Here is a 72,089-nt window from a genome sequence, read left to right as displayed (position 1 = left end):
AAAGCGGGGCTATGAGTTCACCTTAGTAGCACAGAAGAAATATTCCACAAGAGAAATGAATTGAACGGAAGAACGTGATCGAGATCTCAACCTAGAGATATAATGTACGATCAGAATGTTGTCTAATTGACATAAGTATAGTAACTATGCTAATGATAATTGTTTTCTAAAGAAATTCCATTTTCGGAAAGCTTACTATTTATGGAAAGTTTCCACTTTTAGTAACTTTTCAATTATAGAAAGTTCGGGTTATAATCTTTAGCAAGACGTTGTACAACTTTCTCAAATCTCGTTGCTATCATACAAGTCACTTGAATGATTAGTTGTTACCAGGCGCCCAGGATTCTTGACCAGAATCTATGTCATGGCATTCAAAATCCACAAGCGGTTCCCATAAGGCAACTAGGATCACCCTAAGCCATATGTAGTGGTGAGGTTTGTATATAGTGTACGTTATCTTGATTATAACCTTCACATATTATTTTATTATATAGTTAAGTTATATATATATATATATATATATATATATATATATATATATATATATATATATATATATATATATATATATATATATATATATATAATTACTATTAGTATTATAACTATTAATAGTTTTATAATTATATATGTATTATTATTCAAGCTATAATTATTATCTTAACTTAGATTAATTAATTTCTATAATATACTAATCATTATCTCATACAAGAGATATAACATAATTAGTTATATTATTAGTTATTTAATTTTCAAAATACATAGTATTATTGCACTTTATTATACCAATATAATACATAAATACTTATATAATTTATTAAATGTCTAATAATTATATACATAATTTTTATAGTATTAGATAATTATAAAAATCAGTAAAAAAGTTTAAGAAAGTATTTTTATTACAATTTTGTAATTAAATTCATTTTTATTCTTAATTGAATCACCAAACAAGCTTAATTCTACATAAAATACTAAATAAACATAAATAATTATTTTTTCAAATTTTTATAAGTTTCTTACAGTCTAATAACCTGTAGAAAAATATTTAATAAAAGATTTCTTTATTTTTACATTTATTTCATTAATTACCCTCTATTTACATAATAAAAGAGTTTAATTATACAATAATTTTTAAATCGACCCATAAATTAATTTATATAATTTTCTAGATCTAAAAAAAGTTTATAAACCCAGAAAAATTATATTTTTTACTGTATATATATTTATTACAAATTTTACCTTGTTTTCATAATTAAATAACACATAGTTCGGATTTAATTTTTATAAATTATATTCTTACCTAAATAATTAAGTTAAATATTATACATTACTGAAAAAATATTTATATAGCTTAAATAGCCTTTTTCCTATTTTTTATAAATATTTATATGTATAACATATATATATATATATATATATATATATATATATATATATATATATATATATATTAAAGAAAATATTTTAATTAAATAAAATATAAAAACGTATTAAAAATCAAAAAAATTATTTTTCCTAGATCTCATATTACTTACTAATATTTAACATGCTTAACATATAATTAAATAAACTCAATATATATTTATTATGCATTTGTTTGTGTTTCGTCCGAGAATATACAAACAGATTTTTAAAAAATATAAAATCTAATTGTTTTTTTGAAAATTCAATTTTTATAAAACCTATTCATCATTTTAATAATTATCATGTAAAAAGTTGGATTTAATTAAGCTTGTAACAATTAAAAAAAATATTGTTATTGTTGTTTCGGCCGAACAAAAAAACAAGAAAAAGAACGAAAAAGAAAAAGAAAGAAAAGAAAGAAAAAGAAAAGAAAAATCTTACAAATTTTTCTAGGGTTTGTGTAGTGACCCGGAAATTTCCGATCAAATTTAAACTTTAATCTTTATATGTATCCGACACGATAAGCAAAATCTGTAATGTTGAGTCTCGAAAAGTTTGAAAACTATATTCATGTAATCAATTACCCTTTGACCATGTCTAACGATTCACGAACAAAAATGTGTAAATAGAAATGTATGTGTATGTACATATGTGTATTTTTTTTTAAGCTAAGAAATATTGATAAAACATTTAAGAGCTTGGTGATACAAAAATAGATTATGAGATTATTATGTGACTTGAAAGCATTGAACGAATTAGTTGATATGAATATAAGCTACGAGATCTATTTTATGAACATAGAAATGCTATCACAGTAGTTAGTGAATAATACTTTACTTGAACGTATTTGTTCGATGTAAGTTTATCAATGAGATTAAAAGATAATATCAAGTGATTGATTTATCAGGTACATTGAATTATAATTACGAGTCTTTGTTATGAGGTCCACTTGAATTAGAAAACTCTTACTTTTAACGGTATTCGGAATATTTAGTAAAGTGATTCCATGTAAGAACAAAAGTGTTATTATTGAGGATTAGACAGAGGTTAGCGGAGAGTCTCGTTTAATTATCAAAAGCGTACCTTGCAATGATTGACTTGTGTCACTTGGTAGGTTAATTATTTAGTTTTCTTAATATTGAAGACGTTTTACGATATAGATGAAACCTTTTAAAGAATGATTTTGAATATAACTAATTCTGAAAAACTAAATTATATTTATTCAATTTAGTACAAACACATTTTTTTTTCGATATAATAGAATTTGATTATAAAATATTTTTATGGATTTTCAATGATATAAAAATAAAAATAAATATAAAATAAAGATTTCTAATGAGCACCAAAAGACTACAACATTTCATCACAAGATTGAAAGTTAAAATGTTGGAAATCACTAAACCTGCGCACTTGCACGAGAAAAATCATAACTAAATCATACTGACTCGAAAAAGGGTGATTCCGGTGTCCAAACGACCGTAACTCAAAAATCTACAACTTTCATGAAGACACCATACACGAATCGTGTACCTATCTACACGAAACGTGTAATCTTGTGCCGACATATTTTGGTGGCGGCTCACTATGCAACATGTTTTTAATTTTTATTAATATTATATTATATTATTATATTATTTATAAATCTATATATATAGGATCGATCATAATTGTTTTCTAACTATCTATCTCTCACACTCTCTCTATAATTATATTTATTATTATTATTGTTAGTGTTATTATTATTATTATTATTAGTATTATCATACATAAAATACTACGACGAGGTCATGGGCGAGTTATTTCAAAACGGGTTTTATGAGCGGGATAGAGCTAAGGAAATTATGAGTTATGGTTATGGAGGTGATGGGTATTGTTCATGGGTATGCTTGTGAGGTTAAACTAGTGTTTGTCACCTCCATTGCGTCTACGTACCTTTCCTACAATATTGAACTTCAATATTGATACGTGAGTACTCCTAATTTAATTTTTACATACTAATAGTGTATCCCTGACTAGTGCTCGAGAAAATAGGATTATGCATGCTTGTAAATTTGATAGTGCCCTTAGATAGGTTATGCCGAATCTTAAAGGTTGTTATATTATAGTTGAAGGAAGATATAAGATTTGCATGTCCTTAAAAAGCTAGAAAAAAATTAAGAACTTTTCCTTTAGATGCCAAATAGATTTGATGGACGGATTAAAAGTTATAGTCAATTAAAATTTCGTAAAAATGATTATTATCGTCGTTAATATCGTTGTCTTAATTTTTTTTATCAAATTGTTATTATTCCAAAATAACACGACTGTTACTTATTATTATTATCAATACTATATTATTAACTAGAAATGTAATACAAATTATATAACTACCTTAATAGAATCTATCGCAGTATTTTTATGATATTAAATGAACTTTATAAGTTTTATTACTTAAGATATATAAAAGTATATTTTAATATAAAATTTTATTTATAAACGAATTATATTATTTACTTTATTAAATCTTTAAAAAAAAAAATATTTTAAAAATATAAAACGACGATATTTAAATTATATAATAAAACATTTATAAAGTTTTGAAATCATTTGGAGTTAAACTAATTTTTGTCGACCTTTGCATACTAGACTCGAGCATTAGGATTGTGGTACACTATGACTTAACTTAATGTATTAGACAAATATTGACAAATACATAATTATATATAAATAATTTAGGTTCGTGAATCCAAGGCCAACCTTACACTTGTTCAATGATGTTATATGTATTTTTACTACAAAATACAGTATGGTGAGTTTCATTTGCTCCCTTTTACTCTTTACGTTTTTGGGCTGAGAATACATGCAAATGCTTTATTAACTGTTTTACAATATTTATATGCGTGAGTTTCATTTGATCCCTTTTACTCTTTATATTTTTGGGCTGAGAATACATGCAAATGCTTTATTAACTGTTTTACAATATTTATATGCGTGAGTTTCATTTACCTTTTTACCCTTTATATTTTTGGGACTGAGAATACATGCGCTTTTATAAATGTTTGACGAAATAGACACAAGTAATTGAAACTACATTCTATGGTTGAATTATCGAAATCGAATATGCCCCTTTTTATTAAAGTTTGGTAATCTAAGAATTAGGGAACAGACACCCTAATTGACGCGAATCCTAAAGATAGATCTATTGGGCCTAACAAACCCCATCCAAAGTACCGGATGCTTTAGTACTTCGAAATTTATATCATGTCCGAAGGAGGATCCCGGAATGATAGGGGATATTCTTATATGCATATTGTTAATGTCGGTTACCAGGTGTTCACCATTTGAATGATTATTTTTGTCTCTATGCATGGGACGTATATTTATGAGAACTGGAAATGAAATTCTTGTGGTCTATTAAAATGATGGAAATAAATGATTATGATAAACTAATGAACTCACCAACCTTTTGGTTGACACTTGAAAGCATGTTTATTCTCAGGTTTGAAAGAGATCTTCCGCTGTGCATTAGCTCATTTTAAAGATATTACTTGGAGTCATTCATGACATATTTCAAAAGACGTTGCATTCGAGTCGTTGAAGTTCATTAAAGATTATTATTAAGTAAATGACAGATTAGGTCATTTATAGTTTGGATATTATGAAATGGTATGCATACATGTCAATTTTCGATGTAAAGAAAGATTGTCTTTTAAAAACGGATGCAATGTTTGTAAAATGTATCATATAGAGGTCAAATACCTCGCAATGTAATCAACTATTGTGAATCGTTTATAATGTATATGAACGGGTCCTTTCAGTTGGTATCAGAGCGGTGGTCTTAGCGAACCAGGTCTGCATTAGTGTGTCTAACTGATAAGTCGTTAGGATACATTAGTGAGTCTGGACTTCGACCGTGTCTGCATGTCAAAAGTTTTGCTTATCATTTCGTGTCGAAAATTACCTGCTTATCATTTTTAAGTCTAGACGCGCTTTCCTGCATTTATTGCATAATAGTGTATAGACGAATTCTTATCTTAGCATATCTGATACTGTGAACTTTGACTGACATTTTTCAAAGATTCTCCGTAATTTATGGGATTTTGGTATTATATATACATATGTAAATTATGTATAGAAAGATATCAAATCTAACTCCTATAATCTATTTCATATCAAAAATTCATTCCCTTGATCATACGAGATGGATCCCTCAACCAGTTCGAATTCCTCAGATTACGACAGCTATTCCGATATGGAGTCTCATTCCAGCTCCGAAAGCAGTATGACCGGAATAGATCAACCAATCAGTCATCACCTATTCTGGATGAAATGGGGATGGGTTCGTAGCCTCCTCAATTATTGGAGACAAGAAGAAGGTGATCCTTTCCATCCACCAAATTGCCCTATTGACAATGAACCTGAAGCACTTACCGGCGAACCTGTTCGAGAAACCATTTTCTCTCTCATCTCCAGAGTATCTCGTCACGATTATATACTACACCAAATTCTTGATTATATTTATCCGCTCGTCCGAACCGACGATCACCCCGGTGTAATAGAAGAAGTTAACGAGCTTCGCGCTCGGGTAGTGGCTTTGGAGAATACGGTGCGAAGGTTACAAACACCATCAGCAGCACCAGCAGCGTAACCAGTACCGCCAGTAACATCCACATCGCAAGTCTCAATACTAAAAGCACCAGCAGCATCACCGACATCAACATCAACCACCATTATTAACATCAACAGGATCATTACCACCACCAACAATCACATCCGCATCACACACCTCAATATCCCAATCTGTATATCGGATATCAACGTCACACGCACCAAAGATACCAAGGAGTACCAACAACAACAAACGATGAAGTATTGATTCATAACTTCATCGGAGAAACATTCTGTGGTGATTAGGTAATCTCTAAAGTTTTAGAGATTATCTATCTCAGCCTTAACCGTAAACCAGATGAGTGGACAGAGATGATAGAGAGAAGAACCGAAACCCTAACAAGACTGGTGCGTAAGGTACAAGCTAGACTTGTTTTACCAACATCATCAGCAGTACCAATAGCCTCACCAACACAGTCAATGCTGTCAACATTGTTAGAATCGTCAGCACCTCTAACCTCACAAGTTTCGCCAATTCAAGAATCACTGTGGAAACCATTACAAATTAATAACAAGTATATTGTATCAACGAGTTATGAAGTATTAACTCAGTTCCTCCGAAGAATTTATATGTATATTCTATAAAAAAAATTTTTACCATAATAAATCTTTCGGTACTAAGCTATTATGTATGGAACTTAACTATCTGGTTAATTCATATTACTAATTTGCTATGATGTACATTCTTCGTTAACAATTTAATCATTGTTAACTACAATCTGTGCTTCAACTCAATGAATTTTATTTCATAATAAATCAAGTGTATCATTCAATAACATGTTTGATTATACACTTTCATCTTTGATATACCCGAAATTTACGGGAAAACAATATTCGTATCTTGCGAAGTTAGCAAGAGTTCCATGAGCATCAGCATGATTCACTAAGGAAATACATATAAATATTGAAGCATTGATTACATTAGTGAAATACTCCGCAAAGTTTATGTAATCTCTAATGTTTTAGAGAAAATTCATTTCTAATTCAATCCGAAAATCAAATGAGCTTAGTATGATATTAACTCATTGAATCTGTACTACATCTGAAGAAAATATACCCACATATATTTTCATAAAGATTGTAATGAGAATTCTTGTTCAAAATATTATTTGTGAAATTTTTTTAACGGGTAGGTAATACCCGAGAGATATATAAAATCACAATTAATATGTTACATTCTTCAATTCTGATTCAATAATCATCAACTAAACCAATATACATTCTTCTATAGAAATCAAAACAATCATACTCATTCGAATCTAATTACATATTCTGATTTTGGGAATTTCAGAATTCAACTCGAGATACAACCAAAATCATCACTCTTAGATCCTTATATTTTTCAAAGCTATACTTTGACTTCAAAACTGTGATAGCACATCACTTTTAATCGTAACACACAAGATGGATATGAGAAATCATTCGGGATTTAGGACGATTTCATCATTTGGATATTGACTATGACAATCTGCAATCAAAACCCTCCGAAATTCTAGAAGACACTTCAAATAATAAACAATTGAGATGATGATCCAACCACACGTTACCCGAAGTTTTGTACCTGAAAAACTCTCGAAACCAAAGTCATAATCTAACATGTACCTGCGTCGAATTCTTCTAGCAAGAACAACATTTCGATTCCTTTTCAAAGTAGCCAATTTTGTCACGGATCCAGCAAGTCAACTTCGATTTTTTCAGTCGAACCAGTCTTATTATAACCCTGATAGATACGTTGCCCTTTCGTCATTATTACTGGGGAACCTTTCATATTCCACCATATTACCACCAGCGTTTAATCATCTAAAACACGATTCTTCTGAACCCACCTCAGATTGATAACCAGAGATTCAGATATTATTGCATTAAATGCAGAGGAAACATAAAAATGGTAGATGGTTTAAACGGTCAAAAGTTTGATGATAAAAGATAGTGAGTTGGTAAAGCTCAGAAAAAGAAAGGATTTGGTACTGAAAAATGGATTGAGCAAAGTATGAAGGAAGACATGGACAAATCACAGAGACTGAATCTGCCTTCAAAGGATCCAAATGATTCAGTGCCTGCTGAACTCGTTAGCGAACACCTTATTTCTTATTCTAAATCTCCACAGACAAATATTATTCATCATCATCATATCTTGAATATTCTAAGATATCATAGTATCTTTCATTATAAATATCCTTGATAATTCTGAAGATATTTTCATAAGTATTCTCATTTGAAATCAATTATCTCTCTGTAATATCTGCAACATAAAAAGAAACTGTGTTAGTTTCTAAATACTGAAAAATTCGAATATGAATGTTTTTGAAGTAGTGTTGGGAACTGATACATGAGTTAATATAATATAATGACACTTGATCAACGTCATTATATTACAGTAGGTCATGTTAAGTTTCTAATGGGATGTGATGATTCACAGCACCATCATCATGTGCCATTTACACGACTCTTACATTCGATCTAATCCTTAAACATAGCAAGAAAATATTTCTTGATGATTCGATCTTTTACAGGATATTCTGGTAATTTGACAAGTCAAAATCGCATCATTAAGATTTCCTTCTTAGAACATTAACTATGTTCATTCCGAAATTCATAACTGCAAATTCTGGACCATTACTCGCTTGACTCGAGGACGGGAAGAGGAAACGAAAGAATGAAGCTCCAAACTAGAAATTGGAGCATAAACCGCAGCAAATAAAAGAGAATATTAATTATGGGTGACAATGATTATAGAAGACAGATGCAGGGGCATCGAAATATAAGGGAAGATATAAAACTCAACAACCACCCTGAAGCTACAAACCGTGCATATCAATACGTATTGCCACGTAAAGGCACGGAAAAATTAATAACACTATAACCCCAAGATAATAGTAGAAGTAAATAAAATCTTCCGGTGGTAGATGAAAGAGAAGGATGACAGATGTAAAAATTAAGAGTATATCAAGGATCAAAATGGGATGGAGCATATTGACGAATGTTTTAAAGTATGAACTGAGGAGAAAGAATAGAAGGTGTGAGTTGTAAGGAAACAAAGAGGGTGGATTTATAGAAAAATATCCGACAGAGCAATCGGAACAGATTATTACATTTACTCAAAGAAGATCCTGATTTCCTAAGTCGCCGAAGAACCAAATCTTATTACGAAAATTTTCTTTAAATCCCTTAAATTCCGGAAATCAATCATAGCTACGTCATCAGTTAAAACAAATCTACATTTACTCATTTCGCTCTTTTACGATAGCTTCACTCATACGCTTCGAGAAATCGAATTATTTTATCCGTACTTCTTAATCATGATAAAACTCTATGTATCAGCTTATATTCGTCATAATAACATTCTTACTATTAGCTATGACGACCTCTATCAAATTTCGGGACGAAATTTCTTTTAACGGGTAGGTACTGTAGTGACCCGGAAATTTCTGATCAAATTTAAACTTTAATCTTTATATGTATCCGACACGATAAGCAAAATCTGTAATGTTGAGTCTCGAAAAGTTTGAAAACTATATTCATGTAATCAATTACCCTTTGACCATGTCTGACGATTCACGAACAAAAATGTGTAAATAGAAATGTATGTGTATGTACATATGTGTATTTTTTTTTAAGCTAAGAAATATTGATAAAACATTTAAGAGCTTGGTGATACAAAAATAGATTATGAGATTATTATGTGACTTGAAAGCATTGAACGAATTAGTTGATATGAATATAAGCTACGAGATCTATTTTATGAACATAGAAATGCTATCACAGTAGTTAGTGAATAATACTTTACTTGAACGTATTTGTTCGATGTAAGTTTATCAATGAGATTAAAAGATAATATCAAGTGATTGATTTATCAGGTACATTGAATTATAATTACGAGTCTTTGTTATGAGGTCCACTTGAATTAGAAAACTCTTACTTTTAACGGTATTCGGAATATTTAGTAAAGTGATTCCATGTAAGAACAAAAGTGTTATTATTGAGGATTAGACAGAGGTTAGCGGAGAGTCTCGTTTAATTATCAAAAGCGTACCTTGCAATGATTGACTTGTGTCACTTGGTAGGTTAATTATTTAGTTTTCTTAATATTGAAGACGTTTTACGATATAGATGAAACCTTTTAAAGAATGATTTTGAATATAACTAATTCTGGAAAACTAAATTATATTTATTCAATTTAGTACAAACACATTTTTTTTTCGATATAATAGAATTTGATTATAAAATATTTTTATGGATTTTCAATGATATAAAAATAAAAATAAATATAAAATAAAGATTTCTAATGAGCACCAAAAGACTACAACATTTCATCACAAGATTGAAAGTTAAAATGTTGGAAATCACTAAACCTGCGCACTTGCACGAGAAAAATCATAACTAAATCATACTGACTCGAAAAAGGGTGATTCCGGTGTCCAAACAACCGTAACTCAAAAATCTACAACTTTCATGAAGACACCATACACGAATCGTGTACCTATCTACACGAAACGTGTAATCTTGTGCCGACATATTTTGGTGGCGGCTCACTATGCAACATGTTTTTAATTTTTATTAATATTATATTATATTATTATATTATTTATAAATCTATATATATAGGATCGATCATAATTGTTTTCTAACTATCTATCTCTCACACTCTCTCTATAATTATATTTATTATTATTATTGTTAGTGTTATTATTATTATTATTATTAGTATTATCATACATAAAATACTACGACGAGGTCATGGGCGAGTTATTTCAAAACGGGTTTTATGAGCGGGATAGAGCTAAGGAAATTATGAGTTATGGTTATGGAGGTGATGGGTATTGTTCATGGGTATGCTTGTGAGGTTAAACTAGTGTTTGTCACCTCCATTGCGTCTACGTACCTTTCCTACAATATTGAACCTCAATATTGATACGTGAGTACTCCTAATTTAATTTTTACATACTAATAGTGTATCCCTGACTAGTGCTCGAGAAAATAGGATTATGCATGCTTGTAAATTTGATAGTGCCCTTAGATAGGTTATGCCGAATCTTAAAGGTTGTTATATTATAGTTGAAGGAAGATATAAGATTTGCATGTCCTTAAAAAGCTAGAAAAAAATTAAGAACTTTTCCTTTAGATGCCAAATAGATTTGATGGACGGATTAAAAGTTATAGTCAATTAAAATTTCGTAAAAATGATTATTATCGTCGTTAATATCGTTGTCTTAATTTTTTTTATCAAATTGTTATTATTCCAAAATAACACGACTGTTACTTATTATTATTATCAATACTATATTATTAACTAGAAATGTAATACAAATTATATAACTACCTTAATAGAATCTATCGCAGTATTTTTATGATATTAAATGAACTTTATAAGTTTTATTACTTAAGATATATAAAAGTATATTTTAATATAAAATTTTATTTATAAACGAATTATATTATTTACTTTATTAAATCTTTAAAAAAAAAAATATTTTAAAAATATAAAACGACGATATTTAAATTATATAATAAAACATTTATAAAGTTTTGAAATCATTTGGAGTTAAACTAATTTTTGTCGACCTTTGCATACTAGACTCGAGCATTAGGATTGTGGTACACTATGACTTAACTTAATGTATTAGACAAATATTGACAAATACATAATTATATATAAATAATTTAGGTTCGTGAATCCAAGGCCAACCTTACACTTGTTCAATGATGTTATATGTATTTTTACTACAAAATACAGTATGGTGAGTTTCATTTGCTCCCTTTTACTCTTTACGTTTTTGGGCTGAGAATACATGCAAATGCTTTATTAACTGTTTTACAATATTTATATGCGTGAGTTTCATTTGATCCCTTTTACTCTTTATATTTTTGGGCTGAGAATACATGCAAATGCTTTATTAACTGTTTTACAATATTTATATGCGTGAGTTTCATTTACCTTTTTACCCTTTATATTTTTGGGACTGAGAATACATGCACTTTTATAAATGTTTGACGAAATAGACACAAGTAATTGAAACTACATTCTATGGTTGAATTATCGAAATCGAATATGCCCCTTTTTATTAAAGTCTGGTAATCTAAGAATTAGGGAACAGACACCCTAATTGACGCGAATCCTAAAGATAGATCTATTGGGCCTAACAAACCCCATCCAAAGTACCGGATGCTTTAGTACTTCGAAATTTATATCATGTCCGAAGGAGGATCCCGGAATGATAGGGGATATTCTTATATGCATATTGTTAATGTCGGTTACCAGGTGTTCACCATTTGAATGATTATTTTTGTCTCTATGCATGGGACGTATATTTATGAGAACTGGAAATGAAATTCTTGTGGTCTATTAAAATGATGGAAATAAATGATTATGATAAACTAATGAACTCACCAACCTTTTGGTTGACACTTGAAAGCATGTTTATTCTCAGGTTTGAAAGAGATCTTCCGCTGTGCATTAGCTCATTTTAAAGATATTACTTGGAGTCATTCATGACATATTTCAAAAGACGTTGCATTCGAGTCGTTGAAGTTCATTAAAGATTATTATTAAGTAAATGACAGATTAGGTCATTTATAGTTTGGATATTATGAAATGGTATGCATACATGTCAATTTTCGATGTAAAGAAAGATTGTCTTTTAAAAACGGATGCAATGTTTGTAAAATGTATCATATAGAGGTCAAATACCTCGCAATGTAATCAACTATTGTGAATCGTTTATAATGTATATGAACGGGTCCTTTCAGTTTGAGAGCTCCCAAAAGTTTGATACAAAAATTATGTGGTTTTAGGATGTATTTATACTTGAAAAATACTTGGAGAACAAGAAATACAATTTAAATAAATTAATTAAATCTTTTTTTTCTTTTTTAACTTGGCCGACTTTAGACTATCTTGTATTTTACTTTCTTTTATTTAATTAACATAATTTATTATATATTTATTTATATATTTCTGTATATATATATATATATATATATATATATATATATATACATATATTTTTATTTTACAAATTTACATTTGTAACCCATTACTTTATCATTTTATATATTTACTCATATTTATATTTTATTTATATTAATATAGATTATATTCATTTTAATATGTAACATATACTTTTAATAATAATAATAATAATAATAATAATAATAATAATAATAATAATAATAATATTAGGGTTAGGGTTACATTAAATGATTAGGGTTTACACAAAATAATTGGGGTTAGGGTTTAGTTCATTAATGACGAGTATTAATTACTTCAATTAATATGTCCGGATAACAACCCTAATAGTTATAATACAGAAGTACAAAACAACAATGAAACCCTAGGGGCATTATAGTCATTTCATAGTGGAAAAATGAGGGTTGTTATATAACTACTACTAAAAACTAACTAAAAGCTTGAAAATATGAAATTAATTACAAATTGAGTGTATGTTGAAATGGATGGAGAAAGCCCTTAAAATAGACTTGGATTTTGCCTGCAAACGGCTGGCAGGCCGTTTAGCAAGCCGTTTGGCCGTCCGTTTGCAGGGGCCGTTTATCCTGGCCGTCTGACATGCCATTTGTAAGCCAGGAAGGCTGTTTGGTAGGCCGTTTGGCAAGCTGTTTGGTCTACCTGGTCAGCTGATTTTCACTGGATCGTAACTTGATTTCTTGTCTTTCACCGTTTTCGCTCTAGAATCTTCGTTTTAGCTTCGTTTTACTTGAATCTTTTTGTATCGCCTTCGTAATTACTTAATCTACAAAATCAACCGGAAAAACGATAATTTTGCTGACAAAGTTTAAATCTTTATTGTTCTAGGGCTTAATATTGGGGATAAAAATGTGACTTTTTGGCCGATATTAGTGCATTAACCGAAACTTGTGCTTTACCCGAAGCATGTGTTTTAGTCGAAGTTTTAGTCGGAACTTGTTTTGTAATAGAATTTTGTTTTTTAGAAGAAGTAGGTTTCAAAATTGGAGATTCAGATGATTTCGCCATTGGTTATAGATGGATTAATGAAGATGAAACGTTTGATTGTTGATCAAATCGAAGAAACCGAAGATAATTGATGGCGATGAAGAAATTCGTTTCAGATGGAAAACCCTAGAATGGAGATAGATAGTGAGAGAAAAACATTACAGATGGTGTGTACAAGAGTGAGGAATGAACGAGATGGGTGGAGTGTGTGTACAAAATTTTTGCAGTATAATGATGAAATTGCCCCTCCGCCCAAAATTACATATATTTGATCAAGTTAATCTCAGCCATTGATGAGCATCAATCTAAGGGTTAAAATTAATTCCCTCAAACCCAAGATAAAATTTGGACTCAAATGAATATCCTTTTTTCCATTTTTCCCAATCTTCTTTAATAAAATGAATGCAATAGTTTATTTCAAATGATCATATAGAGGTAATAATCAATGTTGTGGGACCTAGGAAATGTTGGTTGCCAAGTGTAACTTGATGGGACTATTCAAACATAAAGTTCACACAGGCTCTCAAGTCTGCCAAAATGTTACTGATTTGGACATCTTGCAAGTAGAAAGGTACAGTAAATCTTCCTGTATCTCCTTGCTTTGGGGGAATACCAAGTTGTAATACCAACAAACACTTCTCACTTATAGGCAAACTAACTATCTCTCTTCATCTCTCTTTGTTTGAAAGAAATTCTTTTAAAAATTTAGCGCACTTTGGCATCTTGACCAGAGCATCAACTAGTCGTACATTGAAATGTAAGTTCTTAATGATATCCGAATATTTCTCAAATTGGGCTTCCAGTCTTTCTTTCCTGAGTCTACTCAGGAAGGGTATACGTGCTCGTGGAATAAATTTCGGAGTTTTGGAGAGTACGGGGTCTGGTGGATTGACAACAGGTTCAATTGGCACAGGTTCTGTATCGGAAAGGTTTTGTTGGGAAGTATCCTCTTTATGTGCGGGAATATTGATGATTGTTTCTTTTCATCCTCTAGTTACAACCAGAGCATCAAACTGTTCATTATGTGTTTCAATTTTAGCCATTAATTGTTTAAGAGTAAGCTAGAAATTGATTATTAGTTCTTCAAAAGTTTTTATCAAAACATCAAACTTATTCTAGCATTCTATGACTTGAAGATTTGTAACGTATTGCTTGGTCATAAAATTGGCTAAAAATCTTCTTAGAGTATGGGGGTTTGTGGAGAGGAAAGATTATGTTTCAGTCTGAGCTATTATAATGTTTAAAGGCTCATCTAGAGTAAGGATACTGTAGATTAGTTTTGGTAGCTTTGGGACTCTTTGTAGGAATTGAAAAGTTTAGAAGCGCTAGGTTGAGATCTTCTAACATGGATTCTAATACCTTTAGAGTTTGAGTATAGATGTTACTTTCCTTAGCAGCTTGATTACTCTAGGCTTCATGTCATGTCGCAATTGTTTCTAGGAGATCCCATGCTTCAGTCGTTGTTCGTGTCATGAAATTTCCTTGCGAAGCCATGTCGAGGATGGTTTTATCACTTTTAGAAAAACCATTTAAGCGAATATAGACTAATTTTGTTTGACTCAATGAATGACTTGGACATTTTTTAATTATCATCCTGCACCTATTCCATGCTGAGCACAATGATTCGTCATCCCCTTGGAGGAAGTTAACGATTTCATTTTAAGCTGGTTTGTAGGGAAAAATGATAGAATTTGGTTAAAAACTTAGTTGCTAAATCTTCTCATGTATGGATTGAGTTGGACTCAAGTCCATCAAACCTTGTTAAAGCGTGCGTAGACAAGGAATGTCGGAAAAGTGAAGTTTTAAAATATTTATATCGAATTATTCTTTTTAAAAATCGACTGATAAATTTGTTCAGATGAGAATTTGGATCAACAACCAGAAGGCCTTGAAATTAACAAAACAATCTTATCACTTCGATCATTTGCGAGTTTATGACTGGGGCTTCTTCGGTTGTGAAAACAATTGGTCCTCCTTTTTCTTCTAAGCAAAGATTTTGTATATAAGTAAAAGTGACGCAATTTTCCATTTTCAGGCTTTTGGTTTTATGAAATAAAAGAAAGTAAAACTTTCGGATAATTTTAATTATGCGGAAAGATCGACAATTTAATTAAAACAATTATTTTTGAAATCTGGTCGCTAGACTTATCGATATTCTAGTTAATACAGTTTTGCACATATTACTTCGTACTTAATTGGCCAGATCAACTACGGAGAGGCAGGATCATTTTGGTTACAATATAATTGGAGACTGTTCAGAAAATCCAAGAACCAAGTACGTGTGTAGTTTTCTTTCATAGACACTACGAATAGTACTGGTAATAGATTAAAACCTTTTTAACTGGAAAATTCGATTCCCCGGCAGCGGCACCAAAAAATAGGGTCCCTATGATAACGCCAGGAAAATCGGTTTCATTTGTCGCGGAACGAGGTCGACCGGACGAGTCACAGTAGGGATGTTAGTGTATTATATTTATTTATGTGAGGCCTAATTTTCTTTTGGATTTTTAAGGGTAGAAAGTGTAAGTTGACCTAGGGTCATGTTTTTGAATGGGTTAACGAATTGAAGACCAAAGATATAATTGTCGGCAGGTAAATTTCCTGAATGAAAGATAGTAGTAGGGTTTTTATCTAACAATCCTAAATGCGGAAAAGTGAAAAGGTTGGAGAGATACCCGAAGTATGCAGTTCAAGGAAATATTGACCATGATACACACTTAAGCTAGCAGAAGGTAGTTGTGTTACATGCAAACCTTTAATTAGGATAATAATGGACTGGTTGGATGAGTCGACTATGTAATCCTACCGGTCTTTGACCACTCAGAGTTCTCTTTGAGCAAAGGCAGGTATGTCACATAGATTACACGTTCAGAGTGACAGAACCTCGGATGTTATCCTTTGCTAAGCACTAGGTGCTGTCAGAGACAGAGTAAATACATGCCGTGTTGAATGACACAATCACAATAGGAGGAGCCTGCCGGGTTAAGTTGAGAAAACATATATGGGGACTAACAGACATATCATCATACTACATAGAATCAAACTATACTAATCATTATACAACATTACATTGTAAAGTTGACAGTAAAACATATAGAACCATACGAGAAGCATACAAAGACATTATGATCAATCCTAAGGCAACAATCAAACAAGGACATGCAGTAAGGTCGAATCATAAAATTGGATGCAACTAGGTAGGTCACAACAGCCCTTAAGAGGTCTCTTCAGGTCAGTTAACAAGTTAACAGGCATACTAGGTCATTCATGACTCAATTCTTAAGTTTCGTGTCCCATAATTACAATAAATGCCTCTTGGGTTCACCGACCATACCAAGTTCATACAATTCTTCATGTATAGTATAAACGAGGTCTTGATCCTATGAAGTAGCTAAATTCATATAGTTGGATAAGTCTCGACCACAACAGTAGGTTGGTCAGTCCTCAAGATACTAGCATACAAGCCTATCGGGTTTACAGATTCAACATAACATAGTAACCGTACTGTATTTACATAAATACACTAGCATAAGTTTATATCAAGGCAACATATGAAAGATTTACGCTAGCATGATAATATCAAAACGCGTATAATAAAAAATCATTATTAAACAAAAACATTTTAGATTAAAACCTGAAAAAGTGCAGTGATCAATCCCTAATTAATGTGTTGCTTAATTACGGATTGTGTGCAATGAAATTATGATGGAGGACGGGATGTTTGATGATTATTTTGGGCCCCGATGATCGTCTTTCACTTTAACTATTAAGTGATCAACCACCCCGACCCGGTCTTGATTGTTAATTAGCATGATTCACATTAACTCAATGTAAAAGTTCCTTGGGCAAATTCACAAGTGAAGATTACAAGGGCTTAGGCAAATGGCAGAGAATCAACAACCTATAAATGAGAGGCCAAGCTGCCTATTTATAGTATTCGAAATATCTGTGATCAGCAGTTTTCTATACTATCCGCGGAAACTTAGCGGATTAAACTGCAGTCTTTTATTAACGCGGAAATAGATCCACTATCTTTATTTTCAGCGAATATTCCAAATCTTTTAATTATAGTTCGCGTAACTTCTGCTCTTGGCTTCCAGCAAATAAAATATACATATACAATGCTATGTATATGATCAAGTCCCCCCAGTTTATTATGGTACATCTTACAAAGAAAATGTGTCATGATAAACTCTAAAAATCCGCAGTTTTCATAACCATTACCCGCATTAAGTCATTTTCGCTTTACGTTTGTTACCGTTACAACAAACAAAGTTACCCTTTTTATCCGTTGTCTCAAATATTACCATTTGAGTTATCACAATGGTTAATTAACACAATCAATTGCCAATCTTACTTCCACTATATATATCATGATCCACAATCACAAATTTCCCACTTCCTTCGTCTGACATATTTTGCAATTACCCAAATTCGCAATTAACCTATACAAATTCTTCAATCACAACTCTCCTTCAACCGAAAATGAAAATTGACGAAGTTGATAGCAAGGTTAACCCAAAGGCACTAATTACGAAGCTATTAACAAGCCCGGAATCCAAATCGACGGCATCCTCTGGACGCGAAATCAAGCAGGAAAAGCAATCTATTCATGTCGTTGATTTGACATCCAAATCTCCGTCATCTAAACCGAGCTCTACTAAGCAACCATTTCAAACACCACCATCATCGCAAAGTAAGAAACTCAAGCAACAAGACACTGCCCTATTCGATAATCCAATCTCATCGGATTATGAAGGGATCAGCAAACTGGTATATCGCAAACACTATTTCATGCGTATAATTTTCCCAACACTTTTATTTTACTATTTTATTAATTGCGTTGTTTTGAAGGTGACTCGCCTTTTAATCCATTTTACCCTAGCCCACACACCGTGGAGCAAATTACTGAGCTATTCCGCACTCCACCTGATTCTTATGGTGTGCGGATCGATGGCTTATCGGGATATACCTATGCTTCTTCTGCTGCTGCTCTGGGCCATGTAGTGACCCGAACTTTTCCATGTTTATATATATATATTAAATGAAATTGTTAATTACATGATTAAGTGTTTCCAACATGTTAAGCAATCAAATTTTGTTAAGACTTGATTAATTGAAATAGGTTTCATATAGACAATTGACCACCCAAGTTGACCGGTGATTCACGAACGTTAAAACTTGTAAAAACTATATGATGACATATATATGGTTATATATATAGTTAACATGATATTATGATAAGTAAACATATCATTAAGTATATTAACAATGAACTACATATGTAAAAACAAGACTACTAACTTAATGATTTTGAAACGAGACATATATGTAACGATTATCGTTGTAACGACATTTAATGTATATATATCATATTAAGAGATATTCGTACATTATAATATCATGATAATATAATAATTTAAAATCTCATTTGATATTATAAACATTGGGTTGACAACATTTAACAAGATCGTTAACCTAAAGGTTTCAAAACAACACTTACATGTAATGACTAATGATGACTTAACGACTCAGTTAAAATGTATATACATGTAGTGTTTTAATATGTATTCATACACTTTTGAAAGACTTCAAGACACTTATCAAAATACTTCTACTTAACAAAAATTCTTACAATTACATCCTCGTTCAGTTTCATCAACAATTCTACTCGTATGCACCCGTATTCGTACTCGTACAATACACAGCTTTTAGATGTATGCACTATTGGTATATACACTCCAATGATCAGCTCTAAGCAGCCCATGTGAGTCACCTAACACATGTGGAAACCATCATTTGGCAACTAGCATGAAATATCTCATAAAATTACAAAAATATGAGTAATCATTCATGACTTATTTACATGAAAACAAAATTACATATCCTTTATATCTAATCCATACACCAACAACCAAAAACACCTACAAACACTTTCATTCTTCAATTTTCTTCATCTAATTGATCTCTATCAAGTTCTATCTTCAAGTTCTAAGTGTTCTTCATAAATTCTACAAGTTCTAGTTTCATAAAATCAAGAATACTTCCAAGTTTGCTAGCTTACTTCCAATCTTGTAGAGTGATCATCCAACCTCAAGAAATCTTTCTTATTTACAGTAAGATATCTTTCTAATACAAGGTAATACTCCTATTTAAACTTTGATTCAATTTCTATAACTATAACAATCTTATTTCGAGTGGAAATATTACTTGAACTGTTTTCGTGTCATGATTCTGCTTCAAGAACTTTCAAGCCATCCAAGATCCTTTGAAGCTAGATCTATTTGTCTCTTTTCCAGTAGGTTTATCTACAAAACTTGAGGTAGTAATGATGTTCATAACATCATTCGATTCATACATATAAACCTATCTTATTCGAAGGTTTAAACTTAAAATCACTAGAACATAGTTTAGTTAATTCTAAACTTGTTCGCAAACAAAAGTTAATCCTTCTAACTTGACTTTTAAAATCAACTAAACACATGTTCTATATCTATATGATATGCTAACTTAATGATTTAAAACCTGGAAACACGAAAAACACCGTAAAATCGGATTTACGCCGTCGTAGTAACACCGCGGGCTGTTTTGGGTTAGTTAATTAAAAACTATGATAAACTTTGATTTAAAAGTTGTTCTTCTGGGAAAATTATTTTTTTTATGAACATGAAACTATATCCAAAAATCATGGTTAAACTCAAAGTGGAAGTATGCTTTTCAAAATGGTCATCAAGACGTCGTTCTTTCGACTGAAATGACTACCTCTTACAAAAACGACTTGTAACTTATATTTCTGACTATAAACCTTTACTTTTTATATTTAGATTCATAAAATAGAGTTCAATATGAAATCATAGCAATTTGATTCACTCAAAACGGATTTAAAACGAAGAAGTTATGGGTAAAACAAGATTGGATAATTTTTCTTGTTGTAGCTACGTGAAAATTGGTAACAAATCTATATTAATCATATCCTAGCTAACTTATATTGTATTATACATGTATTCTAATATATTATGTAATCTTGGGATACCATAGACACGTATACAAATGTTTTGACATATCATATCGACCCATGTGTATATATTATTTGGTACAACCATAGACACTCTATATGCAGTAATGTAGGAGTTAGCTATACAGGGTTGAGGTTGATTCCAAAAATATATATACTTTGAGTTGTGATCTAGCCTAAGACGTGTATACACTGGGTCGTGGATTGATTCAAGATAATATATATCGATTTATTTCTGTACATCTAACTGTGGACAACTAGTTGCAGGTTACTAACGAGGACAGCTGACTTAATAAACTTAAAACATTAAAATGTATTAAAAGTGTTGTAAATATATTTTGAACATACTTTGATATATATGTACATATTTGTTATAGGTTCGTGAATCGACCAGTGGCCAAGTCTTACTTCCCGACGAAGTAAAAATCTGTGAAAGTGATTTATAGTCCCACTTTTAAAATCTAATATTTTTGGGATGAGAATACATGCAGGTTTTATAAATGCTTTACAAAATAGACACAAGTACGTGAAACTACATTCTATGGTTGAATTATCGAAATCGAATATGCCCCTTTTTATTAAGTCTGGTAATCTATGAATTAGGGAACAGACACCCTAATTGACGCAAATCCTAAAGATAAATCTATTGGGCCTAACAAACCCCATCCAAAGTACCAGATGCTTTAGCACTTCGAAATTTATATCATGTCCGAAGGAGGATCCCGGAATGATGGGGATATTCTTATATATGCATATTGTTAATGTCGATTACCAGGTGTTCAATCCAAATGAATGATACTTTTGTCTCTATGCATGAGACGTATGTTTATGAGAAATGGAAATATGAAATCTTGCGGTATATTAAAATTATGAAATGATTATTTCTGATAAACTAATGAACTCACCAACCTTTTGGTTGACACTTGAAAGCATGTTTATTCTCAGGTACGAAAGAAATCTTCCGCTGTGCATTTGCTCATTTTAGGGATATTACTTGGAGTCATTCATGACATATTTCAAAAGACGTTGCATTCGAGTCGTTGAGTTCATCAAGATTAATATTAAGTCAATTATAGTTAGATATATTATGAAATGGTATGCATGCTGTCAACTTTTGATGTAATGAAAGATTGTCTTTTCAAAAACGAATGCAATGTTTGTAAAATGTATCATATAGAGGTCAAGTACCTCGCGATGTAATCAACTGTTGTGAATCGTTTATAATCGATATGGAATTCGTCTGGATGGATTAGGATGGGTCTCTACAGACCAGCTTCAGCTTCAACAGATGAAGTTGGCAATCCCAGGCGAGCTTCGCCGTGAATTTTCTAAGCTTTCTGCGCTCGATGCGCATAATAGTTTCGTTCAGAATTTCTATATGTGCTTCAATTCGGCATATGATGTGATATGCCGTCAAGAACAATTTTTCAATGTTCTTGAAGCTGAACAGTTGTAGTACAATGCTGAGAAGGTTAAAGCTAAAGACAGCGAAAAGCGCTGTGTTAACCTCTCCTATGAACTCACCGCGGCAAAAACTACGGTGGATGACTTGAAACTGCATGTTCTGCTGCAGCTGAAAAGGAAAATAACCTCCAAGCTACAATTAATTCATTAAAAGAGGAGGTTATAAAACTTACTGCAGAGCGAGACAACGCTCAAGCTGCCTCAGCCTCTGCAAAACTTGAGTTCACCCAACTCAACCAACATTTACCGGAGTTTGCCAGAAAAGTTCTCAATTCGCATCCTGTGAATGTTCAATTTTCAACTTATGCTGCTGCTCTACGATTACGCGAAAGAGTGGAATTTTTGGATGAAATTTCTCCTCATTGCACCATACCAAATCCACTGCCATCCGCGATCGAAGACCGCGTATGTCCGCTTGCTGACGCTCGCGACGCCTTTGCTACGACGCAAGGAAACATAGCGGACATTCCAATCCCTAAAGTTAATGCGATAAGTCAACAGGATGATGCTACTGTTAAAGACATCATTGAGCTTGATTTATCAAAGCCATGATGATATTTGTAATACTTAGCACGCAGCTATCTCTGCGTAATTATTAATAATATTTCATATTTCCATATATATTTGTGAGTACTCTTTATTTATATAGCGCTTTCATTAACAATATTCATAACACGGACTTGTCCTTTGCAATTTCCAACTTTTATTATTGTGCACATAATAAATGTGTACTTTTGTGAAACAATCTGTATGCGTATATATTTATACATTATGAATTTTCTAAGTCCGCCAAAGCGATCCTTAGACAATTAATTAGCATTGCGAAGCGTCTAAGTATTGGCAAAATCAAACACTTAGGATTTAAAATTCCTTTCGCAGTAATTATGCTCTGCAAAAGTGGGCAATTTCATCACTTTGCTATTTTAAACATTGTGAAATACCAGATCATTATGAAACAAAATACAAAACATTTCATAAGCTTTTGGCATTTTACAAATAATCTTTTCGCATACTCTTACAAGTGTCAATTTTTGAAATTCCTACAAGCGAGATCAAAACTTGCAAATATTAAAAATAAAGACATATAGAAAGAATATCAACTATAGGCCTTGCAACTAATTTCGCACTTTATACATTTTGGCTTTCGAAGTTAATTTTTGCAGAATTACTCATAGTATCGCTTTAATAAAGCGGCATGCCACACATTAGGTAAAGTTCGCCCTTCCACATCTGCGAGCTTATATGAACCTGCTGCATTAATTGCCACAATTTGATAAGGACCCTCCCAATTAGGTCCCAATTTTCCAAGCTTTTCAGCTCTACTTGCATCGTTATTTCGCAGCACCCATTCTCCTATATCAAAAGATAAAGCACGCACCCTTTTGTTATAATACTTAGCGATTTGTTGTTTATTATTTGCTTCTCTAATAACAGCTATTAACCTTCGCTCCTCAATGAAATTCATATTTTCGCCCAATTCATCATCGTTCGCTTCTTCCTCAAAGTTAGCGACTCTATGCGTTGGCACAAGAATTTCTGCGGGTATTACTGCCTCAGAGCCATACACCAAACTAAAAGGTGTTTCCCCTGTACTTTTCTTGAAGGTAGTGCGATGTGCCCACAAAACATTGGGTAATTCATCTACCCAACCAGTTCGCTTTTCGCACAACCTCTTTTTAATACCGCTTACGATATCGCGATTAGTTACTTCGTAGAAGCCATTAGCGTGCGGATGTGCAACTGATGTAAACTTTTGTACTATATTTAAATCAGTGCACCATGTCTTAAAAGGATCTTTTGCTATTTGTGCGCCATTATCACTAACCAATTCTCGCGGAATACCAAAACTACAAACAATGCATTCCCATACAAAATTTCTCACTTGCACACCAGTGATAGTGCGAACAGCCTTAGCCTCAACCCATTTTGTAAAATAGTCAATTGCCACAATCAGAAACTTGACATTGCCAGGCCCTGCGGGAAATGGCCCTACAATATCAATAGCTCAATTGTAAAATGGCCATGGTGAATTAATAGGAATCATATCATGCCTTGGCATTAGATTCTGCGGAGCATGCCTTTGGCAGCTTTTACAACGCTTAACAATCTTCGCAACATCGCGATACAGGGATGGCCAAAAGTAACCCATCCGCATAATCTTTGCCGCATTAGTTTTATAACCTGAATGCAGTGCACAAGAACCGTTATGCACTTCATCGACTATTATTTCTACTTCAATTGGGTCAACACACCGCATCTTTGGACCGCAGTATGATTTTCAATATAGAATATCATTTTGAATGATATACATTGGTGTTCACTCTCTTACTAAGCGAGCTTCACGGTTATCACTTGGCAAAGTATAATTACGGATGTATTGCAGAATTGGTTCCATCCATTTTGGCTGTTCTTCTTCAACAGACGCAACCATTAAGTTATTATCTATTGACTTGCTTGGTAATTCCTCGACCCAAACTTGTTTTTGAAAGTGCGAAAATGTTAAGGCGGCCAACTTACTCAAAGCATCCGCCTTTTTATTTTGACTTCTTGGCACTTGCACAAGTTTAAAATGCTCAAACCGCTCTACCAATTCTTTCAATAACTGGAAATATTTCTGCATTGATGAATCATGTGCTTCGAAAGATCCATTAAACTGATTTGCTACTAATTGCAAATCTGTAAATGCCCGCAACTTAGTGATATTCATCTTTCGCACAATATTTAAACCAGCAAGTAACGCTTCATATTCCGCTTCATTATTTGTCACATCAAAATTAAAACGCAATGCGTATGTATACTCCTCACCACTTGGGCTTGTCAAAACCAAACCCGCACCTGCGCCTTCTGCACATGAAGCACCATCAGTAAACAAAACCCAAGTTTTGCCAAGTATCGGTTTTAACGCTGTTCGCTCATTAATCACCTCCAACTCCCCAGTCATTTCAGCGAGATAATCCGCCAAAACCTGGCCCTTTACAGTGCTACGCGGAAGGTAAGAGATTTGATAAGCACCTAACTCTACTGCCCACAATTCGAGTCTACTAGATATTTATGGTTTTGTTAAGACCTGCTTGACCGGCATATTAGTTAACACGTGCACTGGATGCCCTTGAAAATATCTTCTTAACCTCCGCAATGTTAAAATGAGTGCGTACACAAACTTCTCAATCGGCGCATAGTTTATTTCACTTCCTGTAAGAGCTTTACTGACAAAATACACAGGCTTTTGTATTTTATCCCTTTCCGCAATTAAAACTGAGCCAAAAGCTTCATTTGCTACTAATATATAAAGGTAAAGAATTTCGCCATCAATTGGCGCTGTTAATGTAGGAAAAGTTTTCAACAACTTCTTCATTTCTTGAAACGCGGTTTCTGCTTCACTTGTCCAAACAAAGCTTTTTTGTTTCAAGCAACGTTTTAAAGTTTTAAAAAGGCAATTGTCTTTCAGCGGCTTTGGACAAGAAACGCGTTAATGCGGCTAAATATCCCGTCAAACTTTGCACTTCCTTGTCCGTTTTTAGTGCTGTCATATTTTCAATAGCCGCAATTTTCTTTGGATTAGCTTGAATAACTTGTTTTGTAACAAGATATCCCAAAAACTTTCCTTCGGTTTCACCAAAACTACACTTTAGCGGATTAAGCTTCATGTTTATCCTTCGCAACGTGTCAAATGTTTCGCGCATATCTTCGAGAATTCGCTCTTGCGTTGTGCTCTTGATTACTAAATCATCTACATAAGCCTCAAGATTACGCCCAATTTGCTTTTCGAACGCGGTGTCAATCAAACGTTGATATGTCGCACCCGCATTAATTAAACCAAAAGGCATCATTATATAAGAGAATATGCCTTTGCCCGTATGAAATGCGGTTTTATCTGCATCCTCTTGAGCCATTGGAATCTGATGATAACCCCTTGCCGCGTCCAAAAAACATTTATATGGAAAAGTATGCAAAGTGAAAGAACTCGTTCATATACATTATAAACGATTCACAATAGTTGATTACATCGCGAGGTATTTGACCTCTATATGATACATTTTACAAACATTGCATTCGTTTTTAAAAGACAAACTTTCTTTACAACGAAAGTTGACGGCATGCACACCATTTCATAATACATCCAACTATAATTGACATAATAATAATCTTGATGAACTCAATGACTCGAATGCAACGTCTTTCAAAATATGCCATGAATGACTCCAAGTAATATCCTTAAAATGAGCTAATGCACAGCGGAAGATTTCTTTAATACCTAAGAATAAACATGCTTTAAAGTATCAACCAAAAGGTTGGTGAGTTCATAGGTTTATCATAACAATCATTTCAATATATTAATAGACCACAAGATTTCTGTTTATAAATATATGTATTCTCGCAAGTGTATAAAAGTATTCTATAAGTTGTAGGCACCCGGTAACAAGCCTTAACGTTCATGTTTTACCCTCTAAAGTACACCAGATCAGGTGTGTTTGAAATAACCTCAAAGTACTAAAGCATTCCATAGTCAGGATGGGGTTTGTCAGGCCCAATAGATCTATCTTTAGGATTCGCGCCTACCGTACATAGACAAGTAGTTTAATGTTACCAAGCTAAGGGTATATTTCTGGTTTAAACCCACGTAGAATTAGTTTTAGTACTTGTGCCTATTTCGTAAAACATTTATAAAAACAGCGCATGTATTCTCAGTCCCAAAAATATATATATAAGGGAGCAAATGAAACTCACCATACTGTATTTCGTAGTAAAAATACATATAACGTCATTAAATAAGTGCAAGGTTGGCCTCGGATTCACGAACCTATATTAATTATATATATTTATATGTTGGTCAATATTTGTCTAACAATTTTTGGTCAAGTCATAGTGTACCACAATCCTAATGCTCGAGACTAATATGCAAAAGTCAACAAAAGTAAACTTGACCCAAAATAACTTCTAAAATTTATACGTGTTTATTATATAACTTAACTATAGTCGTTTTATATATTTAAATATATTTATTAGATTTTATAATAATAAAAGTCATTTTTTAATAAAAATTTATTTTAACGTTTATATATGATAAAATATACTTTTATATATCTTAAGTAGTAAAATTTATAAAGTTCACTTAATATCGTAAAACTATAGTGGTAAGTATTATTAATGTAATTATATTACGCGTGGTGAAAAATATCTTTGTATCCCCTATTTATTTGATAAAATAATATTGATCATAATAATAATAAGTAAAAGTTGTATTATTTTGTAATAATAATTATTATTATTCTATAAAAAATAACAATATTTATATTTACTAAAAAAGGTTTTATGATAAAATGATAATACTAACATAATAGTAATAATGATATTTTATAATAACAATGACATTTCTATTAAAATAATAACGACGATAGTAATAATAATCATTTTAACAATAATACTTAAATTCAGTTGACTATAACTTCTAATCCGTTCATCGAAACCATTCGATATCTAAATGAAAAGTTCTTAATTTTTCGCTAGCTTTCCAATGACATGCATATCATATACCCTATCTCAGTAGCATATGTATCTAATTCAGGATTCAACAAACCTATCTAAGGACAATATCGAATGTACAAGCATGCATAATCCTATATACTCAAGCACTAGTCAGGGATACACTATTGATATATAAAAGTTAAGTTATGAGTGCTCACGTATCAATATTGAGATTCAATATTGCAGGAAAGTACGTAGACGCAACGGAGATGATAAACACTAGATTGACCTCACGAGCATACCCATGAACCATACCCATCACCTCCATAGCTATAACCCATAATTTTCTTAGCTTCGACTCATTCAAAAAACTATTTTGAAATCACTCGGACATCACTCCGTCGTAATATTTTATGTATACTAATAATATCTTGAAATAATACAGAGCAAATATTATATATATATATATATATATATATATATATATATATATATATATATATATATATATATATATATATATATATATATATGTAAATCGATTGAGAGAGTTTAGAGAAATATATTTTTAAGTTTCTATAAAATAATGAAACCTATTGAATTCTATTTATAACAGATTTTTGAATTATTAAAGTGAATTATTAAAGTATGAATTATTAAAGTGAATTATTAAAGTAAAAGTAAAGTAAAAGTAAAGTAAAGGTAAAGTTAAAGTATAGTAAAAGTATAAAAACTATGTATGTATAATACGCGTATAAATATATATAATATTAATTTAAATCGTTATATATATTTAATGAAATAAAATATAAATATCGTTATATTTATTATACTGGTTAAGTAATGAGTTATCAAAAGTGATTCTAGACATTTATAAAAGTTATATACGTTTTAATAATAAAGTTCTTTTTAAACTGAAAACGTTTTTATACGTTTGAAAATAGATTAATAGAATATTATGGAAACCAATTCTCCACTAGCTTTTGTCTAACTTTCGTAAATGACACTTTTTATTTTTATTTATAAATAGCTTTACAAATTATTCCGAATATCGTTAAGAGGAATAGATTTTCTCAAATCATAGTGGACCTCTCAACAGAGACTTGTAATCATAATTCAATGTTTCTGATAATTCAATCATTTAATATTTTTTTTTAATTTCGTCGATAATCATATTGAAACAAATACGTTCATATAAAGCATTATACGTTAAAATACTTTGTTGACATTTTCATTTTATAACATATACACATATACATACATATTCATATATGTTCATTTAATGGTTCGTGAATCATTGGAATTTGGTCGAGGTTTAAATGAATGTATAAACATAGTTTAAAATCCTTGAGATTTAACTTAACAAACATTGCTTATCGTGTCAGAATAATATAAAGATAAAGTTTAAATTTTGTCAGAAATTTTCGGGTCGTCACAGTACCTACCCGTTAAAGAAATTTCGTCCCCAAAATTTGATAGAGGTCGTTATGGCTAACAATGAGAATGTTATTATGACGTAACGATTATGAAGTTTTATCATGTCTAAGAAGTATGGATAAAATAATTCGATTACTCGAAGCGTATGAGGGAAGTTATCGTAAATGAAGGAAATAAGATTATAGTGATTCGTCATATCTTTTGACGACATCACAATTGATCTCCGAATTTAAAGAAAATCTTTGTAATCTATGTTGGATTTGATGCTTCGGTGATTAAGGAGATTATGATTCTCTTCGAATTAATACGATAATCCATCTTGATTTCTCTGTCGGGTATTTCACTATAAATCCACCTCCTTCGTTTCCTTACAACTCACACCTTCTACTCTTTCTCCCTCAACTCATATTTTAAAGTATTTGTCAATATGCTTCATCCAGTACTGATTCTCGATATACTCCTCACTTTCATATCTGTCATTCTTCTTTTTCATCTGCCTCCGGAAGAATCTATTTACTTCTACTATACTCTCGGTTTTATAGTGTTTTTAGTTCTTCCGTGTCTTTATATTACTATATGCATCGATATATACGGTTTATAATTTTTGGGTGGTTGTTGGGTTTTATATCTTCCCTTATATTTCAAAGCCCCTGCTTTTGTCTTCTATAATCATTGACATCCATAGTTAATGCTCCATTCTATTTGCTGCGATTTATACTCCAATTTCTATTTTGGAGTCTTGTCCTTTCGTTTCTTCTTCTTGCGATTAAGCAACGTTTGTAATGGTCCAGTATTCGCAGATATGAATTTCAGAATGAACATAGTTAATGTTCTAAGAAGGAAATGGTAATGGCACGATCTTGATTTGTTAATTTACCAGAATACCCTGAAAAAACTGAATCATCAAGAAACTATATTCTTCATCTTTTTAGAGATTAAATAGAATACAAGAGTCGTGTAACATGGAACATGATGACGGCATGGTCTGTGAATCGTCTTGTCCCATTAGAAACTTAGCATGACTTACTGTAATATAATCACGTTGATCAAGTGTCATTATATTATACTAACTCATGCTTCAGTTCCCAACACTACTTCAAAACATTCATAATTTAAACTCGAAAGTTTATAGAATATAGAAACTAATAGTTTCTTATATGACGTAACACTGATAGCGCAAAGAGATAAATGACTTCAGATAAGATTAGTTGTGAAAATATCTTCAGAAATATTGCGGATATTTATAATGAAAGATATGATAATATCTTAGAATTTGTAATATTGATGGATGATGATGAAGATTTATCTGTAAAGGTTTAGAATAAAGAGTAAGGTATTCGTTAATGACTTTAGCAGGCACTGAATCATTTGGATTCTTTGAAGGCAGATTTAGTCTTTGTGATTTGTTCACAGCCTCCTTCATAGTCTGTTCAATCCGTTTTCTAGTTCCAAACCTTCTCTTTTTCTTAGCTTTACCACCTTACTATTCTTTGTCATCAAACTTTTTACTGTTAAGATCATTTACAGTTTTTGATGCTTCGTCAGCATTTCAAGAACTAGTTTGCAGTTCAAAATATTTTTTAGAACTTCACATTCAAAGTATGTAAGTCCAGGAGATAGACGTTTTACGTACACATATAACTGTTGGCGTAGACATGCTGCGAGATTTCAAAATACTGGTTACTGTTTTCCGATGATTCGTATGACAATTCTCGTTACAAGATGCGAATGAGTAAATGATGTGATTTCAATAAATATAATGATTTTTCGAAAAGTCAAAGATAATTGAAGTTGTTGGTAAGTTTATTGCTAAGGTGGCGAGATATGAAAGGTCCCCAGTAACGATGACGAAAGGGCAACGTATCTATCGAGGTTATAATAAGACTAGTCTGACTGAAAAGTCGAAGTTGACTTGCTGGAGCTGTGACAAAACTGTCTACTTTGAAAAGGAATTGAAAAGTCATTTTAGCTAATAAATGCGAAAGGGTCTGACACGGATACGGGTCGAACTATGACTTTGGCTTCGAGAGCTTTTTAGGTACATAAATGTGGGTAATATGTGGTTGGATCATCATCTCGATTGTTCATTGTTTGAAGTGTCTTCGAAAACTTCGGAGAGTTTGAACACAGTTTGTAATCGTTAATATACATATGATGTTCTAACACAGTTTTGAAGTCAAAGTATAGCTTTGAAAGATGTAGGAATCTAAGAGTGATGTCTTCTGTTAAATCATGACTTGGATTTTGATTTGTCAAAATCAGAATGCGTAATCAAATTTGGGTGAGAATGGTTGTTTTGATTACTACACAAGAATGTATATTGTTGTGAGATTTTGGGAGTATAGTTGATGATTTGCTTAATCAGATTCGAAAAATGTAACATATTAATTGTGAATTTATATATCTCTCGGGTATTACCTACCCGTTAAAAAAATTTTCACAATTAATATTTTGTACAACAGAATTTTATTACAGTCTTTATGAAAATATATATGTGCATATTTTCTTCAGATGTAACATAGATTTAATGAGTTAATATTAAATTAAACTCATTTGATTTACGGTTGAAACTAGAACTGAATAATCCCTAAAGACTTTAGAAATTACATAACTTTTACAGAGTATTTATTCAATAAAATTGAAATTATGAATTAATACTTCGTTATTTGTTGGTGTTTGTAACCCTTGCACCATATTCTCTAAAGCCACTACTCGAGCGCGAATCGCGTTGAATTCTTCTATTACACCGGGGTGATTGTCGGTTCGAACGAGCGGATAAATAAAATCTAGAATTTGATGTAGTATATAATCGTGACGAGATACTCTGGAAATGAGAGAGAAAATGGTGTTTCGGACCGGTTCACCGGTAAGTGCTTCAGGTTCATCGCCAAGAGGGCAATGTGGTGGATGGAAGGGATCACCTTCTTCTTGTCTCCAATTATTGAGGAGGCTATGAACCTATCCCTAATTCATCCAGAATAGATGATGCCTAATTGGTTGATCCATTCCGGTCACAATGCTTTCGAAGCTTGAGTGGGATTCCATATCGGAATTCGAGGGACTTGAACTAATGACGAATTCCATTTCGTTCGATTGAATAAAGGATTTTTCGATATGAAATGATTTTTCGGCAATCGGGTGGTATTATAATTACATAGAATATCTATATATATAGCGCAAAAGATTTCGTAGATTACGGAGGAATTTACGGGATATGTCAGGCAAAGTTTACAGTAACAGATACGCTAAGATATGGATTAGCAGATACGCTAAGATATGAATTTTATCTATACACTATTCATGCAATCAATGCAGTAAGACGTGTCTAGACTAAGAATGATAAGCAGGCAATTTTCGACAAAAATGATAAGCAAAACTTTTGACATGCAGACACGGTCGAAGTCCAGGCTCACTAATGCATCCTAACGACTATCAGTTAGACACACTAATGCAGACCTGGTTCGCTAAGACCACCGCTCTGATACCAACTGAAAGAACCCGTCCATATACATTATAAACGATTCACAATAGTTGATTACATCGCGAGGTATTTGACCTCTATATGATACATTTTACAAACATTGCATTCATTTTTAAAAGACAAACTTTCTTTACAATGAAAGTTGACGGCATGCACACCATTTCATAATACATCCAACTATAATTGACATAATAATAATCTTGATGAACTCAATGACTCGAATACAACGTCTTTCAAAATATGCCATGAATGACTCCAAGTAATATCCATAAATGAGCTAATGCACAGCGGAAGATTTCTTTAATACCTGAGAATAAACATGCTTTAAAGTGTCAACCAAAAGGTTGGTGAGTTCATAGGTTTATCATAACAATCATTTCAATATATTAATAGACCACAAGATTTCCGTTTATAAATATATGTACACTCGCAAGTGTATAAAAGTATTCTATAAGTTGTAGGCACCCGGTAACAAGCCTTAACGTTCATGTTTTACCCTCTGAAGTACACCAGATCAGGTGTGTTTAAAATAACCTCGAAGTACTAAAGCACCCCATAGTCAGGATGGGGTTTGTCAGGCCCAATATATCTATCTTTAGGATTCGCGCCTACCGTACATAGACAAGTAATTTAATGTTACCAAGCTAAGGGTATATTTCTGGTTTAAACCCACGTAGAATTAGTTTTAGTACTTGTACCTATTTTGTAAAACATTTATAAAAACAGCGCATGTATTCTCAGTCCCAAAAATATATATAAAAGGGAGCAAATGAAACTCACCATACTGTATTTAGTAGTAAAAATACATATAACGTCATTTATCAAGTGCAATGTTGGCCTCGGATTCACGAACCTATATTAATTATATATATTTATATGTTGGTCAATATTTGTCTAACAATTTTTGGTCAAGTCATAGTGTACCACAATCCTAATGCTCGAGAGTAATTTGCAAAAGTCAACAAAAGTAAACTTGACCCAAAATGACTTCTAAAAAAATATACGTGTTTATTATATAATTTAACTATAGTCGTTTTATATATTTAAATATATTTATTAGATTTTATAATAATAAAAGTCATTTATTAATAAAAATTTATATTAACGTTTATATATGATAAAATATACTTTTATATATCTTAAGTAGTAAAATTTATAAAGTTCACTTAATATCGTAAAACTATAGTGGTAAGTATTATTAATGTAATTATATTACGCGTGGTGAAAAATATCTTTGTATCCCCTATTTATTTGATAAAATAATATTCATCATAATAATAATAAGTAAAAGTTGTATTATTTTGTAATAATAATTATTATTATTCTATAAAAAATAACAATATTTATATTTACTAAAAATGGTATTATGATAAAATGATAATACTAGCATAATAGTAATAATGATATTTTATAATAACAATGATATTTCTATTAAAATAATAACGACGATAGTAATAATAATCATTTTAACAATAATACTAAAATTCAGTTGACTATAACTTCTAATCCGTTCATCGAAACCATTCGATATCTAAATGAAAAGTTCTTAATTTTTTGCTAGCTTTCCAATGACATGCATATCATATACCCTATCTCAGTAGCATATGTATCTAATTCAGGATTCAACAAACCTATCTAAGGACAATATCGAATGTACAAGCATGCATAATCCTATATACTCGAGCACTAGTCAGGGATACACTATTGATATATAGAAGTTAAGTTATGAGTGCTCACGTATCAACATTGAGATTCAATATTGCAGGAAAGTACGTAGACGCAACGGAGATGATAAACACTAGATTGACCTCACGAGCATACCCATGAACCATACCTATCACCTCCATAGCTATAACCCATAATTTCCTTAGCTTCGACTCATTCAAAAACTATTTTGAAATCACTCGGACATCACTCCGTCGTAATATTTTATGTATACTAATAATATCTTGAAATAATACAGAGCAAATATATATATATATATATATATATATATATATATATATATATATATATATATATATATATATATATATATTATATATATATATATATAAATCGATTGAGAGAGTTTAGAGAAATATATTTTCAAGTTTCTATGAAATAATGAAACCTATTAAATTCTATTTATAATAGATTTTTGAATTATTAAAGTGAATTATTAAAGTATGAATTATTAAAGTAAATTATTAAAGTATGAATTATTAAAGTGAATTATTAAAGTATGAATTATTAAAGTGAATTATTAAAGTATGAATTATTAAAGTGAATTATTAAAGTATGAATTATTAAAGTGAATTATTAAAGTTAAAGTAAAGTAAAACTAAAGTAAAGGTAAAGTTAAAGTATAGTAAAAGTATAAAAACTATGTATGTATAATACGCGTATAAATATATATAATATTAATTTAAATCGTTATATATATTTAATGAAATAAAATATAAATATCGTTATATTTATTATACTGGTTAAGTAATGAGTTGTCAAAAGTGATTCTAGATATTTATAAAAGTTATATACGTTTTAATAATAAAGTTCTTTTTAAACTGAAAACGTTTTTGTACGTTTGAAAATAGATTAATAGAATATTATGGAAACCAATTCTCTACTAGCTTTTGTCTAACTTTCGTAAATGACACTTTTTATTTTTATTTATAAATAGCTTTACAAATTATTCCGAATATCGTTAAGAGGAATCGATTTTCTCAAATCGTAGTAGACCTCTCAACAGAGACTTGTAATCATAATTCAATATTTCTGATAATTCAATCATTTAATATATATTTTTTTTAATTTCGTCGATAATCATATTGAAACAAATACGTTCATATAAAACATTATACGTTTAAATACTTTGTTGACATTTTCAATTTATAACATATACACATATACATACATATTCATATATGTTCATTTAATGGTTCGTGAATCATTGGAATTTGGTCGAGGTTTAAATGAATGTATAAACATAGTTTAAAATCCTTGAGATTTAACTTAACAAACATTGCTTATCGTATCAGAATAATATAAAGATAAAGTTTAAATTTAGTCGAAAACTTCCGGGTCATCACACAAAGATTCCACTTTCAAATCAATTTCTGGAAGTGGATAGTTATCTTTAGGGCACGCTTTATTTAAATCTTTAAAATCAATACACATTCTCTATGAACCATCAGGCTTTTTTTACCAAACTGGATTCGCAATCCATGATTGGTATTGAACTTCGCGTAAAATTCCAGCTCTCACCAATTTAGTTACCTCTTCACACAACCACTTCACGTGATCTGGGGCCATGCCTCTTCACTTTTGCACTACAGGATTTAAAGCTGGATTCATATTAAGCTTGTGTTCCGCAATATGACGCGGAACACCAGTCATATCATTTTCGCACCAAGTAAAAACATCCATGTATTGCGTAAGTTACTGCACAATTTGTTTCCTAGTATCCGCACTAACATTGCATCCCACCTTAATTTTTAGCTCGGGATATGCAGGGTTAATCATTACCATATTGTCCGTGGCATCAGCGGTTTCCTGATCTGCACTTTTTACATTAACAGCCGCACAGATGGGCATGATACTCTTTGAACATATTGTCGCGACACCTTTATGTGTTGCAAACTTGACCATGATATGAATTGGAGACGGGACAATTCCAAACTTACTTAAGGCAGTTCTACCTAACAACATGTTATAGCGAGACGAGGTTCGCATAACATAGAAATCTAGCTGAGCTCGCCGCACTAAACCATCATCATTTTCATCCACGAGCTCAACCTCTAAGGGCAAAACGCCCATAGGCAATGAGGATTCTCCTGCAAAACCGGTTAGCGAAGTCGCGGTTGGTTGTAAATTTGCTCTAATATTTTCCGGCAGTTGAACAAAATATTGTTCATAAACAATATCAACACTACTGCCATTATCAACATGAACCTTCATAACTATGATTCCAGTTTCCGCAATTTTGCACGATACTACTATCGGCATTTCAGAGAAATTATCGCTCTGCATTTTTGGAAAACTAATTGGCGCAAACTGCCAATTTTGATACATTCATGCTGACCATCGCTTTCGTCCTCTTTTTTGGCACTTGCTCGCACAGCGACAGCAATACCGCTATCATTTCCAATATTGCTCATTATTTCAATTAATCAAGCAATTTACCGCCAATTACACACGTATTCGCCTATGAATCATCAAAATAACACACGATTAGAATTAAGCAAGCCAATTAATCGTTTGATGGAACAAAACAAAAAATTTCAAGTTTAATTCATAAAACGTGTCCCACGAATGGCGCCAATTGATCAATCCGTAATTAAGTAACACATTAATTAGAGATTGATCAATTAAAGATTTCGCCCAAGATTGCACGTACTCATGAAGTACTCTCTGAAAAAACTAACTACTACTAAAACTACTAACTAAAAACTAATTGAAGTGTGTATTGATTCTTGGATTGAATTGTTTGATGCCTCCTTTCAAATGGAAAATCATAAGCTATTTATAGGACTTCCAGCCCTGGGCAAGCCGTTCACACTGTTTGTGCACACCTGGGCAGGCCGTGTGCCCTAGCCGTGTGTGGCACCCGTGTGGCAGCCATGCCAAGGTAAAGCAGCTGTGTGGGAGACCCTTGGGCAGGCTGTGTTGCTCCATGGCAGGCCGTGAAGAAGCAAAATTGGGCAGGCCGTGTGGTCTTGTTTCATTTGTCATTTTTTTCCAGTTTCTTGGATCGTAACTTGGTTTTCAGGGTCGTAATTTGATTTTCACCGTTTTTGCTCTAGATTCGTCGTTTTAAGCCCGTTTTCTTCGATTCTTTTTGCATCACCTTTGTAATTACTAAATCTACAAAGTAAAGCAAATAAATGCTTAATTTGGTGATTAAGTTTGTAACTTTATAGATTTTGGGAATAATACCAAGGCTAAAAATGCAACTTTTTAGACTATATCATATGTCAATCTCTATATGCTTAGTCCGCTAAGTTTGAACCAGATTAGAATAGAAGTGGACAGAGCTGACATTATCACATTATACCAATGTAGCCGACATGAGTAGGCATTGTAGATTTCAAAGTAAATTACGTATCCAACAAGTCTCTACAACAACATTAGCAACTCCCTGATATTCTGCATCGGCACTGGAGCGTGATGGAGTGACTTGGCGTTTCGAGGACCAGGAGATTAGGTTATTGCTGAGAAACACACAATAGCCAGAGGTCGAGCGCCTGGTCGAGAGTCCCCTAAATATAACTGTAATCCCAGATCGAGAGTCCCCTAAATATAGCGAACGATCCGTTTGAGCGCATGAAGTTGCTGCTCTCGAGGGTCATGCATGAATAGACAAATCCGCTGAAATGCATACGAAATGTCTAGGCGGGTGAATGTGAGGTACTGCAGAGCACCTGCAAGGCTGCAATAGAGGGTAGGGTCCTGCACAGTTTGTGCTGATGCATTTTATGTAAAGTCCCTAGACATCTAACCTATGTCCATTACAGGTACTTCAGTTTATAAGAAACCAAGATCGCTCGTTATTATCCTATCTGTGTTTGTATGTGGTTACAGGTACTGCAGGAACGCGATACGGATGTTTGACTTTGATAGACTTAGTCAGACGTACGAGTGAAGTATCACTCGTACGGCTGACAGGCTCATACGCACGGTTGATGCTGAGCTAAGTCATAATTATAACCTGAATGAGAAGACACGAGTGAGTGATCACCCGTACGGCTGATGAAGCAAAATCGTACGTGTGATGGATGACTCGTACGGGTGAGTCAACAGCAGGGGTATATAAAGTCTTATGTTCTTCATTTTAGGTTAAGCCTCTCTCACACATAATCACTCAGATCTGGTTCACCTGATCCGATTCTCTATCAACCCAAATCACTCATGGTAGTGAATAATAGCTCTAGGCATTAATCTAATCACAATCCTTGTTGTAGTTTGACTAATTTAATCCCAAAAAGCTACCCATATTCACTTTGATTGGTTTGATTCACTAATTCAGCCTTTGTGTGAATTAAAATTGTTGATCTTGAAGTTCCTAGTTATGTTTCATCATTGGTATCAGAGCATTGGTTGTGATTTCAACATCATCAAGTGATTTTTGGTGATTAATAGGGTTTATTATTTGGGTTTTTGAGATAAAAGGGATTTTAATTAAAAAGGAATCATTTTTACGTGTGTAATTGTAATTAGAGAGTGTGTTTATGTTTGTTTAGTGTTAATCCAGCTTTTGGACGAAGAAACTGAGGTTTAACATCAATTTTTAAGGTTTTTGGGTGAATTGAGCTGAACAGAAGTTCACACGAGTGGGTCATACTTTTTGATCACACGCACGGTTGACCACACGTTGATCTTCACTCGTGAACTCACACGCACGGATTAGCATAACCTTTTGAGGTTAAGTGACTACAGTCTGATCTCACGGGTAATCAAACGGTTTATTGTGATACGTACGAGTAATCACATGGGTGATTGTCACTCGCACGGTTGATTCTTAGTGTTAGGTTTGTTGGGTAAGTAGTAACACGTACGCTTGAGTCTGTGACACGTACAGTTGATACTTTCACACGTACGGTTGATATTATCACACGTACGATTGATAACCTGAACCGCACAGTTTACCCTTTGGTAAAGTTTTCAAGATGTTTAATTTAAATGATTACGCATTGGCCGCACCGTTTGTTCAGAGCATTACGAATATGATTCAACAATTACTCCTTGTTGAGAGTGAATCAGGAAGTGGTACGAAATGTCCGAGGTTACTGAATATGGATAATTATTCTACTTGGAAGTCAAGGTTTAAGATTTGGTCAGATGGTCAAGACACGAAGCTTTGGAAGTACATTGAAACCGAATTTCAATGGCCACGTTCACCAGTTACGAATGAGCTTTATACACTACATAACATGCCTTCTTAAGAACGTGAGGAGTATAACTTGGAGAAAAAGATGTACTCTAATTTGACAAGTGCTCTTGATGGTCCGATTTTCCATCAATTTCTGTGTCATGATAATTCGTTCAAGATATGGGAAGCACTTCGTACTTTCAATGAAGGAAATTCATCCTACAGAACGAGAAAAGGTTTAGAGCAGAAAGCTGAGTTTGATCGTTTTCACTGGCAAGTTGGAGAGTCTATTATAGAATTGGTTGAAAGATATCGTCATTTGCTAGCTAAAATACATAAGCATGATGTAACTATCGAAGAGAAAGACAAAGTGACATGTCTAGCTGGAGCATTACCGTTAGAATGGAATGGTTTTGTATTAACTATGAAAACCAGTGGAGAATTAGCTACTGCTACAGTGAACTCGTTTATCGCAAGACTTCAGGAAGAAGAACAAGAGTTGTTAAACAAAGTCAAAAGGTCTAAACAAGTTCAAGACACCAAAATGTACTGTCTAAATGGTTACACACTGCCTAAGTCGGCTCATGCACCATTTCAAACAGCTTTTGCTACAAACAATCAAAATATGTATGGTTTGAATGTTAGCAGTACACCTATTCAAAAAACTTCATATCCACCACATGTTTCACCATGTTCACTCAACAATCAATCACAACCTACTTCAAATACTACTGAGTCATCTACGCTGACTGCATCAGATGTTATTTATGCACTTAAGATCGAAAACATGAGGAAAGCCGGGAAAGAAAAGATTAGTGAAGATATATCTTTGCTATCAAGCCTTGTTAATTCTTATGATAGTTATCTTGATGGTCGCGTAGGTAATATTCATCTAACAACTGAAGATTATCATCAACTTGATAAGAACGAAGCCGAGAAGATGGATATTATGTGGGGTATGGCAAATCTTGTGAGACGTGCGAGAGATTATGAAGAGCAAACTGGGAAACCGATCAGTCTGACCAAAGATACAAAACTGGTTTTGATATGAATTCTGCTACTTGTTACAACTGTGGAGAACTAGGTCATTTTTCAAGACAGTGCACAAAACAGAAGAAGCAGGGTAATCGTAATCCGTTCAAGAATCAGAACTACAGTTCTCAGAGTCATTCAACTAAACGTGAGGTCTACATTACTGATAAAGTAAATGAAGCTGATGCAGCTGAAAGTCCAAACAAAGCTTTGGTTGTTATTCATGGAGATGATGATGATTGGTCTATGAAGTTAAATGTGGCTGACCAGCAACCTAAAGCTAACATGGTAAAGATCACCGAAGTAGAAGAAGACTGCGTCACTAGTCAAAACATAATTGAGAAGCTGACTTCTTGTGCTGAAAGAGCTGAAGAATTGTCAAGAACCATTCGAAGAGAGAAGGTTCAGAAGCAAGTTGTGAGCAAATTCAAAAAGATACATGATTCAGTTCCTCGTACACCTGAATCTGTAAGTGTTTCACCAACATCATCAAAGGACTACTACTTCAACAGTTGGAAAGATAAGTATGGTAATACCTCAGTGATTGAAGATAATCTAAAAGCAGATCATAGTGAAGAAACATTGGTTGATGCTGATAAGAAATTAGACGAATGGGGTAGAATGATTGCTGTTGAATTGGAGATGTTAGTTCTTTTGGGTGAAGGTTCAGATCTCGAGAGTGTAAATTCAGAAATTGATGATTCAGACAAGACGTCAAAATCAGAGGTTGAAGATAAAGCTGATCATACTGGAGTAGATCAAACTGATTTTGAAGCATTGAACAAGCAAGCAGTTGACTTATTGAAGATGTGCTTATCAGCTAGTGATCTTGAAAAGGTTTCCGGTTTGACAAGAGCTAAGGATATATGGGATAAACTTGAGCAGATTCATTTGGGTAAAGATGCTGATACTTCAGAGTTTCTTACAGACTCGACAGAATCAGAAGATGAGCTCGATGATGGGAAGAAGATAGATTTCTTTGCATTTATGGCTGAGACTTCCTCATCAAATAATGCTCAACACGTATCTTCTGATCCATCTACTGTTATTGAATGTGTTAAATGTGCTGAATCTAAGATAACAATAGATAATTTAACAAAGGCATATGAGGAAATGAAAGAAAAATGGCATGCTGACCATGTGACCACTAAGGTTGAAAATGAGTTGAAAGAGCAAATCAAAGTTTATAAAAAACAACTTCACGATCTGAAATGTTATAATTTGATATAAATCAAGCTTTAGTTAAACGTGTTGACACAATAAACGAATTGAAGAAAGAAAATGAATGTGTTAAAGCTGATTTAGAAGCTATATCAATTAAGATGAAATGTTGGGCAAGTGCGTCACAATGGAATACATTAATGGTGGAATTAAATGGCACTAAGGGAAAGGGTATTGGATTAAAGGTCGCAGCTCCACCGTTTCAGAACAAACTTGTTAATGCAAATGTTGTTGATGGATGACCAGAAGACTGTATTCCACCTAGTTATGAGGACTATGTTGAGAAGAACAAAAAGTGTAGCTCAACTGAGAATGCACCTTCTGATGATACCACTGAAGGATCTTTAGATCATGAGGAAGATAAGAAAACTGGCCTAGGAGATAAGTCGAAGAAAAAGAAGGTGATAACACCTGATGAGCTAATTTGAATTATGAAAAATCCAAAGTTTGCTAATAGAGTGGTTCCACCAGTTACACATAAAACTGTATCTAAATCTGTTCCTAGAAAGAGGTCAAACGTTTCTCCTGTGTCTGCGAAAACACAAGATCCCTCTTCCTCTAACTCTAATAATCAATATCAATCTAGAGGATTTAGAGAATTTCGACAATGTTTTAGTTGTGGTGTGTTTGGACACATTGCTGCTAACTGTCCTACAAGGTATAGAACACCAAGACGTAAGATTGACCTCACATATGATGATCACCGATCACCTCATGTTCACAGAACAAGTTCACCTATTTGTGATGAAGTTCGCACTCGAAGACATACGACAAATGTTGTCTATGGAGACTATAAGAGAAAGAACTTCAATAGGTCAATTTCCCCTGTGAAGATGAAGGTTCCTAAGAAGGATACCGAGGCAAGGGTTGCCGAATTAAGTGATCGAGAATTTAAGGCACGATCACCTTCGCAAAAAGCTAGTCGTAGGAAATATTTTTCCCGTACCAGACCACGAGTAAATCGCTCTGAAGATGAGCAAAATGTGAAAAACCAGAAGAGCAATGTTGCTTCTTCTAAACTGTCTAAGTTTATGGTTTCAGACGATGAGGTTCCACCTGACTCAAATGGGAAATGGATGGAAGTTCAAGCTATGGGTGTTAATGGACAACCTACTGCCGTCCGGGCATGGGTTCCCATTATCAATTAATTCTTTTAATGTGATATGCAGGGAACCAGGCTACCTGCAAACAACACCTGGATAGTGGATAGTGGATAGCGGCACCTTGAGACATATGACTGGACAGCTATCTCTTCTCTCGGATGTACACCCAATTAAGGGACGTTATGTTGCATTTGCTGGAGATAAAGGAGGTCACATTTCAACTCAAGGTTTATTGAAGAATGATAAAGTTAGTTTCGACAAAGTAAACTACTGTCAAGAGCTTGCAAACAATTTGTTGTCGGTTTCACAAATCTGTGAAAAATCCTTCAAGGTAGCATTTGATGACAATTTCAGCTACATTTTGAAACCAGAGTTTGTGATTCCTCCAGAAATAATTTTGATGAAGGCTCCTAGACAAGCTGATTTATACATGCTAGATATGAATGTTGCTACTTCAACTGCTGAACATCATCAAGCTTTTGTTTCTAAAGCGACTGAATAAGATTCTATTACATGGCATAAATGCATGGGCCATTTAAGTTTTCAGAAGATGAACCATCTTGTTCACAAAAATCTTATAGAAGGTTTTGATCTTCGATCTTTTCAGATCCCAGGAACATGCGTTCCATGTAAGAAGGGTAAACAGAGCAAGAAAGCTCATAAGTTGGTGAAGTATAATCCTATCTCTGCTCCACTTGAATTATTACATATGGACCTTTTCGGTCCAATCTGTTTTGAAAGCATTGATGGAAGTAATTATTTTCTGGTAGTAACTGATGATTATTCAAGATTCTCTTGGGTAATGTTCTTGAAAGAGAAGTCTGATACATTTGAGAACTTGAAAGTACTAATCAATCGATTAGAGACAGGTTTTAATTTGAAAGTTAGAAAGATTCGTTGCGACAACGGTACATAATTCAAGAATCAGTTTCTTGCAGGTTTTTGTATTGAAAAAGGAATTAATATGCAATTCAGTTCTGCATACGCTCCACAGATGAATGGTGTTGCTGAAAGAAAGAATAGGGTTTTGATTGAAACTACTAGAACTATGCTAGCTGATTCATCTTTACCTGTTCATTTTTGGGGTGAAGCTGTTGTAAATGCTTGTTACACTATGAATCGGGTATTAACTATTAAACGACTGGGTAAAACATGCTATGAGTTATTGCATAGGAGAAAACCATCATTGAAGCATCTAGAACCATTTGGTGCCCCGTGTACCATTTTGAAGAGAAAACCCGGAAGTAAGTTTGATTCAAAAGTGGTTACTGGAGTGTTTCTCAGTTACAGTTCTCCTAACAAGCAAGTTTTCAACAATGAAACGAGATGTGTTGAAGAATGGTCTGAAGTTGACATCCAACAGAATTACACAAAGACTGCTACCAAAAGTCATCCTTGGATCTACAACTATGATGAGCTGATTGATTCATTTAATCTTGCTCTAGATCAGAAGGAGAATGAAGTAGAGTTACAAATGCTGTTTGATTTACAGAATGAGCCAGAAGTGTCTGCACCTACTCCAACTCCATTACCTACTGTCGTTGAACCCGCACAAGATTTAGATCAAGATGTTGATCCAGTGTACGATACCTGCGGATCTGATATTTTGAGTGACAATTCTGATAATCCTGAAGATGGAGATACCACGAATCTACATCGAGAAATACCTGTTCCCGCAAACCCAGTTCCTAGAACTACAGCTGATCATCCTAGAGAAAATATAATTAGAGATCCAAATGCATGCGTTAGGACAAGAAGACAAGTTTAGTTTGATGGTCAAGTTGATTCTCATATGACAGCCACTGCTGTATATTACGAGTACTCATGTCATATTTCTATAATAGAGCCAAAGACAACAAAAGAAGCTTTGAAGCATGTTGATTGGGTGATGGCTATGCAAGAAGAGATTCAGCAATTCCATCGTCTAGATATTTGGAAGTTAGTTACTAAGCCGCATGGTGCAAAAGTAATCGACCTCAAATGGGTTTGGAAGTGCAAATTCGACGAAGATGGCAATGTTACCCGTAACAAAACAAGATTCGTTGCTAAAGGTTATCAGCAAGATCCTGAATTTAATTACGATGAGGTTTTCGCTCCTGTTTCCAGATTGGAAGCGATTCGCATTTTCTTGACTTTCGTGTCTTTTATAAAGTTTAAAGTTTATCAAATGGATGTTAAGAGTGAATTTTTGTATGGCAAGCTAAATGAAAGAGTATATGTTAGTCAACCTTCGGGTTTTGAAGATCATCTTCATCCTGACAAAGTTTACCGATTACGTCGAGCCCTTTATGGTTTACATCAAGCTCCTAGAGCTTGGTACGGACGGTTATCAGGTTATATGATTGAAAAAGGATACCAAATGGGCACGGTAGACTGTACTCTATTCACAAAAGTTTAAGATGACGACATTATTTTAGTCCAGATTTATGTTGACGATATTATCTTCGGTGCTACTAAGCAGGAACTCATTGATGAGTTCGAACATGTGATGAAGGACGAGTTCGAAATGAGTAAATTGGGTCTCTTACACTACTTTCTTGGTTTACAAGTCGAACAGACTAGTAATGGTATTTTTCTTCATCAAGCAAAGTATGTAAATGATATACTCGAACGATTCGGTATGACTCAAGAACGTCCTGTGTCAACTCCGTTAGCTGTGAATCATGGTATTTCGCTAGAGTGCGAAGGAGAACCTGTTGATCCTACATACTATCGAGCAATCATCGGATCGCTCATGTATCTCACTGCGTACAGGCCAGATATTATGTTCACAACATGTCTGTGTGCTCGTTATCAAGTTAATCCGAACAATGTTCATCTTACAGCTGCCAAAAAAATTCTACGTTATCTGTTACATTCGCCAAATCTCGGCATCTGGTATTAGAACGATGAGAAGTTTGATCTTGTAGCTTACAGCGATTCAGATTATGCTAGTTGCAAAATCAACAAAAAGTCTACATCAGAGGATGTCAATTTCTAGGTGAAAGGCTGGTGACCTGGCAGTGCAAGAAATAAACTGCAGTTGCTCTTTCCATGTGTGAAGCTGAATATATAGCTGTTGCTAGTTTTTGTTCGCAAGTTGTTTGGATCCAATAACAACTTCACGATTACGGGCTAAGAATCTCTTTCTCTCCTCTTTATATTGATAATACTGCTGCTATAGCAATTATTAAGAATCCTGTGCAACATTCTAAGACCAAACACATAGGTGTTAAATATCATTTTCTTAGTGATTGTCATGAGAAAATGATTATTGAGGTTAAGAGAATAGGTACTAAGGACCAAAGGGCTGACCTTTTCACTGAGGCTTTTGATAAACCTAGGTTCTTACTCCTACTAGAGATGAATGGCATTGTTGATCGAGGCAAAGTAATTTCGGATGTTGTGTATGAGGGTTAGTCAAGCTTTTAGACTTTGCATGTAGGATGCATGACATGTAGATTTTTAATTGTTTAATTATATGTATTGCATATTTTTACTTTCTGTTTGCATTCCTTTGCATGATTTATTTTATGTGTGCATGCTAGTCTGTATTTATTTTATGTTTGGTTAAAATGCTAAAACACAAAAAGATTTTATATTTCAGCATTTTAGGGGGAGTATATGTTATCAGCAGAAAATACCTAAAAAGTGAATAATGCCTCACCAGAAAATCTTAAAAAGTTGAAAAATTCGAAAATGAGCTTGTTTTGATTAATATGTAGGAAATGAAGAAATTACTGTACTGAGAATTGGTATATTTGATTAGTAATGACTGATTTGAATGTTTATGTCTATCTATTGTGTAATGTACTGATAGATGTGACTTATGAATTTTTGGCTTTAGACAATCATAATAAGAATAACGATCATCTAAGATTCAGAAATCATGGACGATATGTAGCGTTTGAAGGTAATCACCTAATTATCTCTGAAACTGTATGAAATGATAGTTGTTGAGGAACTCAACAGTCGGTTGAGGGTATCCCCTATCATAATTGATAATCGTTAGAGAAAGTTGGTGTTGGATGTCCCCAAGCAATATTCAACGTTGCTCTATCAATTCAGCTTCACAGCTATGAATGGGACATTCAATAGTTCATTTAAGGGGTTGAGGATTATCTGTTTGGCTGGTGCATACCACGTTGTCACGGGCCTGAGACTTAATAATCGAAACTAAACCCTGAAAATACAGAGAAAATTAGTTTATGTCAAAAGTAAGTGTCCCTTCTCACTTAAGGTCGAAAAGTATAACTCCTTATTGCGGACCGTTTAAGCATTTAAAGGAGAACGCCTTCGAGTGATCTGAGCACACAACAAAGAAACATGAGTTCATGCATAAAAAATGGAAAATCCATTCATGATGGCGTTCAAAATCAATATATCAAAAGACAGTGATATGCTGAATAATCAAAATATCAAAAGAAAATCAATGTCAATAAAATTGGTGTATCAAGATGGCAAAGTCCTGAAAGTATGAAGAATGCTGATTCATGATGTGCTCATAAAGAACTCAGATCATTCTTAGTGTGACGCCCCCGCGCAGCTTGAATTGTTTAATCATGACGTTCACACTGAACTATCAAGATTCTTGTCGCCTGCAATATAGAGTTATAACCATTAAGACTGTAAGTTGGAAAGATACTTATCTAGATATACTCTAATTATATATATATATATATATATATATATATATATATATATATATATATATATATATATATATATATATATATATATATATATAATATATACATATATATATATAAATATATACATATATATATATAAATAAATATATATATATATATATATATATATATATATATATATATATATATATATATATATATATATATATATATATATATATATATATATATATATATATATATATATATATATGAAAGTTTAACTTTCGATTCCGTTTTCCATGACAACTTAAACATAAAGAAGTTAAGGGCCTCGAGATTTATTTCGTGTGATGACTGGTCATCAGGCAAGTCTGCTTTAACTGTAGACCAATCCCCGCGGTAAATAGTGCGCCTATTCGGATAATCCAATATACTCCAAGATCAGCTGAGCTAACTAGATTGAAGATTGTCAACACATTGGTAGAAGCCAAAGGCTGACAGGGTTATTCAAAATGCCGTGAGTACCATCCTGTTCAATTTGAATGAAGTACATGGAAAGAGATAACGGAAAGTTACTTGTAATGAATTGACAACCTAATAAAAACGCACAATCATAAGTGATGAAAGAATCAAGGATTAATGAACTTAGCATGATCTCAAAAATCATTAATTTATAGTGTTCAAGTAATTAATGCCAACATGATTGTCGAAGTGTCCGGAATGAATATGTTCATGTTTAATGAGGATTGATATCAGTAATTGCATGATAATAGATATAGACTAGATAATTAGGAATGAACAACAGAAATTGATTCAATATGTCAGTTCTGATCCATTTTTAAATAGTTAATCATCTTGCTCACAAAAAGAATGTGGATTTGTATGTCTTATATATCTGTTCTGTTAATTTGTTTGCATTATAAACTATAAAACAACAAAAAGATTTTGGCTTGCATGTTATTGCATTTCATGATAGAATGACTTTCTTTTGCATAATTTTAGTTGCATGACATTTTGCATCAGAAAATCCATAAAGATTTTGTCATTTCCTTGTTTTTCTAATTATCCTCTGAGTGCATAACGACATCTGAAAGAACCTTGTTGAGATCAAGATATTGAGCCACCAAATCCATGAGTTAGAAGTTCGTAGAGTTTGCGACTATTTGAAGGACATTGATGTTTTAGATTGCTAATGAACTTAAGTTGACATTACACTGTAGGACTTACTCTTGGATCACAGATCGATTAGAGTAATAACCTTATTTAGGTTAGGATTTTATCTGCCTAAGTGTTAATGATCATTTCTTGAAGGTTTAGTGATTTTCGACTCAAGTTGAAAGTGCTTGTTAGATCTAAGATTGCCGAACGATTCGAAATCCTAAGGTTGTAGAATTTTTGAAGTTTTGAAATTGCCTAAGTGCTCACTCGCACGTTTGATGTGTGAATCGTACGATTGACCACACATTTGAGGTTAACCGTACAGATGACCCTGATTAACTTTTCCTAAGACAATTGGGTCACACGCACGTGTGATCTAGGTGAGACGCGCGTTTGATGGTGGATTGTGTGATCAACCGCACAGTTGATCACGAGAGTATAAATAGTTGTGATGAGCTCAACAGCTCACACTTGTGCACCCAATACTTTTTCTCTCTCTATTTTCGATCATCACCGATCAAACATTCTTTTGCAACGAACGTTAAGCATATTTAGACGAATCCAGCGCCACCTATTAGGTATGATTTCATCGAGTTTTTGTACCTTAATTTGTTGTTTTAATGAGTCAAAACCCTAAGTGTGTACAACTCAAATTTCATGAAATTGAAGGTTGTTTTGATATGCATCTGTAATTGTTTTGTGTTTAATGTTGCCTTATGATGCTATCATGATGTAAATCGGTCCATAATGTGCTCAATTATGTGATTTTGATGATTTAAAAAAGGCATTTAATACGGTTTCATTAGACATGCACGAGTGGCGTCACTCGCACGCGTGAGACATGACTCGCACGAGTCAGTTTACGGTTGATGATCAACCGTGTATACCTTTGAACTCACTCGTTTGTCTTGATTTTATTGATCACTCGTCTGCAAGAGCTGACACGTGTGATTAACCGCACGAGTCACCACACGGTTGATTCACTCGCTTAGAATTTCTGCATCAGCCGTGTACCCTGTCTGAAACCATATTACTGCTCAAATGTGTCAAGAGTGACACGAGTGACTATATCACTCGCACGATTGATCTATCAGCCGCACGTGTGAAACTGTCACTCACACGTTTTCATCATGTTCAATATATTTATGACACTTTGATGCAAATGCTATGATGATGTATGTTGATTGATTTATATATCTAACATCTCTGTTAATGTTTCAGTTTCTGTTTAGATATCATCAGATGGCAGAACAACAAGTAAACGTTCCAGTTGATAACGTTGAAGGACAAGGGGAGCAATAAGTTAATCCACAAGCGAATCCTCAAGTGAATCCAGTCATCCCACCTGCTCAGCAAGAGATTCCTCTAGAGATGGGTCAACTGAACAATCAAGTCGCTCTCTATGACACTACTTTAGAGAGAGGTTCTCACTTTAAGGAGATTATTGAATTTCTTAAGATATCAAGGATACACACTGCTATTTCTACTGAATGCACTGCATACTACAGTCATCAGAGAGAGTTCTGGAGAAATGTTGTGTTGGATGTTGATGAAGATAAGCTTGTTAGTAAGATTCAAGGTCATGATATTATTGTTTCTAAGAATGTGATTAGAAGGATTTTGGGTTTCAATGACTAGAACTGCTCCTATATGACTATCAGTAGAGAACGAATCCATGGTTGTTTCAGAAGATGTGCTTATTCTGGTTACCTTGTTGGCAAATCTGAGCTGGTGAAGACATGTCTACCACCGCAGTTTAGATATCTTGCTCATGTAATCATGCATTGTTTGAGTGGACGCAAATTTGGTTTTGACAAGCTGAACGAGAAAGTGCATAGTATGTTTGTAGCACTTGTTCTCAAGGCTCCATATGATTTTTCGGGTTTTGTTTTCTACTATTTCAAGGCAAATCACTTCAGTTCTTCCCAAAGATACCTGATATATGCCCGTTTTCTTCAATTAATCATTAATAATGCTGCACCTGATTTACCTTAGCTTGAAGAGGATATTATCTACCTGAAGCCGATGAATCCGATTACTTTCCGCAGAATGGAAGAGACAAGGATTGCTGAGTTAAAGCCTGACTTTAATAGAAAGCTCATTTGTCATCTTATCAAGGAGAACTATCGATGTCCAGCAAGTAATGCTTGGAGGAATGAGGATTCAGACTCTAACTATGAAGTTACAGATGAGGAAGGTGAGGGTGATAATCAGAAAGCTGCTGGTAATGTTCAAGGAGGAGGTAATGTTGATGATGAGATTATCGAGGGTGATGATGAAGCGACAGAGGAGGATGCCAGCTTAATTCGGAGAAAAAGGAAAGGAAAGGATCCTATGACCGCAGAGCAACTCAAAAATAAGGAGAAAAGAATAAAGTACTCTTATGAGTCACCTCAGAGATCATCACAGGGAGGTTCAAGGCAACAAGCTCAGAGAAAGCCATCCGTTTTCATGAAGGATGCAAGAGCTGCTGTTACCTCACCAAAACCTGCCACACCAACACCTCAGGTCATGTCAGATGAATATAAGACACATCATAATCTACTGTTGTCTTTGGTCATGAAAATAACCAATTTGGAGAATCAAGCTACTGAGGAGAAGAAGATCAGTAAAGCTAAGATTGAATTGTTGGTTGAAGAGAACAAGAGGTTATCTGAAAGGTTGGACCATCAGAAAGAAAGAACAGATAAGTTGAAGAAGAAGTTTTTGGCGATTAAGAGTGCGAACAGGGAGAAGATGAAGAAGTTAAATGAAAAGATTGAACAGCTTACCTCTGGTAAAACCAAGTTGATTAAGGAGAGAGAAGAAGAGTATTCTTCTGATTTGGGAGAAGGTGATGAAAAAGATGATGAAGAAGATGCTGGAACTGGAGGACCCTCTTTTAATATACCGTTAGTGATACCTATTCGAAGTTTTAATGAATATGGTGAGGTCTTTACTGCTGAATATTATATGAATTATTCAAATGTTTTTAATGATGCAGAAAAGGGGGGTGTTCCGCCAAGTGAATTTCTGATGGAACAGCTTGCTGCTCTGGCATACGATAGCGAAAATGATACGGAGAATAAAGAGACATCTGAAGCGGAAAACAAGGCTCCACAAGAAGAGTCATTGTCAAGTATCCCTCCCGAATCAATCTAAAATATCAACTTAAGTGATTTTGATCTGTTTGAAGATGAGAAGAGTGAAGATTCTGTTGGTAAAGAGAGTTTGAAAGAGGATGTGATTATTGAGTCCGAGGATGAATTTGTGACAGAATCTGATGAGGAAGAAGAAGATGAAAAAGAAGTTGAGATTTTTATACCTTCACTTGAGCCATACTCGCTTCCGTCACTCAACACCTTAAGTGACTTCTTCAATCTGAGTTGTCAGGAGAAAAGAAAGAACTTAATTAAATTAGAAAAGGCGAGGAAGGTATACAAAGAACAAGTTAAAGAAGTGGATGTTATGATAGAAAGGAACAAGAAGATCCGACATGAGAAACTGCTCGTTGAGAAAGAAAGAAAAGAAACTGAATTGAAAGATAAGAAACTCCGAGCCGAACAAGCTAAAGCCGAGACATGGAATGAGATTAATGAATGGTTCAAACGTGATAGGGTTAAAGTAAATAGAAACGTTAAGGAAGATGAATATCGTCAAAGTTGGTGGAGACAGAACGTTGTTAACCCTGATCAAGTAGATAAGCCAGAACTCGAGCCAAAGTTTGTCAGTTTCTATGAGAAATGTAAAAGAACCAAGAAGTACTCCAAGGGTAAAATTTTGAGTTGGGGCTATTTCAAGGAAATCAATTGTTTTGCGATCAAGAGGGAAGGAGGAGTAGATTATATGGCACGTCCAATTCACTTCAAAACTCTACCGTACTTCGAGATCATGCAACTTGCTAAGCTGAAGATGTTGAACGCTAAAGATTGTGACATTTCTAGGTTGTTTCAAAGAAAACTCGGGTATGAGTATAGGACAGGGTAATGGGACATATATAAGTCAACGGCCGCTAGGTTTTCCATACACCCAACAAAGAAAATTTCTAAAGGAGGACCTATCCGTGTTGTTAAGTTCCATCCAGCTAAGTATATGAAACAATCTCCCTTGATGCCATTACCTAAGGATATCTATAAGAACTTTAGATGGTGGTTCTATGATGAGTTGTTAGAAGAAGCAGTGATCTTGATTGCAATTGAGAAGGATGATGGAAGCATACAGTTCGACAATGTAAGGATTCTAGATCCTATGTGGCTGACGAACTTGTCGAGATTTGATGTGGAGACTCTTCACCGCCATCACATTACATTCAGAGACGATCGAAAGGAGGAAGCTATGAGATATCAACGTGTGATTGATGTCCTCTATGCATAGCTCAACAGAGAAAGTGATGCTCAAAGCTCAAACCAAGTTCAAGCCAGCTGATGTGTGTCGGATACTGTGATGCTAGTTAGTAATTTTTTGTTTGTTTGTTTTTGTTTTTGATGATAATGTATTTTGGAGAGAGAGAGAATCTGGAAATGTAATTAGACTGATGCTACTTTTGGACTTATATATATTTCATGGACGTTTACTTTATTGTAATCGTTGGTCTAGGTCCTAGGGGGAGGTGTTGATGCATTTTATGTAAAGTCCCTAGACATCTAACCTACGTCCATTGCATGTACTTCAGTTTATGGGATACCAAGATCGCTCGTTATTATCCTATCTGTTTTTGTATGTGGTTACAGGTACTGCAGGAACGCGATACGGATGTTTGACTTTGATAGACTTAGTCAGACTTACGAGTGAAGTATCACTCGTACGGCTGACAGGCTCATACACACGGTTGATGCTGAGCTAAGTCATAATTATAACCTGAATGAGAAGACACGTCCCAACTCGTACGTGTGATGGATGACTCGTACGGGTGAGTCAACAGCAGGGGTATATAAAGTCTTATGTTCTTCATTTTAGGTTAAGCCTCTCTCACACACAATCACTCAGATCTGGTTCACCTGATCCGATTCTCTCTCAACCCAAATCACTCATGGTAGTGAATAATAGCTCTAGGCATTAATCTAATCACAATCCTTGTTGTGGTTTGACTAATTTAATCCCAAAAAGCTACCCATTTTCACTTTGATTGGTTTGATTCACTAATTCCACTTTTGTGTGAATTAAACCTGTTGATCTCGAAGTTCCTAGTTATGTTTCATCAGTTTGCGCGTAAGTAGTGAGCTTAGCACCAGGCTCAACAGGGGTCCTGAACGGCTGGAAAGAAGTCATACCTGCTCGCTCAAGGATCTTGGTGGCATAGTGCTTTTGAGACAAGAACATGCCGGAAGTAGTACGAGAAGCAGAAATACCAAGAAAATATTTGTCCTAAGTTACTCATAGCAAATTCCTTATGTAAGGAATGAATGATCCGCTAACGTAAACCAGTGGAACATGCTCTCAAGTCAATATCATCCACATATAATAGAAGGTAGGCGGTGTCAGACCCATGATAATAAATAAACAACGAGGTGTCACATCGACTGTGATGAAAGTCGGGGAGGTTGTGGCTCCGGAGGAGTGTTATTCTTGTTTACGGTAGCCTCATTAGAAGGAGGTTGTGTCTCCGGGGATGGAGAGGAATCTGCGTTGGATAAGTGAAAGGAGTGCGAGAAGAGATTAGGAGGAGGATCAAAAAATCAGAGGATGGGGGCCGAGTGGGTGTCATAGAGCCGAAGTGAAAGGATGTCACGTCAAAGGTGACATGAGGGGAGAGGATAATTTTGTTGGTGGTCAGATCTTTGTAACGATATCCCCGATGATTGGATGGATAACTGAGAAATATGCATGAGGTGGAGCGAGGAGAAAGTTTATTTGTGTTATTTAGGTGTGGATAGCATAAATAGCCAAATACGCGTAGGTTGGTGTATGTAGGTTTTTGTATGTATATGCGAGTATGTGGTATATCATGGTTGATGGCAGAGGAAGGAAGGATATTGAGTAGGTATGCATCGATGTAAAATTCTTCCACCTAATAGATTGGTGGCAGATGTGCTTGGAAAAGGAGGGTGCGTATAAAATTGTTGATTGTGCGAAGCATACTTTCGTATTTTCCATTTTGTTGAGAAGTGTATGGGAAAGAGAGGCGGATTTGAATGCCGTTGGTCTGTAAGAGTTGGTGGAACACGGTGTTTTTGAGTTTATCGCCATTATCACATTGGAAAGATTTGATTTCTTATAAAAATTGATTTTGTACAAAGGTGCGAAATTGAATAAATAATGTTAGTGCTTCGGATTTATAGCGTAAAGGAAACACCCATATATAGTGCGTGTTATGATCAATAAAGATAACTTAGTATTTTAAACCACTAATGCTAGGCACAGGAGAAGTCCATAAATTAGAATGAATAATATCAAAAGTTACAGTAACATTTTTACTAGAAACGCAAAAATGGAGACGAACATGTTTGCCAAGTTGACATGCATGGCACAACACCGGAGATATAGTTTGATATCGGCTAAAAAGTCACGTTTTTACCTCCGATATTAGCTCAATTAATGATAAAATAATTGAATTTATCATCTAAATAAGCATTTATTTGCTTTATTTAGTAGATTATGTCATTACGAAGGCTATGTTTTACGAAACACTAAAAACATATTGAAAAACGAGCAAAACCGGCTAAGACGATTAACTCGCGTTTGAATAACTTATTTTATAATTTTAGAAAAAGTTTATTTACTTAATCTTATGTTGTAGGATATTGAATTACGAACGCGTGGGCGCAAAAATAAAACGGACAAGAAACGAAGAAGTTAGAGCGAAAACAGTGAAAATGAAGTTACGATCTCGAAAACAAGGGTGGCAGGCCGTGCACACTCCTTGCCCTACACACGGCCCGTGCACATGGCTTGCCATGCACACGGCATCCTCACACGGCCAGGGCACACTGTCATTTCCACACTCCCTGTCGCACACTCCTTGTCCAGGATATTTACGATTTTGCTATCAGCTTGTTTTCCTATAAATAGATGGCTTAAGAGCCATTCCAAACCATCTAATTCAACTCCAATCACCACCAGACTATTATACACACTTCTAATCTCTCTCTAGATTCTCTCTACTTTCTCTATCTAGACTAGAGAGAAAAAAGTATGAAATTTATGTAATAGTTCGGTGTAGAAGCTAGTTTAGCAATGTAAAGCGTTGGATATTTTGAAGAAATACAAGTATTATTCTACACGCAATATGTATCGGTACTATCTATCCTTTCTTTTATTAATTTGTCATAATGTTTTTGTTTGATGTTTCTGATTTATTAATATAAGAAATATTTATTGCCATGATGTGTGAGTAATTGCTTGATTGTTTGCCATGATTTGATAATGTTAGTTATAGATGATTATCGTTTCGTACTCGCTTTTCGTCTATGATATTAAACCTCGTTATTATCGTCAATCCACCAATAAATGTGATTAAAACCTTTTATAAAGTTGACAATTATAAGGGTAATTAATTATCTGTATTTTTACATTGGTTAAAGTATGAACCCATCAGAAATACTATAAAGTACATGGGGAATTACCGTAGGACCAGATCAAGACATTGGTCAAGAGTATAAGACTCGAGGAAATATTGTTTCAACAGTAGAGTACAGTGTTGATCTACTATAGGACCACTTGAGCATGGTCAAGGTTAAAAGCTATGGAACCACTATAAGTGTAAGTACATTATGGAACCTCTATCCGAGAAGTACATCTGTAGCGACCCGAAAAAATCGTCATTTACGGCGCCGTCTACTTAGGTCCCGTTACGTGGTCATAAGTCTTTAAAACAACGTTTGACCAAAATATGTCGCATTCATTTCGAATGTAAAGATGTTTCATAGTTTACAAAGTATTTCAACGACCAAATAAGTTACAACGTTTTAAGTACAAATGAAACCTATGCGACACAATTTAATTAAAGTCAAAATACGCTCCTCGTATGCATGTATACTCGACATCCAAGTAAGTATCAAAAAGAGTGCGGAAGCATGTATCACTTAGCGTTCAAGGACCTGAGAAAATATATAGAAAACTGTCAATGAAAAATGTTGGTGAAATCATAGGTGTAATAGTAAATGTTGTTTTTGAACCACGAGATTTAATATTTCCAATAAGTTGATTATCCAAATCGTTTGCATTTCAAAAGTTGTTGCACGTTTGCGAGCACCCAATTATCAAAACTTAACTATTTTGTACCCTGATGAGTAGTGTTAGAACATACACTATACTCGAAAATATCGTTCATCCGCTAACGGTAGCGAACGGTCCGAATGAGGGCTCGTCAAGCCCATGTGATCACATAACATAAGTTCACATTTACACCCTGCAAATGTAACTAATGATAATTGAATTGAGGCTTTTTGTTCTAACTCGCGGTGGAATGGTTGTTTTCGTACTTGTGTTCAAAGCATAAAAGTATGATACGTATATGTTTCTCATCCCATGATTTAAAAGTATAAAAGTTGTTAAAAAGATGTGTCATAACTCGTCCTTAACCATAAGAATGTGTTAGATAACGTATGATTTCATTGCGAGGTATTGACCTCTATATGCGACATTTTTTTTAAAGAAAAACTGCATATATTATACATTACAAACCATGATCCTTATTTTTGATACAAGCTTTGGACAAAATAAAGATGATTATCGTTTAGCGATAATCCTCGACTTACAAACTTTACAAATGATAATAACAACCCGATTTCTAGCATATTTTACAACACAAGTTCTTGGATATGCAGTCTTATTTTTGACACAAATATGCGTACGCAAGATCCTGCTTAGATTCAACATGATGCAGCGGAAGCTTCTAATTATCACCTGAGAATAGACATGTTTAAAACGTCAACATAAAGTTGGTGAGATATAGGTTTAATGCCGGCAGCGATATAAATATAGACCACAAGATTTCATATATAAACATTTTAATAAAAATATTCTAAGTGGTTGAGCACTTGGTAACCATACTTAACATTTAATCACGTCGTATATTCCCTTTATTATGAAATCTTACTACACCGTACCAAGTGTAGTCACGAAACGAAGTACTGTGCAACCGTTGAATACTGGTCGTCCAGTCCGGTTGGGGTTGTCAGGCCCGATAGATCTATCAACAGGATTCGCGTTTACAATACCGCTGTAAATAACAGTTACCAAGCTACAGGGAAGTATGCCAGTGGTACAACTCAACGTAGAATATATTTTTCAGTTACTTGTGTCCATATCGTAAAACATAAAATACATGTATTCTCATCCCGAAATATTTAGAGTTTAAAAGTGGGACTATATACTCACTGTTGTCTTGAAGATATATATAATTTGACTTGGTCTCCGGTTGATATCACGAACCTATCCATATATAATATATCAATACCTTTTCTTTTTAAACAAACGTCACATATATATACTTGTTATACTTTTAATACTTTGAATAATTCCTTAGTCCGTAGTTAGCAGTTCGTTGTTAGTAATTCAATTTTAATGGTTCATTTTTAGATGTTTAATATACCCGCAATGAAATAAATAAAACCCCCTTACGAAATAAATAAAATCCCATCGTATATGTATTGGTCGAGATTAATCTTGACCCACGGTACCGGTGTTGTCAAATGACGTGTTGCGTACATAAAGTACCGGTGTTGTCAAATGACGTGTTGCGTACAAACATGGGATCTTATGATTAATCTTCTCGTGTTGTTTGCGGGTGATCCTGAACCATATAAAATTGAATTATAAGTACATATATATAAAATATCATGTTATCTTAGAAATATGTGATTTTATTTAATTTTTCCCAATTAATCCCGAAGTTAAACAAGTCTTAGATATCCGATCTCGTTTTGGTCATAGTTTCTTCGTTACAACTCCGTTTTCGTTGATTCAACTTGTCACTTCCTTGGATCGAGTCCCTCTTTAAGACTATGAACTGTAAATACCTTAGTTTGTATTCGAAATCACAGGTCATAGGTCAAACTTTAGTGAAACTTATGAAGTTAATCATTTTCCATCATGTAAACAACCTTAAATGATTATTTTTCTAAAAATACTTATACTTTAAGTTAAATCATGAAATTTTTATGTGTTATCATATTCATAGTAAAAATCATTTTTCCAGAAAATAAACCTCCAATTCAAAGTTTAAGATGGTTTTTAATTATCCAACCCAAAACAGCCCCCGGTTGCACTCCGACGTCGTAAATTCAGTTTTTAAGGTGTTCTTTGAAAAACCAAGTTATACCTTGTTAAATTAGCATATATTTATGATATATTACAGGTCTTGAAGTATTTTAAAAGTTAAGTTAGAAGGATCTATTTAGTTTGCAAACAAGTTTGAAAACATTCAAACTATGTTCTTGTTGTTAAAATTTTATACCACAAAATAAGATAGCTATATATATATGAATCGAATAAGGTTATGAACATAGATTCTACCTCAAGTTCCTTGGACAAGGTTGCTGTAAAAGAAGAGTAAAAAGCTAGAACCAAAAGGGTGATGGAATTGGATGAAAGATTGGAAGTAAGTTTGTGTTCTTGGAAGGATTTCTTGAAGTTTTTTGTATGGTTTTCTTATGGTGATTAAGTAAGGTTTTTGAAGCTAAATGATGGGGAAAATGCTTGGAGATGATCAAGTATGAAGTTAAGAGTATTTTGAGAGAGAAATGGAAGTGTAAGTATGAGAAAATGGGGTGAAGAAATGGTGTGCATGCATAACAACGTTTTTAGGTTATAAAGGAAAAAAAAGATACCTAACTTTGTTTTCTTGCTAAATAATTCATGCTACTTGACAAATGGTTGGTTCCACATGTTTCTTAATCATTTAAGGCTGCTAAGGAGCAGATTTTTATTGGTATATACCAATAGTAAATACATCTAGAAGCTGCGTATGATACGGGTACATATACTCTAGGTATACGTATAGAAATCTTTGAGGAAACGGAATGAGGATTCAAATATAGCTATCTTTTGTAAATATACTTATATTGTTTTATGTATGTAAGCCCTTTAAAAGTGATAAAATACATATCTATACGATGCATGTATAAGTAATATAGGTTATAAGTATTTACGTCGAAAAACATTACGTATAGTTATCGTTTTGAAAACTTAAGTTAGTAGTTTTAAAATATACTTATAACTTATTGTTATTAATACAAAATGAGATATTAAAACATTCTTAGATCATGTTAAATATGTATATATACATATATATACACAAACATATAATTATCATATGTTATATAGTTCGTGATATCATCGGTCAAACTAGACGGTCAAACGTTGTGTAAACTCTTTTCGGAAATATAAATCTCGACAATTTGGATTGCTTATCATGTTGGTAAGGTTTAATTTATGTAAATATTAATCTTATAAGTATAGAACGATCAAAAAAGTGCGGGTCGTTACATTACCTCCCCGTTAAATAAATTTCGTCCCGAAATTTTAAAATTGTACCTATTTTGCGTCATCGAGAAACAAGTGTGTATACTTTTGTTTCATCTGATCCTCTCGTTCCCAAGTAAACTCAGGACCTCTTCGAGCATTCCAACGAACCTTAACGATCGGTATGTTGCTCTGCTTGAGCTGTTTAACTTCACGGTCCATGATTTCGATTGGTTCTTCGATGAATTGTAGTTTCTCATCGACATGGATTTCTTCAAGAGGAATGGTGAGATCTTCCTTTGCAAGACACTTCTTAAGGTTCGAGACGTGAAAGGTATTATGTACTCCGGCGAGTTGTTGCGGTAACTCGAGTCGATAAGCTACCGGTCCAATGCGTTCAATAATCTTGAACGGGCCTACGTACCTTGGGTTCAGTTTACCCCTTTTGCCGAAACGTATTACACCTTTCCATGGTGACACTTTTAACATAACCATGTCACCGATCTGAAACTCTAATGGTTTCCTTCGAACATCGGCGTAGCTCTTTTGGCGACTACGGGCTGTTTTCAATCTCTCCTTGATTTGTACAATCTTCTCAGTCGTTTCGTGTATGATCTCGGGACCCGTTAATTGTCGATCTCCTACTTCATTCCAACAGATAGGAGATCTACACTTCCTTCCATACAATGCTTCGAATGGCGCAGCTCCAATGCTCGCATGATAACTATTATTATACGAGAATTCTGCTAACGGTAGATATTTATCCCATCCGTTTCCAAAATCGATCACACATGCCCTGAGCATGTCTTCAAGAGTCTGAATTGTTCTTTCACTCTGCCCGTCGATTTGCGGATGATATGCGGTACTCATATCTAAACGAGTTCCTAGTGCCTCCTGTAGTGATTGCCAGAACTTTGAGGTAAATCTACTATCACGATCAGATATAATAGAAATAGGTATTCCATGCCTTGAAACTATTTCCTTTATATATAATCGTAATAATTTCTCTATTCTATCCGTTTCCTTTATAGGCAAGAAATGTGCAGATTTGGTAAGACGATCAACAATTACCCAAATAGTGTCGTATCCCCAGGCAGTCTTTGGTAACTTCGTGATGAAATCCATGGTAATACCGTCCCATTTCCATTCTGGGATTTCTGGTTGTTGAAGTAATCCTGACGGCTTTTGGTGTTCTGCTTTGACTTTGAAACAAGTTAAACACTCCCCAACATATGTTGCAACGTCTGTCTTTAAATTAGGCCACCAATAATGCGTCTTAAGATCTTGATACATCTTTCCAACTCCAGGATGTATCGAGTATCTTGTCTTATGTGCCTCATTCAATATCAACTTCCTTAATCCACCCAACTTCGGTACCCAAATACGATTTGCAAAATATCGAATTCCGTCTTCCCGTATAACGAGTTGCTTCTCATACTTCTTCATTATTTCATTTCTTATGTTTTCTTTAGTAAGTGCTTCTCGTTGAACTTCTTTGATTTGTGAGTTGAGATTCATGCGAATTTTTATGTTCATCGCTCGTACTCGAATTGGTTCTCGTTCCTTTCTGCTTAGAGCATCGGCCACCACGTTCGCCTTCCCGGGATGATAACGAATTTCACAATCATAGTCGTTTATCAACTCGACCCACCTACGTTGCCTCATGTTCAGCTGTTTTTGATCGAAAATATGTTGAAGGCTTTTATGATCAGTAAACACAGTGCATTTAACCCCATACAAGTAGTGTCTCCATATCTTCAATGCAAACACGACTGCTCCCAGTTCTAGATCATGCGTCGTATAATTCCGCTCGTGAATCTTTAATTGTCGGGATGCGTATGCAATAACTTTCTTCCGTTGCATAAGAACGCAACCAAAACCTTGTCGCGAAGCGTCACAATATATTTCAAAATCATCGTTCCCTTCTGGTAACGATAAAATAGGCGCCGTAGTCAACTTCTTTTTCAGTAATTGAAATGCACTCTCCTGCTCAGAAGTCCATTCATATTTCTTCCCTTTTTGCGTTAACGCTGTCAACGGCTTAGCTATTCGGGAAAAATCTTGAATAAACCTTCTATAATAACCGGCTAAACCCAAAAATTGGCGTATCTGCATTGGTGTCTTAGGAGTCTCCCATTTTTCAATGGCTTCAATTTTTGCTGGATCAACCTGAATTCCTTTGCTACTAACAACGTGGCCAAGAAATTGCACTTCTTTCAACCAGAAAGCACATTTAGAAAATTTAGCATATAGCTGTTCTTTTCTCAACAACTCTAATATCAACCTTAAATGCTGCTCATGCTCTTGCTCACTCTTGGAATAGATAAGAATATCATCAATGAAAACGATAACAAACTTATCTAAATATGGACTACAAACTCGATTCATGAGGTCCATGAATACAGCTGGCGCATTCGTCAATCCAAACGGCATGACCAAAAATTCGTAATGACCGTAGCGTGTCCGAAAAGCAGTTTTCGGTATATCTTCTTCTTTGACACGTAATTGATGATGGCCCGATCTTAGGTCAATTTTCGAGTACACACATGATCCTTGGAGTTGATCAAATAAGTCGTCAATTCTCGGTAGTGGATACCGATTCTTGATAGTTAACTTATTTAATTCACGATAATCTATACACATTTGGAAAGATCCGTCTTTCTTCTTGACGAATAAAATTGGAGCTCCCCACGGTGAAGTACTTGGTCGTATGAATCCACGATCCAGTAATTCTTTTAACTGACTCTGAAGTTCTTTTAACTCGGACGGTGCAAGTCTATATGGAGCACGGGCAACCGGTGCAGCTCCTGGTACAAGATCTATTTGAAATTCTACAGATCTAAATGGAGGTAATCCCGGCAACTCTTCCGGAAATACTTCAGGAAAATCTCTTGCCACAGGCACGTCATTGATGCACTTCTCTTTTTCTTTCTTTTCGACTTTATTAACATGTGCTAAGATAGCATAGCACCCTTTCTTTAAGCACTTTTGAGCTTTCAAATAACTAATGAGTTTTAGCTTTGATTTACCCTTCTCTCCATAAATCATTACTGGCGTTTTATCCTTACGAGGAATGCGAATTGCCTTCTTGGCGCACACAACTTCAGCTCCTATTTTGGACATCCAGTCCATGCCGATTATTACATCAAAACTTCCTAATTCTACGGGTATCAAATCAATCTTAAATGTTTCTCCGGCTAAATTTATTTTACAATCACGGCAAATTTTATCGGCTTTAATTAGTTTACCATTAGCTAACTCAATCATGTACTTAGCATCTAGAGGTAATGATGAACAATTTAATTTAGCGTGAAAGTATCTACACACGTAACTTCTATCAGCACCAGTATCAAATATAATAGATGCGGATAAGTTATTAATGGTAAACGTACCCGTAACAAGCTCCGGGTCTTCACATGCCTCTCTAGCATTAATAACAAATGATCTCCCACGTGCAGGTCCGATATTCTTCTCTGGATTCGGGCACTGGCTCTTATAGTGACCTTGTTTTCCACACCCAAAACAAGTAATGGTAGCCAAAGCAGTTCTATTTGCATTGGTGGCAGGAGTCTTGGTACCATTTGTATTTGTAACGAGAGCCCTACAATCTTCAGCAAGATGACCCTTTCGATTACATTTGTTGCATACCACATTACAGTAACCAGAGTGATGTTTGTGGCATCGGTTGCATAAAGGATTTTGTCCTTTATAACCAAAGCTTAAACCACTACCCGCACCTTGCGTGTTTTCTTGTTTCTTAAAAGATTGTTGTTGGTTACCTCGATCATAATTTCCATTCCACTTTCTTTTGTTACCTGATACCTTCACATCAGTATTGGATACTTTCTTATCCATGATGACCTGATCCATTAGCTCGTTTGCCATGGTTATAGCTTCATGAATTGTCTTAGGTTTCGATGCTGTAACATTTGCCTTGACCTTTTTGGGCAAACCATCTTTGTACATTTCAATCTTCCGTTCTTCGGTTGGAACCAATTCAGGACATAGCAAAACTAATTCCATGAATCGCTGATTATAGTTGGTGATTTCAGTACCAATAACCTTCAGACTTCGTAACTCATCTTCCAACTTCCTAACCTCGTTCCTTGGACAATATTCGTTGATTAACATTGTTTTGAATTCTTCCCACGGAGTATCATAAGCTACATCTCCTCCTACAGCCTTCACATAATTTTTCCACCACGTGAGTGCACTATCTTGTAAAGTGCACGATGCATACTTGGTCATGTCCTTTTCAACACAACCACTGATTTTAAACACAGTCTCCATCTTTTCTATCCACCGGATTAAACCGATCGGTCCTTCTGTTCCACTGAATGATGAGGGCTTGCAAGCTTGAAAAGTTTTGTAAGTGCACCCCACACGAGGATTTGGGTTAACTGCAGCACCTCTTGCAGCCTCGACCCATAACATTCTGTCGTTCACTCGTTGATTGATGAGTTCCTGGATTTCTTGTTCCGTCATTCGGTTCAATCGCGCCATATTCTTCTATAAGAATGAAAAGAAAATAATTATTCACATGGAATATTATAGATGTAGTGTATATTTACAGTACATTATAGCTTATTAATAATATGAACCGGGTATTATTATAAAAGCCTTTTCTTCTTATTAGCGTTTTATAATTATATCTAGGGTAGTACCTACCCGTTAATGTCCATACTTAATAGCTTAGTACAGAATCAATTACTACCATCTAAATAATACTTAACCATGGAAAATTATTGCATTTCACACTTCACTATTTTACATATGCTTATCTTACATCGAACATTAAGCAAACCACACTAATAATATTATACAAAACATTATATGATCCCATGGTTTAATACGGCAGCGCATCGTTTGGTCTATTTTCTAGGACGTTTAGGTTCAAAGAATCGCTTAACGCTTATCCTGGCTGTCTTCCTATATTTTGGCTGTGGGACTGAAGAACTGGATACCGGGATAGAACGAATAGGAATAGCGGGAATAGGGGTGGTAGTGTCTAGTGGAGTTGGTGCCACATCATCCTTATTAAACTCAGGATTTGAATTTTCTAATTCATTAGCCTTTCGTTTCTTTCCTAGTTCGAACTCGTCTTTTGTAATTTCCTGTATTTCTTCCTCGGGTTCACTTTCCTCCTCGGGTTCACTTTCCTCCTTGGGTTCACTTTCCGGGTTCTCTATAGTTGGTTCATCCGGAATTTGTGAGTCTTCCCCAAAGATATCATTTTCGTCATCGGATAGGTTAATGACTGGAACACCATCTGAAGATTCTGGTTCGGAGTCGCTGAATGTGATAACAAGTTTTGAGCCCGACATCTATCATACAACAACTAACCCATTAGTACTACATAATATTTACATATAAATTTTAGCCAACAATGATAAGCAATGGTTTTTAAATCAGACCCGGTCAAAGTCCAGACTTACTAATGTATCCTAACGACTTATCGGTTAGACACACTAATGCAAACCTGGTTCGCTAAGACCACCGCTCTGATACCACATGTCATAACTCGTCCTTAACCATAAGAACGTGTTAGATAACGTATGATTTCATTGCGAGGTATTGACCTCTATATGCGACATTTTTTTTAAAGAAAAACTGCATATATTATACATTACAAACCATGATCCTTATTTTTGATACAAGCTTTGGACAAAATAAAGATGATTATCGTTTAGCGATAATCCTCGACTTACAAACTTTACAAATGATAATAACAACCCGATTTCTAGCATATTTTACAACACAAGTTCTTGGATATGCAGTCTTATTTTTGACACAAATATGCGTACGCAAGATCCTGCTTAGATTCAACATGATGCAGCGGAAGCTTCTAATTATCACCTGAGAATAGACATGTTTAAAACGTCAACATAAAGTTGGTGAGATATAGGTTTAATGCCGGCAGCGATATAAATATAGACCACAAGATTTCATATATAAACATTTTAATAAAAATATTCTAAGTGGTTGAGCACTTGGTAACCATACTTAACATTTAATCACGTCGTATATTCCCTTTATTATGAAATCTTACTACACCGTACCAAGTGTAGTCACGAAACAAAGTACTGTGCAACCGTTGAATACTGGTCGTCCAGTCCGGTTGGGGTTGTCAGGCCCGATAGATCTATCAACAGGATTCGCGTTTACAATACCGCTGTAAATAACAGTTACCAAGCTACAGGGAAGTATGCCAGTGGTACAACTCAACGTAGAATATATTTTTCAGTTACTTGTGTCCATATCGTAAAACATAAAATACATGTATTCTCATCCCGAAATATTTAGAGTTTAAAAGTGGGACTATATACTCACTGTTGTCTTGAAGATATATATAATTTGACTTGGTCTTCGGTTGATATCACGAACCTATCCATATATAATATATCAATACCTTTTCTTTTTAAACAAACGTCACATATATATACTTGTTATACTTTAAATACTTTGAATAATTCCTTAGTCCGTAGTTAGCAGTTCGTTGTTAGTAATTCAATTTTAATGGTTCATTTTTAGATGTTTAATATACCCGCAATGAAATAAATAAAACCCCCTAACGAAATAAATAAAATCCCATCGTATATGTATTGGTCGAGATTAATCTTGACCCACGGTACCGGTGTTGTCAAATGACGTGTTGCGTACATAAAGTACCGGTGTTGTCAAATGACGTGTTGCGTACAAACATGGGATCTTATGATTAATCTTCTCGTGTTGTTTGCGGGTGATCCTGAACCATATAAAATTGAATTATAAGTACATATATATAAAATATCATGTTATCTTAGAAATATGTGATTTTATTTAATTTTTCCCAATTAATCCCGAAGTTAAACAAGTCTTAGATATCCGATCTCGTTTTGGTCATAGTTTCTTCGTTACAACTCCGTTTTCGTTGATTCAACTTGTCACTTCCTTGGATCGAGTCCCTCTTTAAGACTATGAACTGTAAATACCTTAGTTTGTATTCGAAATCACAGGTCATAGGTCAAACTTTAGTGAAACTTATGAAGTTAATCATTTTCCATCATTTAAACAACCTTAAATGATTATTTTTCTAAAAATACTTATACTTTGAGTTAAATCATGAAATTTTTATGTGTTATCATATTCATAGTAAAAATCATTTTTCCAGAAAATAAACCTCCAATTCAAAGTTTAAGATGGTTTTTAATTATCCAACCCAAAACAGCCCCCGGTTGCACTCCGACGTCGTAAATTCAGTTTTTAAGGTGTTCTTTGAAAAACCAAGTTATACCTTGTTAAATTAGCATATATTTATGATATATTACAGGTCTTGAAGTATTTTAAAAGTTAAGTTAGAAGGATCTATTTAGTTTGCAAACAAGTTTGAAAACATTCAAACTATGTTCTTGTTGTTAAAATTTTATACCACAAAATAAGATAGCTATATATATATGAATCGAATAAGGTTATGAACATAGATTCTACCTCAAGTTCCTTGGACAAGGTTGCTGTAAAAGAAGAGTAAAAAGCTAGAACCAAAAGGGTGATGGAATTGGATGAAAGATTGGAAGTAAGTTTGTGTTCTTGGAAGGATTTTTTGAAGTTTTTTGTATGGTTTTCTTATGGTGATTAAGTAAGGTTTTTGAAGCTAAATGATGGGGAAAATGCTTGGAGATGATCAAGTATGAAGTTAAGAGTATTTTGAGAGAGAAATGGAAGTGTAAGTATGAGAAAATGGGGTGAAGAAATGGTGTGCATGCATAACAACGTTTTTAGGTTATAAAGGAAAAAAAAGATACCTAACTTTGTTTTCTTGCTAAATAATTCATGCTACTTGACAAATGGTTGGTTCCACATGTTTCTTAATCATTTAAGGCTGCTAAGGAGCAGATTTTTATTGGTATATACCAATAGTAAATACATCTAGAAGCTGCGTATGATACGGGTACATATACTCTAGGTATACGTATAGAAATCTTTGAGGAAACGGAATGAGGATTCAAATATAGCTATCTTTTGTAAATATACTTATATTGTTTTATGTATGTAAGCCCTTTAAAAGTGATAAAATACATATCTATACGATGCATGTATAAGTAATATAGGTTATAAGTATTTACGTCGAAAAACATTACGTATAGTTATCGTTTTGAAAACTTAAGTTAGTAGTTTTAAAATATACTTATAACTTATTGTTATTAATACAAAATGAGATATTAAAACATTCTTAGATCATGTTAAATATGTATATATACATATATATACACAAACATATAATTATCATATGTTATATAGTTCGTGATATCATCGGTCAAACTAGACGGTCAAACGTTGTGTAAACTCTTTTCGGAAATATAAATCTCGACAATTTGGATTGCTTATCATGTTGGTAAGGTTTAATTTATGTAAATATTAATCTTATAAGTATAGAACGATCGAAAAAGTGCGGGTCGTTACAAGATGGGACTATGATCCCACCTTGAGTGCATGAGTAAATAAGGTACTTCACAAAGTAACATGTGCTAGAACGAATGCTAGTCTTGACCTAAACAAGTAGGTCGTATTAATAACGGTAAATACAGTTGGTCAAAGTTGTTCAATTAGTCCTATGGCTGGTTACGACTCGATTAGATAGCATGTGAATCAAATTGTCAAGTTTCATGCAAGAATCAAGTATAAAATCAAGTTAGAACGATTACATAAGTATTTGGTTAGGTTTGACTAAAAGTCAACTTTGGACTAGTCAAAGTCAACGAAAAAGTCAACACGTTTGGGTCGGGTCTCGAACTATTTTTCTGAGCTAATTATTCATATATAAGCATGTTAGAACAAGTTACATATTAATCGGAGGTGCGTAGCATAGCTAGAATTTTTCGTGTAAATGTCAAGTTGAACAGTCCCTGAACAAGGCATGTGTCGCGCCGCGACATTGGGTGGCCGCGCCGCGGCAATCAACGTGAGCTGGTGCCTGGGTCATTTCAAATGTCTAAGTCTCAAACCATATTTCATTCAAACACAATTAACGAACCGTAAACATTCAAAACACGTATCTTATATCGTTGCAAAGGTAATTTGATGAGTAACACAACTAAACACGTTTCATTAACCAAAAACATCATTTACAATAATCAAAATCTAAGTTGAATGCCCATTAAATGTTCATCATAAATGCTTCAAGTTCATAAATGCACATTGATGATTCAGGAATTTAATGCACACATATAATACACTGTTTCGTAGGTAATTATGCATACAATACTACTCAATTTACATTGCAAAGTATTCAATGCATCAAAAATCCATTTTACTTCTATCAAACCCTACCTCAAAATCATAAATTTAGCAATTATGTTTATGGAGTCTTTCTAAGTCAACTTACACATCAAATTGAAGCTAGTGATGCTAGTAACACATTTAATACATGCACTTTTAACATCTAACAACATTTAAGCAACCAAATCTCAAGATCAAACACACCCATTTATCAAGTTCATGCTAGTTACTCAAAACAACAAGATCGAGCATATAAATCACATATTCATGTTAGACTTGAGCCATAGACACTAGTTAACACACTTTTAAGTTTAAAAGATCAAGAATAAGAAATTTAGTATTTTTAGAAAGTTACCCAAACGAGATGAAGTTAGTATGGAATCGAAGAGGAAGTTGCAAGGATTTCAAATATGTAATTTGTTTTCAAGAACGCTTGCTAGATCGGATTTAGATGATGATTGTATGAATTCGGTGTTTGAGAGCAAAAGTGAAAGTATTAGGAATGAGGAGGATGAAATGAATGGAGAGATGGATGTTTGACCCTTTGACCTAGTCATGACTTTGGTCACATGGCAACATTGGTCCCTCAAGTTTAAATACGGGTGCGTGAATTAACCAAACGAATTACCTTAAATACGTAGAGTAAACGAGAGATGTTATAATTAAATAACGAACTTTAAAATAAATAAACGTAAAGTAAACGGGATGTTACATTAAGTAGGCGTAAAAAGACGGGATGTTACATTACCGTCTCCATAAAAGAAATTTCGTCCCGAAATTTAAGTAGGCGTAGTGGTCGTTGTTTCTTCCTCGAGATCTTACATTTCTGAATCCACGAATAAATGAGGGTACTTCCTTTTCATTTGATCTTGTCTTTCCCAAGTAAACTCGGGTCCCCTTTTGACGTTCCAACGAACTTTAACGATCGGGATTTTACTTTGTTTAGCGTTTTGACAGAGTTGTCCACAATTTCAACCGGTTCTTCCACGAAATGAAGTTTGTCATCAATAGTAAGCTCTTCAAGAGGGACGATGACATCGGGTTCAGCAAGGCACTTCTTCAAGTTTGATACATGGAAGGTAGGATGAACGGTACGCAACGGGTCCAATATGCTCCAGGATTTCAAAAGGACTAACATATCGTGGATTTAGCTTCCCGCGTTTCCTGAAACGGATTACACCTATCCAAGGTGCGACTTTTAACATTACGCGGTCACTGACTTGGAATTCGATATCGTTGCGTCTAATGTTGGCATAGCTCCTTTGACGACTATGGGCCGTCCTGAGCCTGTCTTGGATTTGAACAATCTTCTCGGTTGTTTCGTGAATGAGTTCGGGTCCGGTGATTTGCTTTTCACCTACTTCGGGCCAACAAAGAGGAGAACGACATTTTCGGCCATATAACGCTTCAAAAGGTGCGGCTTTAATACTCGCGTGATAACTATTATTGTAAGAGAACTCGGCTAGTGGCAAATGCTTTTCGCAAGCTTTTCCGAAGTCGGTAACGCAAGCTCGTAGCATGTCTTCCAAGGTTTGAATTGTGCGTTCGCTTTGTCCGTCGGTTTGTGGATGGTATGCGGTACTCATGTCTAAACGCATCCCCAAGGCTTCGTGCAAGGCACGCCAAAATCTAGAAGCGAAACGAGCATCTCGGTCAGATATGATCAATAAAGGAACAGCGTGATGGGTTACAATCTCTTTGATGTAAAGTTGTGCAAGTTTGTCCATTTTGTCCATTTCTTTCATAGCGAGGAAGTGGGCGGATATGGTGAGACGGTCAATAATAACCCAAATTGTATCATAACCGCCCGCCGTCTTTGGTAGTTTTGTGATGAAGTCCATCATTATTCTTTCCCACTTCCATTGTGGGATTTCGGGTTGTTGAAGTAACCCGGACGGCCTTTGATGCTCGACTTTGACCTTGGAGCAAGTTAAACATCTTGCAACATAAGTAGCAACGTCCCTTTTAATATTCTGCCACCAATATTGTTCTTTCAGATCGTGGTACATCTTATTGGCACCGGGGTGAATCGAATACCTTAACTTATGGGCTTCGTCTAGAATAAGGCTTCGTAAATTCCCATAACTAGTTACCCAAATCCTTTCGGCGAAATATCGGAGTCCGGTCTCCTTAACTTCGAATCGTGAGGCGAGGACGTTCAAGCGTTCGAGAGAAATGTTTTCATTCTTGAGGGCTTCATCTTGGGCTACCCGAATTTGACTATTGAGGTTGGTGTGAATAGTGATGTTTAAGGCTCGGACGCGAAGAGGCACCATTCTTACTTTTCAGCTTAAGGGATCGGCCACTACATTTGCCTTTTCAGGATGGTAACGAAGCTCACAATCGTAATCATTCAAAGTTTCAATCCATCTTCATTGCCTCATGTTTAGTTGTTTTTGATCGGAGATGTGTTGGAGGCTTTTATGATCGGTGAAGGTAGTACTTTTAGTTCCATAAAGATAGTGTTTCCACATTTTAAGTGCAAAGACAACGGCTCCGAGTTCGAGATCATGTGTCGTGTAGTTCCGTTCATGAAGTTTTAGTTGTCGAGAGGCATAAGAAATGACTTTCTTTCATTGCATCAATACA

The 72,089-nt window shown here is 34.1% G+C and overlaps 2 protein-coding genes across 2 annotated transcripts; both read right to left on the bottom strand.

The window, feature by feature from the left end:
- Positions 1-23,667: 23,667 nt before the first annotated feature.
- On the bottom strand, positions 23,668-24,759 carry LOC139894724 (uncharacterized). The gene is made up of 4 exons (XM_071878114.1): positions 24,597-24,759; positions 24,345-24,491; positions 24,186-24,260; positions 23,668-24,143 (listed from the first exon to the last, which is right to left on the bottom strand). Exons 1-4 carry the CDS (start codon positions 24,757-24,759, stop codon positions 23,668-23,670), a joined length of 861 nt encoding a protein of 286 aa, XP_071734215.1.
- A 60-nt stretch (positions 24,760-24,819) lies between these two features.
- On the bottom strand, positions 24,820-36,180 carry LOC139894708 (uncharacterized). Its single transcript, XM_071878113.1, has 3 exons — positions 36,074-36,180; positions 25,570-25,897; positions 24,820-25,473 (listed from the first exon to the last, which is right to left on the bottom strand). Exons 1-3 carry the CDS (start codon positions 36,178-36,180, stop codon positions 24,820-24,822), a joined length of 1,089 nt encoding a protein of 362 aa, XP_071734214.1.
- Positions 36,181-72,089: the final 35,909 nt, after the last annotated feature.

Source organism: Rutidosis leptorrhynchoides, chromosome 1 (assembly GCF_046630445.1).
Source record: "Rutidosis leptorrhynchoides isolate AG116_Rl617_1_P2 chromosome 1, CSIRO_AGI_Rlap_v1, whole genome shotgun sequence".
Classification (NCBI taxonomy): Eukaryota; Viridiplantae; Streptophyta; class Magnoliopsida; order Asterales; family Asteraceae; genus Rutidosis; species Rutidosis leptorrhynchoides.
The sequence above is the reverse complement of the archived record's forward strand: the minus strand, read 5'-3'. Positions and strand labels throughout refer to the sequence as shown.

Coding starts and splice junctions, on each gene's coding strand:
- LOC139894724 (XM_071878114.1), bottom strand. CDS start 24,759: ATGCGGTGTGTTGACCCAATTGAAGTAGAAATAATAGTCGATGAAGTG. Junction 24,261..24,344: donor ATGCATTGTTTGTAGTTTTG/GTATTCCGCGAG, acceptor ATTTAAATATAG/TACAAAAGTTTACATCAGTT. Junction 24,144..24,185: donor TAATCGCGATATCGTAAGCG/GTATTAAAAAGA, acceptor CTGGTTGGGTAG/ATGAATTACCCAATGTTTTG.
- LOC139894708 (XM_071878113.1), bottom strand. CDS start 36,180: ATGGCCCCAGATCACGTGAAGTGGTTGTGTGAAGAGGTAACTAAATTG. Junction 25,898..36,073: donor TGGATTGCGAATCCAGTTTG/GTAAAAAAAGCC, acceptor GAAACAAAAAAG/CTTTGTTTGGACAAGTGAAG. Junction 25,474..25,569: donor CTAATATGCCGGTCAAGCAG/GTCTTAACAAAA, acceptor AGCACTGTAAAG/GGCCAGGTTTTGGCGGATTA.